Here is a 72,089-nt window from a genome sequence, read left to right as displayed (position 1 = left end):
GTCATGGAAATGAGTTGAGCTGGTCTTGGTTAAATAAAAGTAAATGAGGTATTTACTGTAGGACTTCTTTGTCTTTTCTGTGCTAATGTCCCCTTAAAACCTTAAGAGAAAGAGACTCAATAACTAAAAGTGTATTTTCATAGACATTGTACTGGGAGTATATTTTGAAAACTTATTTCAGAGGGAAAAAAATGTGGCTGAGCTACTTCTTGGTTGTGTGACCTTGAATTACTTCATCTTGCTTTTCTTTAGTTCCCTTACTCACAAAATGCTAATAATATCTCCTAACTCAGAAGTTTGCTGTGAGTATATGCCTGGCAAGGTGGTTACTTAAGAGTGACTCAGGCCTTGCTGCTAATCATGGAAGGTAACTATACAGAAATGAGTATTAACAGAAATGGCAGAAAGCCTGCTGATAGGGAATAGGTTGTCAAATCTCTTCCCTCACCTTCATTCTCTGTCTCACTCAGAGGTCTGCAGTTCCTGAGTGGATTTGTATTTATGCAGTGTTGTTTTCTTGAACAGTCTGCACTGTCATTCCTTACATGTGTAGGCCTCATGATATGGGTCTCATTATTCCTTGTCTGGTTTACACAATCAGTTTTTAATATATGGATATTGGATAGTGCAGAAAAGACTGTTGGTCAAGAAGGACAAGCATCTTGGAAGCCCCTACCTTCAATCACTGACAAAAATGAGCCCTATTTTTAGAAATTTGGGTCACTGCACTTTATGTTTGGGCAATATACAGAAGTGTGGATGACAGAACACTAAGCCAAAGAGGATTATTCTTGAGCCCTAGGACTCAATGGAATAGGCTTTGCTAGGTATTGGAGTTTCTTGGGACCCGTCAACCCTTCCTTCTATTTTTCCCCCCTTTTCAAATGGAACTTCTGATCTTCTGTCTGTCCTACCATTACATTTTGGAAGCTCCTGTTTTCACAGTTCACATAGCTGGGAAGAAATTTTGCCTTAGGAAAGACTGCTCCCAGAATCTCACCCATACCTAAATTAGCTGGTATTTAGGTGATACTTTGGGCCTTGCACTTTAGAGTTTCTTCTAGGATGACATTTGGGTCTGTTGGAATGGGATGGATGTATTTTGCATGCAAGAAGAACATGAATTTTGGAGGGCAAGGGTGGAATGTAAACGGACTGAGTGTGTTCCCTCAAAATTTGTATGTTGAAGCCCTAACCCCAAATGTAATGTTTGGCGATGAGGTCTTGGGGAGGGGTCAGTTAGACAAAACCATGAAGGAGGGCCCTCATGATGGATTATGTCCTTATAAGAAGAGACACTAGAGACCTTCTTCTCTCTCTCTCTCTCTCTCTCTCTCTCTCTCTCTCTCTCTGCCATGTGAGCACAGCAAGAGGGTATTCATTTGCAAACAAGGAATAAGGCTCTCACCAGAACCTGATCTATGCCAACACCCTGATCTCAAGGCTTACAGCTTCCATAACAGTGAAGAATACGTTTCTATTATTAAAGCTACCTAGTCTATGGTTTATGTTATAGAGCCCAAGCTGACTAAAATACCAACCTTAGACCATACTTTCTCTCTTGACTGTAATTGTGTCTGATGCTCTTTTACATGGCCAATCAGAGGACAGGGCCTGGTTTATAATATTTGCAGCATTTGCTGATGGAACTATGGGGCAAGCCTGTGTGTTCCAAATGACACATGCTTTTTACTCCTTGTGTACTCATATTTTGGCAAAGAAATTAACTGAGAAATGATTGTTTTTGAGAGAAAGGGCAGAAAGGAAAGCCAATGGGTTGGTTTCACCTGTAAAAGACCCTTTCTTATGGAAGGTGAAGAGTGGGAGCATGAACAAGGATATTAAGCTACTGAATGCGGAAAACAGATCTGTCAGAAGTGGGAAGGTACAATGGAGGATGAACTAGATACCCAAGGTGAGGGGGTCTGATCCCAGGCCATTCCCATCCCAGGGGCTGCCTCCCTGATGTGTCTGGGCACAGTCCTGTCAGCTGCCCTTCACTCTTTTACCTGCTACCCCAGCCTGTGAAGTTATTTCACTGAAAGAAACTCCATTGCCTGAGACCAGCAACCTGGAGAATTGTTGGCCAAGCTGATCTCTAATTCCATGGATGGCAGGCATGAACTCGGTCAACAAAACCAGACCACCCAGGAGAGTCCTGCATCATGACAAAGAAAGAAACTGGCAGTGGAAGTGAGGGGTATGGTGTGACCATAAGGAAGGCAAGTGCTCCAGGGATACACAGTCTCCTTTGATATCTCTGGAGAATAAACCAAGGGAGCAGAGGGCTTTTCAGGGGCCATGCCCCAGCAAACTATTTCAGGAAAACAGGCTAACCTCCCCTGTCCCATGAAAATGAGAATTGGTGTCAATCCATCAATCTATATCCCAGAGACACAAAGCATTAGTGACTGTCAGCACCCCTAATAATCAAGGCAGCTTCAGCTGACCCCTACCTTACATTGAGTTAAAATTCAAGGACAGGGAAGAAACTGCAAAGAAGTCCTCCTCTTTGTGGGGCAAAATCTTCTGAAGCCTGTCCTGGGGGTTGAAAACGAGACTATCATAACAGGTGCTATGAATCTCTAGTTTGCAGCCTGGAAAGCTGTCATACAACTGTGGTAACATTTCTTAGATTTTTAACATTAGTAAGTTGCTAATTGCTATAGTTTTTTCATGGGTCCTAAATGGTGAGGTGGGCTCTGCCTGTCTCACCTGATTGATTACTGTCATTGTGACCAGGCAAAATTGATGATTATATGTTAGGTCAAGTTTAATAATGCTCACAAAACATTATAGTCCTCAGGGGTTTATCAGGAATTTCTGATAAAAGAAAAATAGGTATGTGTGAAGGAAAGTGGTGTGATAGTGGAAAAAGTATGTCCATCCTGGATTCAAAGTTCAAATTCATTATTTAACGCAATGTGAAGTGTTTCACTCCCTATAAGCCACAACCTCCTTATCTGTAAAGGGGCAGCAGCACCTGTCCCACATCATTATTGTACAAGTTAAATCAGTCTAGTGTGAGGGCATTCCTTTTGCCTACACAATATCGTTTGATACATTAAACTAGAAAGATAACCTATTTATTATGGGAAGTAACATAGAGCTGCACAATATTATAAACACTGTCAAGTAGGATTTGGTATTCATTCTTTTTAGTGAAGTAGAAAAGGTCATGAAAGAAAGATATTTTAGGCAACAACCAAGATTAGTGAAATATCAAGTCCTTCTTTTGTACATCAGAGAGATATAGTTCTTTGTGAGGCATTTTCAAAACATCATTTCCACCCAAACACTGCAGACCAGTAGCAGTTGAGTTTAGAATCATAACACCATTTTTAAAAATTGAGATATTATATAAGAGGGTTCACCTCTTTCATTTTTTCCTCAAATTTTCATTTAAATTCTAGTTAGTTAACATACAGTGCAATATTGGTTTCATGAGTAGAATTCAGTGATTCATCACTTATATACAACACCCATTGCTCATCATAACAAGTGAAGTCCTTAATATCCGCCACCCATCTAGCCCATCCCCTACCCACATCCTTCCATCAGCCCTTAGTTTGTTCTCTATTTTTAAGAGTCTCTTATGGTTTGTTTTTCTCTTTCTCCTCCTCCTGTATGTTCATCTGTTTTATTCTTAAATTCCACATATGAGTAAAATCATGTGGTATTTGCCTTTCTTTGCTGACTTATTTCACTTAGCATAACACACTCTAGCTCCATCCACGTCCTTGCAAATAGAGAGATTTCATCCTTTTTCATGGCTGAGTATCATTATATATATTATATATATTATTATATATTTATATAAGATATATATATTTCTCACATCTTCTTTATCAATTCATCAGTCAATGGACATTTGAGCTCTTTTCATAGATAGTTTGGCTATTGTTGATAATGCTGCTATAAACATTCGGGTGTGTATACACATTTGAATCTGTATTTTTCATTCTTTTGGGTAAATACCTAGTATTGCAATTGCTGTAATATAGGGTGGTTCTACTTTAAAATTTTTGAGGAATCTCCATAAGCTTCCTGCACCAGTATGGTGCTGCACCAGTTTGCATTCCCATCAACAGTGCAAAAGTATTCTCCTTTTCTACATCTTTGCCAACACCCATTGTTTCTTATGCTGTTAATTTTAGCCGTTCTGACAGGTGTGATGTGGTATCTCATTGTGGTTTTAATTTGTTTTTACCTAATGATGAATGGTGTTGAGCATCTTTTCATGTGTCTGTTTGCAATCTGGATGTCTTCTTTGGAAAATAATTCATGTTTTTTGCCATTTCTTAACTGGATTACTTATTTTCTGGATGTTGAGTTTGAGAATTCTTTGTAAACTTTGGATACTAACCCTTTATTAGATAGATCATTTGCAAATATCTTCTCCCATTTCACAGGCTGCCTTTAGTTCTGTTGATAGTTTCCTTCACTGTGTACAAGTCTTTTATCTTCATGAAGTCCCAATAGTTCATATTTGCTTTTGTTTCCCCTTGCTTGTGTATGTTGATTGTGACTGCATTGAATGTGTAGATTGATTTGGGTACTATAGACAGTTTAACAATATTTGTTCTGAGAGCTGGGAAGATGGTGGTGTAGGAGGACACTGGGCTCACCGCGTCCTGCTGATTGCTTAGATTCCACCCACATCTGCGTAATTTACCCCAATAACCATCAGAAGACTAGCAGAATGCACTCTCTGGAGCCAAGCATACACTAGAGGCCCAAGGAAGAGGGAAGGAAGGGTGGAGAAGCAGTGTGTGCTACATGGACTGGTGAGAGGGAGCCACGGTGGTGGAGGGGCAGCTAGCCCACCTGGCAAGGCAGAGCCCCTGAGTCTGGCTTGCAAAAGTGGAGGGGCCGGACGGAGTGTGTTCTGACAGCCAGTGGGACTTAACATCTGGAATGTTATAAGTTAACAGCTCTGCTCAGAGAGTGGGAGGGAGAGTTGTTGAGCCTCAGAAGACAGAGCTCAGCTTGGAAGAGAACAAAGGTGCTGGGAAGCCCCATCTCCCTTGCCCATCACCCAGGCAAAATCCCAAGGGAACCAGTTCCCTTCACAGAACTTGCTTGCACTGTGCAAACACCCCACACTGTGCTTCTGTGGATCCACCCCTCTGACAGGTCTGCCTCTCTCCTAGGGCTGCAAGGCCCCTCCCGAAACAGACCACCTAAGGCAAGGTGAGCTGAGCCTACCCCTCCTGTCCCTGTGCACCTTGCGGATCCACCCCAGCTAAAACACCATATCCCATCGAAGCAGTACCACAAGACTAGCAGTGTGCAAGTAGACCAGACAGAGGCCACACCACTCCAGTGAGTCTTGCCCCTGGGAGAGGGGAAGATAATGTACACACGAGTCTGACCGTGGCCCCAGCAGTGGGCTGGGGGCAGACATCAAGTCTGACTACTGCCCTGCCCACCAATGCAAGTTACTCCATACAGCACAGAGGAAGAGCCCTGCATTTCCCTACCACTCCAGGGACTATCCAAAATGATGAAACGGAGGAATTCTCCTCAAAACAAATTCCAGGAAGTAGCGGCAGCTAACGAACTGATCAAAAACGATTTAAGCAATATAACAGAAAATGAATTCAATATAATAGTCATAAAATTAATCACTGGGCTTGAAAAAAGTATAGAGGACAGCAGAGAGTCTATTACTACAGAGATCAAGGGACTAAGAAACAGTCAGGAGGAGCTAAAAATGCTATAAATGAGCTGCAAAATAAAATGGAGGCAACCACAGCTCGGATTGAAGAGGCAGAGGAGAGAATAGCTGAATTAGAAGATAAAATTATGGAAAAGAAGAAGGTGAAGAAGAGAGATTCAAAAATCCAGGAGTATGAGGGGAGACTTAGAGAACTAAGTGACATAATTAAACGAAATAATGTACTCATTATTGGGATTCCAGAGGAGGAAGAGAGAGGGAAAGGTGCTGAAGGGGTACTTGAACAAATCACAGCTGAGAACTTCCCTGAACTGGGGAAGGAAAAAGGCATTGAAATCCGAGAGGCACAGATAACTCCTTTCAGACGTAACTTGAATCGATCATCTGCACGACATATCATAGTGAAACTGGCAAAGTACAAGGATAAAGAGAGAATTCTGAAAGCAGCTAGGGATAAACATGCTCTAACATATAAAGAGAGACCGATAAGACTCGTGACGGATCTGTCTACTGAAACTTGGCAGGCTAGAAAGGAATGGCACGAAATCTTCAATGTGATGAACAGAAAAAAAATGCAGCCGAGAATCCTTTATCCACCAAGTCTGTCATTTAGAATGGAAGGAGAGATAAAGTCTTCCCAAACAAACAAAAACTGAAGGAATTCATCACCACTAAACCAGCCCTACAAGAGATCCTAAGGGGGATCCTGTGAGACAAAGTACCAGAGACATCACTACAACCATGAAACCTACAGACATCACAATGACTCTAAACCGATATCTTTCTATAATAACACTGAATGTAAATGGACTAAATGCTCCAACCAAAAGACATAGGGTATCAGAATGGATTAAAAAAACAAGACACATCTATTTGCTGTCTACAAGAGACTCATTTTACATGTAAAAACACCTTCAGATTGAAAGTGAGGGGATGGAGAACTATCTATCATGCTACTGGAAGTCAAAAGAAAGCTGGAGTAGCCATACTTATATCAGACAAACTAGACTTCAAATTAAAGGCTGTAACAAGAGATTAAGAAGGGCATATATAATTATTACAGGGTCTATCCATCAGGAAGAGTAACAAATATAAATGTCTATGTGCTGAATATGGGAGTCCCCAAATATATAAAACAATTACTCACAAATATAAGCAACCTTAATAATAAGAATGTGGTAATTGCAGGGGACTTTAATACTCTACTTACAACATTGGATAGATCATCTAGACACAGGATCAATAAAGAAACAATGGCCCTGAATGATACACTGGATCAGATGGACTTGATAGATATATTTAGAACTCTGCATCCCAAAGCAACAGAATATACTTTCTTCTCGAGTGCACATGGAACCTTCTCCAAGATAGATCACATACTGGGTCACAAAACAGCCCTACATAAGTATACAAGAATTGAGATCATACCATGCATACTTTCAGACCACAATGAGATGAAGCTTGAAATCAACCACAAGAAAAAGTCTGGAAAACCTCCCAAAGCACGGAGGTTAAAGAACACCCTACTAAAGAATGAATGGGTCAACCAGGCAATTAGAGAAGAAATTAAGTAATATATGGAAACAAATGAAGATGAAAATACAACAATCCAAACACTTTGGGATGCAGCAAAGGCAGTCCTGAGAGGAAAATATATTGCAATCCAGGCTTATCTCAAGAAACAAGAAAAATCCCAAATACAAAATCTAACGGGACACCTAAAGGAAATAGAAGCAGTACAGCAAAGACACCCCAAATCCAGCAGGAGAAATAATAAAGATCAGAGCAGAAATAAACAATATAGAATCTAAAAAAAACTGTAGAGCAGATCAATGAAACCAAGAGTTGTTTTTTTGAAAAAATAAACAAAATTGATTAACCTCTAGCCGGGCTTCTCAAAAAGAAAAGGGAGATGACCCAAATAGATAAAATCATGAATGAAAATGGAATTATTACAACCAATCCCTCAGAGATACAAATAATTATCAGGGAATACTATGAAAAGCTATATGCCAATAAACTGGACAACCTGGAAGAAATGGACAAATTCCTAAACACCCACACACTTCCCAAACTCAAACAGGAAGAAATAGAAAGCTTGAACAGACCCATAACCAGTGAAGAAATTGAATCAGTTATCAAAAATCTCCCAACAAATAAGAGTCCAAGACCAGATGGCTTCCCAGGGGAATGCTACCAGACATTTAAAGCAGAGTTAATACCTATCCTTCTCAAGCTATTCCAAAAAACAGAAAGGGAAGGAAAACTTCCAGACTCATTCTATGAAGCCAGCATTACTTTGATTCCTAAACCAGACAGAGACTTAGTAAAAAAAGAGAGCTACAGGCCAATATCCCTGATGAATATGGATGCAAAAATTCTCAATAAGATACTAGCAAATCGAATTCAACAGCATATAAAAAGAATTATTCACCATGATCAAGTGGGATTCATTCCTGGGCTGCAGGGCTGGTTCAACGTTCGCAAATCAATCAATGTGATACATCACATTAATAAAAGAAAAGTTAAGAACCATATGATCCTGTCAATCAATGCAGGAAAAGCATTTGACAAAACTCAGCATCCTTTCTTAATAAAAACCCTCGAGAAAGTCGGGATAGAAGGAACATACTTAAACATCATAAAAGCCATTTATGAAAAGCCCACAGCTAATATCATCCTTAATGGGGATAAACTGAGAGCTTTACCCTGAGATCAGGAACACGACAGGGATGTCCACTCTCACCGCTCTTGTTTAACATAGGGTTGGAAGTGCTAGCATCAGCAATCAGACAACAAAAGGAAATCAAAGGCATCAAAATTGACAAAGATGAAGTCAAGCTTTCACTTTTTGCAGACGACATGGTATTGTACTTGGAAAACCCAATAGACTCCAAAAGTCTGCTAGAACTGATACATGAATTCAGCAAAGTCGCCGGATACAAAATGAATGTACAGAAATCTGTTGCTTTCTTATACACTAATAATGAAGCAACAGAAAGACAAATAAAAAAAACTGATGCCATTCACAATTGCACCAAGAAGTATAAAATACCTAGGAATAAACCTGACCAAAGATATAAAAGATCTGTGTGCTGAAAACTATAGAAAGCTTATGAAGGAAATTGAAGAAGATATAAAGAAATGGAAAAACATTCCGTGCTCATGGATTGGAAGAATAAATATTTTTAAAATGTCAATACTAACGAAAACTATCTACACATTCAATACAATCACAATCAAAATTGCACCAGCATTCCTAAAATTCATATGGAACCACAAAAGGCCCCAAATAGCCAAAGTAATTTTGAAGAAGAAGACCAAAGCAGGAGGCACCACAATCCCAGACTTTAGTCTCTACTACAAAGCTGTAATCATAAAGACAGCATGGTATTGGCACAAAAACAGACACATAGACCAATGGAATAGAATGGCAACCTCAGAACTAGACCCACAAAAGTATGGCAACTAAACTTTGACAAAGCAGGAAAGAGTATCCAATGGAGAAAAGACAGTCTCTTTAACAAATGGTGCTGGGAGAACTGAACAGCAACATACAGAAGGATGAAACTAGACCACTTTCTTACACCATTCACAAAAAAAACAAACTCAAAATGGATAAAGGACCTGAATGTGAGACAGGAAACCATCAAAACCCTAGAGGAGAAAGCAGGGGAAAACCTCTCTGACCTCAGCCACAGCAATTTCTTGCTTGACACATCCCCAAAGGCAAGGGAATTAAAAGCAAAAATGAGCTATTAGGACCTCATGAAGATAAAAAGCTTCTGCACTGCAAAGGAAACAATCAACAAAACTAAAAGGCAACCAATGGAATGGGGAAAGATATTTGCAAATGACATATTGGACAAAGGGCTAGTATCCAAAATCTATAAAGAGCTCACCAAACTCCACACCCGAAAAACAAATAATCCAGTGAAGAAATGGGTAGAAAACATGAATAGACACTTTTCTAAAGAAGACACCCGGATGGCCAACAGGCACATGAGAAGATGGTCAACGTCGCTCCTCATCAGGGAAATACAAATCAAAACCACACTCAGATATCACCTCACGCCAGTCAGAGTGGCTAGAATGAACAAAACAGGAGAATATAGATGCTGGCGAGGATGTGGAGAAACAGGAACCCTCTTGTACTGTTGGTGGGAATGCCAACTGGTGCAGCTGCTCTGGAAAACAGTGTGGAGGTTCCTAAAAAATTAAAAAAAGGTCTACCCTATGACCCAGCCGTAGCACTGCTAGGTATTTACCCAATGGATATAGGATTACTGATGCATAGGGCCCTTGTACCCCAATGTTTATAGCAGCACTCTCAACAATAGCCAAATTATGGAACGAGCCTAAATGTCCATCAACTGACGAATGGATAAAGAAATTGTGGTTTAAAATGGTGCTGGGAGAACTGGACAGCAACATGCAGAAGGTTGAAACTAGACCACTTTCTCACACCATTCACAAAAATAAACTCAAAATGGATAAAGGACCTGAATGTGAGACAGGAAACCATCAAAACCTTAGAGGAGAAAGCAGGAAAAGACCTCTCTGACCTCAGCCGTAGCAATCTCTTACTCGGCACATCCCCAAAGGCAAGGGAATTAAAAGCAAAAGTGAATTACTGGGACCTTATGAAGATAAAAAGCTTCTGCACAGCAAAGGAAACAACCAACAAAACTAAAAGGCAACCAACGGAATGGGAAAAGATATTTGCAAATGACACATCGGACAAAGGGCTAGTATCCAAAATCTATAAAGAGCTCATCAAACTCCACACCAGAAAAACAAATAACCCAGTGAAGAAATGGGCAGAAAACATGAATAGACACTTCTCTAAAGAAGACATCCGGATGGCCAACAGGCACATGAAAAGATGTTCAACGTCGCTCCTTATCAGGGAAATACAAATCAAAACCACACTCAGATACCACCTCACGCCAGTCAGAGTGGCCAAAATGAAGAAATCAGGAGACTATAGATGCTGGAGAGGATGTGGAGAAACAGGAACCCTCTTGCACTGTTGGTGGGAATGCAAATTGGTGCAGCCGCTCTGGAAAACAGTATGGAGGTTCCTCAGAAAATTAAAAATAGACCTACCCTATGACCCAGCAATAGCACTGCTAGGAATTTATCCAAGGGATACAGGAGTACTGATGCATAGGGGCACCTGTACCCCAATGTTTATAGCGGCACTCTCAACAATAGCCAAATTATGGAAAGAGCCTAAATGTCCATCAACTGATGAATGGATAAAGAAATTGTGGTTTATATACACAATGGAATACTACGTGGCAATGAGAAAAAATGAAATATGGCCTTTTGTAGCAACATGGATGGAACTGGAGAGTGTGATGCTAAGTGAAATAAGCCATACAGAGAAAGACAGATACCATATGGTTTCACTCTTATGTGGATCCTGAGAAACATAACAGAAACCCATGGGGGAGGGGAAGGCAAAAAAAAAAAAAAAGAGGTTAGAGTGGGAGAGAGCCAAAGCATTAGAGACTGTTAAAAACTGAGAACAAACTGAGGGTTGATGGGGGGTGGGAGGGAGGGCAGGGTGGAAGGGAGGGCAGGGTGGGTGATGGGTATTGAGGAGGGCACCTTTTGGGATGAGCACTGGGTGTTGTATGGAAACCAATTTGACAGTAAATTTCATATATTAAAAAATAAAAAAATAAAAAAAAATAAAAAAAAAAAGAAATTGTGGTTTATATACACAATGGAATACTACGTGGCAATGAGAAAGAATGAAATATGGCCTTTTGTAGGAACATGGATGGAACTGGAGAGTGTTATGCTAAGTAAAATAAGTCATACAGAGAAGGACAGATTCCATACATTTTCACTCCTGTGTGGATCCTGAGAAACTTAAGAGAAGACCATGGGGGAGGGGAAGAAAGAAAAATGGGTAGAGAGGGAAGGAGCCAAAACATAAGAGACTCTTAAAAACTGAGAACAAACTGAGGGTTTATGGGGTGGGAGGGTGGGGTGGGTGGGTTATGGGTATTGAAGAGGGCACCTTTTGGGATGAACACTGGGTGTTGTATGGAAACCAAGCTGACACTAAATTTCGTAATAAATAAATAAATAAATAAATAAATAAATAAATACAATATTTGTTCTTCCAATCCATGAGCACAGAATGTTTTTCCATTTTTTATGTTCTCTTCAATTTCTTCCATAAGTGTTCTATAGTTTTCAAGGTACATATCATTTTCTCCTTTGATTAGGTTTATTTCTAGGTATCTTAGTTTTCTGGTGCAATTGAAAATGGTATAAATTCCTTTATTTCTCTTTCTGCTTCTTTATTAATGCTCTACAGAAATGCAACAGATTTTTATATATTGATTTTGTATCTTCTGACTGTACTGAATTTGCATATCAATTCTGGTATTTTTTTGGTGGAATCTTTCAGGGTTTCTACATAGAGTACCATGTTGTCTGTGAATAGTGAAAGTTTGACTTCCTCCTTGCTCCTTTGGATGCCATTTATTTCTTTTTGTTGTCTGATTTCTGAGGCTAGGTCTTCCAATACTATGTTGAACAACAGTGGTGAGAGTGGACATCCCTGTGTTGTTGTTGATAGTAGGGTAAAATCTTTCAGGTTTTGAGCATTTATGATGAAATTAACTGTGGGCCTTTTTTTATATGGCCTTTATTATGTTGAGGTATGTTCCCTGTATCCCTATTTTGTTGAGGGTTTTTACCAAAAATAGATACCGTACTTTTTCAAATGTTTGTTCTGCATGTATTGCAAGGATCTTATCCTTTCTTCTATTAATGTGGTGTGTCACACTGATTGATTTCTGAATATTGAACCACACTTGTAACCCAGGAATACATCTCACTTGATAGTGGTGAATAATTATTTTAATGTGCTGTTGGATTCAATTTGCTAGTATCTTGTTGAGAATTTTTGCATCCAGGTTCATCAGGGATACTGGCCTGTAATTATCCTTTTTAGTGGTGTCTTTGTATGGTTTTGGAATCAAGGACTTCACAGGAATTTGGATGTTTTCCTTCCATTTCTATTTTTAGAACAGTTTGAGAAGAACAGATATTAACTCTTCTTTAAAAGTCTGGTAGAAGAAAGAGCAACAATGGAAGATAAGTAGGGGTACCCTGGCTTTCCATAGCCTTCAAATACAGCTGTGTTGAGGTCATATCATTTGGTCACTTGGAACACCCAGGAAATTGACCTGCAGAGTGGCAGAAGGATCTACACAGTTGGAGGCAGACAGACTGGTATGCAAATCAAAGCACACCTAGTTAAAGATCCAAACACTCCACCACTGCAAGGAAGAAGGATTTCTGCAAAGGACTGACCAGTAGGAAAGGGTAGACAAAATGCAACCACATCGTGCACACAGCACACACCAGAAACACTTCCTGAAGTGCCAGGCCCTGGGCAGTGTATGACCCCTTTTTAATTTTTTTTATGTTTATTCATTTTTGAAAGACAGAGAGAGACAGAGCACAAGCAGGGGTGGGGTGAAGAGAGAGGGGGACACAGAATACAAAGCAGGCTCCAGGCTCTGAGCTGCCAGCTCAGAGCCTGATGCAGGACTCGAACTCACGAACTGTGAGATCATGACCTGAGTCGGATGCTCAACCGACTGAGCCGCCCAGGTGCCCCTATATGACCCCTTTTTAATATAGCAGTTCAGGAAACATAAGAAAATTTTATAACACACAAAAGACAGAAACTTAGCCAAAATGACAAGACAAGGAATTCTGCCCAAAACAACGGTCAAGAAGAAATCACAGCCAAGGACTTGCTCAAAACAGATATAAGCAACATATCTGAAAATTAATTTAGAACAATAGTTATAAGACTTCTGGCTGGGTTTGAAAAAAGCACAGAAGTCACCAGAGAAACTCTTGCTGTAGAGACAAAAGACTTAAGAACTAGTCAGGGTGAAATAAAAATATTATACTGAGATGCAAAACAAACTGGATGCAGTGACAATGAGGACTGAAGAAGCAGAGAAGAGAATTGGTGATGTAGAAGATAAAATTATGGAAAATAATGAAGCTGAGGAAATTATTAGATCAGGAGGGTATACTTCGGGAACTAAATGATTCCATGAAATGAAACTATAGCCATATCATAGGAATCCCAGAAGAAGTAGAGTCCGAAAAAGGGGGAGAAGGTTTATTTGAGCAAATTATAGATGAGGACTTTGCTAATCTGGAGAAAGAAACAGTCAAGTCCAAGAGTCACAGAGAACTTTATTTTCAACAAAAACAAGTGAACACCTTGGCATATCATAGTGAAAATTTCAAAATACAAAGATAAAGAGAGAATTCTGAAAGCAGTTAGAGACAAAAGGTCCTTAACCTACAAGGGTTGACACATAAAGTTAGCAGCAGACCTCTCCACTGAAAGTTGGCAGAGCAGAACGAAGTGGCAGGAAATATTCAATGTGCTGAATGGAAAAAAATATGCAGCCATGAATTCTTTATCCAGCAAGGCTGTCCTTCAGAATAGAAAGGAGATAAAGAGTTCCCCAGAGAAACAAAAACTAAAGGAGTTCATGACAACTAAATCAGCCCTGCAAGAAATTTTAATGGGGACCTCTGAGTGAAGGAAAAAAAAAAAAACAAAACAAAAAAGCGAAGCAACAAAGATTACAAAGGAACAGAGAATATCACCAGAAACAGCAACTCTAAAGGTAACACAATGACACTAAATTCATGTCTTTCAATAATCACTATAAATGTAAATGGACTATAAGCTCCAATCAAAAACCATACAGTATCAGAATGGATTAAAAAAACAAGACCCATTTAAATCCTGCCTACAAGAGACTCATTTCAGACCTAAAGACACCCGCAGATTGAAAGTTAGGGGATGGAGGGGCACCTGGTTGGCTCAGTCAGTTGAGCGTCTGACTTCAGCTCAGGTCATGATCTCACAGTCTGTGAGTTTGAGCCCCGTGTCAGACTCTGTGTTGACAGCTCAGAGACTGGAGCCTGCTTTGGATTCTGTATCTTCCTCCTTCTCTACCCCTCCCCTGCTCATGCTATGTCTCTCTCATTCTCAAAAATGAATAAATGTTAAAAAAAATTAAAAATAAAAAAAAGTGAGGGGATGGAGAAAATCTATCATGCTAATGGACATCACAAAAAGCCAGAGTAGCCATACTTATATAAGACAAATAAATTATAAAACAAAGACTGTAACAAGACATGTAGAAGGGCATTAGATCGAAAGGGGTCTACCCATCAAGAAGAACTAATAATTGTAAATATTTATGCCCCCAATATGAAAACACCCAAATATATAAATCAATTAATAGCAAATGTAAAGAAACTCATTGATAGTAATACCATAATAGTAGATTTTAATGCCTCACTTAGAGCAATGGACAGATCATCTAAGAAGAAAATCAACAAGGACACAATAGCTTTGATTAACACACTGGGCCAGAGGGCTTAACATATGAATTCAGAACTTTTCATCCTAAAGCAGAAGAATACACATTCTTCTTGAGTGCACATGCAGTGTTTTCCAGAAGAAGTCACATACTGAGTCACAAATTAGCCCTCAATTGGTACAAAAAGATTGAGATCATACCATATATATTTTCAGATCACAATGCAATGAAACTTGAAATCAACCACAAAAAAAAAATTGGAAAGCCCTCAAATACATGGAGGATAAAGAATATCATACTGAATAATGAATCGTTAACCAGGAGAATCACTGGATTCTACTACTGAAACCAATACTACAAGATATTTTAAATAACTTGAATTTAAATGAATAAATTAAAAAATAATCTTAAAAAAATGTAAAAATACATGGAAGCAAATTAAAAACAAACAAACAAACAAACAAACAACCCACAACAGTCCAAACCCTTTGGGATACAGCAAAGGCAAAACTAATAGGAAAGTACATTGCAATTTAAGTCTATCTCAAGAAGCAAGAAATGTCCCAAATACACATCCTAATCTCACATCTAAAGGTGCTAGAAGAAGAGCATAAAACAAAGCCAGCAGAAGGGAAATAATAAAGATTATAGCAGAATAAACAATATAGAAATCATTGTTTCACTATATGCTAATTTGGATGTAAATTTTAAAAAAATAAAAAATAAAATTAAAAAAAAATAAATAAAATTTAAAAAACAATATAGAAACAAACAAACAAAAACCAATAGAACAGATCAATGAAACGAAATGCTGGTTCTTTGGAAGAATAAACAAGGGGCGCCTGGATGTCTTAGTCAGTTGAGCGCCCGACTTCTCCTCAGGTCATGATCTCGGGGTTCGTGAGTTCGAGCCCCATGTAGGGCTCTGTGCTGACAGCTTGGAGCCTGGAGCCTGCTTCGAATTCTGTGTCTCCCTCTCTCTGCCCTTTCCCTGCTCATGCTCTGTCTCTTTGTGTCTCTCAAAGATGAATAAAAAAAAAAGAGAAAGAATAAACAAAATTGATAACCCCCTAGCCGGACTTATCACAAAGAAAGGGGAGAGGACCCAAATAGATAAAATCATGAATGAAAGAGGAGAGGTCACATCTGACACCATAGGAATACAAACAATTATGAGAGAATACTTGAAAAATTATATGCCAACAAATTGGGCAGTCTGGAAGAAATGGACAAATTCCTAGAAACTCATGCACTACCAAAACTGAAACAGAAAGAAATAGAAAATTTGATCAGGCCTATAACCAGAAAAGAAATTGAATCATTTATCAAAATTCTCCCAAGAAGCAAGAGTCCTCGGCCAGATGGCTTCCCAAGGAAATTCTACCAGACTTTAAAATGAGTTAATATCTATTCTTCTCAAACAGTTCCAAAAAAATAGAAATGGAAGGAAGGTTTTCAAATTCATTCTATGAAGCCAGCATTACCCTGATTCCCAAAGAAGACAGAGGACTCACTGAAAAGGGGAATTATAGGGCAATATCCCTGATGAAACTGCATGCAAAAATTCTCAAGATGCTAGCAAATCAAATCCAGTGGTATTTTAAAATAATCATTCACCACGATCAAGTGGGATGTATTCTTGGGTTACAAGGGTGGTTCAATATTCAGAAATCAATAAATGTGGTACACCACATTAATAAAAGAAAGGATAAGAACCATATAATCCTCTCAATAGATGCAGAAAAAAACATTTGACAAAATACAGCATGCTTTCTTTATAATAACCCTCAGAAAGTAGGGATAGAAGGAACATACCTCAACATCATAAAGGCCATAGACAAAAAAGACCCACAGCTAATATCATCCTCAATGGGGAAAAACTGAGAGCTTTTCCCCTAACGTCAGGAACATGACAGGGATGTCCAATCTACCACTGTTGTTCAACATCGTAGTGGAAGTCCTACCTCAGCAATCAGACAACAAAAAGAAATAAAAGATATAAATATTGGCAAGAAGAATTCAAACTTTTACTCTTTGCAGATTACATGGTACTCTACATGGAAAACTGAGAAGACTCCAACAAAAACTGCTAGAACTTATACGTGAATTCAGCAAAGTTGCAGGAAATGAAATCAATGTACAGAAATTTGTTTCATTTCTATACACCCATAATGAAGCAGCAGAAAGAGAAATCAAGGAATTGATTCCATTTACATTTGCACCAAACAAATAAGATACCCTAGCAATAAACCTAATTAAAGAGGTAAAATATCTATACACTAAAAACTATAGAAAGCTCATTACAGAAATTCAAGAAGATGTAAAAAATGGAAAAATATTCCATGCTAATGGATCAGAAGAACAAATATTGTTAAACTGTCTATACTACACAAAGCAATCTACTCATTCAATGCAATCCCTATCAACATACCACCCATTTTTCATAGAACTAGAACAAACAATCCCAAAATTTGTGTGGAACCACAAAAGACTCAAAATAACCTAAATGATCTTGAAAAATAAAACCAAGCGTGGAAGCATCACAAATTTGGACTTCGAACTATATTACAAAAATGTACTCATCATGACAGTGTGGTACTGGCACAAAAACAGACACATAGATCTATGACACAGAATAGAAAACCCAGAAATGGACCCACGACTATATGTTCAACTAATCTTTGACAAAGCAGGAAAGAATGTCCAACAGAAAAAAAAAAGACAGTCTCAGCAACAAATGGTGTTGGGGAAACTGGATGGAAACATACAGAGGAATGAAACTGGACCACTTTCTCACACCATACAGAAAAATAAATTCAAAATGGATGAAAGACAGGAATGGATGTGAGACAGGAAACAATCAAAATCCTAGAGGAGAAAACAGGCAACAACCTCTTTGACCTCAGCCACAGTAACTTCTTACTAGACATGTCTCAGGAGGCAAGGGAAACAAAAGCAAACATGATCTTCACAACGAAGGAAACAATCAATGAATATAAAAGGCAGCCTACAAAATGGGAAAGTACACTTGAAAATGATATATCTAATAAAAAGTTAATATCCTAAAGCCATAAAGAACTTATCAAACACAGCACTCAAAAAACAAATCATCCATTGAAAAAATGGGCAGAAGACATGAATATAAACTTTTCCAAAGAAGACATCCAGATGTATAACAAGCACATGAAAAGATGCTCAACGTCACTCATAATTAGGAAAATACAAACCAAAACCACAATGATATACCACCTCACACCTGTCAAAATGGTTAAAATTAACAAGTCAGGAAACAACAGCTGTTGACAAGGATACAGAGAAAGAAGAACACTTTTGTACTGTTGGTGTGAATGCAAACTGGTACACTCTGGAAAACAATATGGAGTTTCCTCAAAAATTAAAAATAGAACTACCTTATGATCCAGCAATTGCACTTTAGGTATTTATCCAAAGGATACAAAAATGCTGATTTGAATGGCCACATGCACCCCAATGTTCATAGCAGCACTATCAACAATAACAAAAATATGGAAAAAGCCCAAATGTCCATAGACTGATGAAATGGATACGAAAGATGTGGTATATACACAATTGGATACTATTCAGCGATGAAAAAAAATGAAATCTTTGCAACAGCGTGGATGAAACTGGAGTGTATTATGCTAAGTGAAATAAGTCAGAGAAAAACAAATACATGATTTCACTATTATGTGGAATCTAAGAAACACAACATATGAACATAGGGAAAGGAACGTAAAATACAATAAAAACAGAGAGGGAGACAAAACATAAAAGACTCTTAAATACAGAGAACAAACTAAGCACTGCTGGAGGAGAGGTTGTTGGGGGAGGGGATGAGCTAAATGGTTTATGAGCATTAAGGAGGTCACTTGTGATGAGCACTGCATGTTATATGTAAGTGATGAATCCTGAAAACAATACTACACTGTAATTAACTAACTTGAATTTAATTTTTTTTTTTTAAATCTGGTAGAATATTCCTGGGAAGCTACCTGGCCCTGGACTTTTGGTTGTTTGGAGATTTTTTTTTTTACATTTATTTATTTTTAGAGACAGTGAGAGACAGTACAAGTGGGAGAGCGGCAGAGAGAAGGAGGCACAGAATCCAAAGTAGGCTGTAGACTCGGAGCTGTCAGCACAGAGTCAGATGTGGGGCTCCAACTCACAAACTGTGAGATAATGACCTGAGCTAAAGTTGGACACCCAACCGACTGAGCCACCCAGGCGCCCCTGGAGAGTTTTGATTATTGATTCAATTTATTTAGTGATGTTGGGTATGTTCAAATTTTATATTTGTCTGCTTCAGTTTTAGTGGTTTCTGAGTTTCTAGGAATTTGTCCATTTCTTTCACATTGCCCAGTTTGTTGGCACATAATTTTTCAAAATATTCTCTTATAATAGTGTGTATTTCTGTGGTTTTGGTTGTGATCTCCCCTCTTTCATTCATGAGTTTATTTATCTTGGTCCCTTCTCTTTTTCTTTTTGATAAGTCTGGCTAGGGGGTTGTCAATTTTATTAGTTCTTTCAAAGAACCAGATCTTACTTTGATCTGTTCTACTGTGTTTTGTTTGTTTTTTCCATATTATTTAATTTTGCTCTAATCTTTATTATTTCCCTTCTTCAGCTGGTTTTAGGCTTTATTTGCTGTTCTTTTTCTAGCTCCTTTACATATAAGGGTAGGATGTGTATTTGAGACTTTTCTTGCTTCTTGAGGTAGGTAGACCTGTATTGATATATACTTCCCTCTTATGACTGCCTTTGATGTAGCCCAAGGGTTTTATACTGTTCTTTATCCTCCATTTATTTGTGGTCTTTCCAAATTTTTCTTGTGGTTGATTCAAATTTCATAGCGTTGTGGTTTGAAAATATGCATGGTATGATGTCAATCTTTTTGTACTTGTTGAGGCCTGATTTGTGACCCCGTATGTCATCTATTCTGGAGAATGTTCCATGTGCACTCAAAAATAATGTGTATTCCACTGCCTTAGGATGAAACGTTCTGAATATATCTATTAAGTCATCTGGTCCAGTGTATTATCCAAAGCCATTGTTTCCTTGTTGATTTTCTACTTAGATGATCTGTCCCTTTCTGTAAGTGGGTGTTAAAGTCCCCTACTACTATTGTATTATTATCAGTGTGTTTCTTTACTAATTGATTTGTATATTTCGTTGTTACCAAGTGGGGCCATAAATATCTACAATTACAATTGCTACATTTCCTTGCTGGATAGACCCCTTAATTATGATATAATTCTCTTCTTCATCTCTTGTTACAATCTTTGGTTTAAAGTCTAGTTTGTCTGATATAAGTATGGCTACCTCAGTTTTTTTTTTTTTTTTTAATGTTTGTTAGGATGATTGATTGTTCTCGATTCCCTCACTTTCAATCTGGTGTTGTCTTTGGGTCTAAAATGAATCTCCCGTGAGGCGCCTGGGTGGTTCAGTTGGTTAAGCGTCCAACTTCGGCTCAGGTCATGATCTCACAGTCCGTGAGTTTGAGCCCTGCATCAGGCTCTGTATTGACAGCTCAGAGCCTGAAGCCTGCTTCGGATTCTGTGTCTCCCTCTCTCTGACCCTCCCCCGTTCATGCTCTGTCTTTCTCTGTCTCAAAAATAAATAAAAATTAAAAATTAATAAATAAAATAAAATGAATCTCTGGTAAGCAGCATATAGATAGGTCTTGCTTTTTTTTATCCATTCTGACGCCCTGTATGTTTGGATCATTTAGTCCATTTACATTCATAGTAATTATTGATAGATAAGAATTTATTGCCATTTTTTGTGTTTGTTTACCTGTAAGTTGCTGTTTCTGGAGATTTTCTCTGTTCCTTTCTAGTCATTGTTACTTTTGCTCTTTATCTCCCAATCAATGGGTCTTCTTTAATATTTCTTGCAGGGCTGGTTTAGTGGTCATGAGCTCCTTTAGTTGTTTGGGAAATTCTTTATGTCTCCATCTATTCTGAATGACAGATTTGTTCAATAAAGTATTCTTGCCTGCATATTTAGCCCCATCAGCATGTTGAATATATCATGCCACTCTCTTCTGGCCTGCCAGATTCCTGTAGATAGATCTGATGCTAACTTGATTTGTCTTCCCTTGTAGATTAAGGATTTCTTTTTCCTTGCTGCTTTCAGGATTCTTTCCTTATATCTGTATTTTGAATATTTTTTCTGTAGTATGTCTTGACAATGATCAATTTTGTTGAATTTGATGGGAGTTTCTGTGCCTTTTGGATTTAGATGACTGTTTTCTTCCCTAGATTAGGGAAGTTTTCAGCTATAATTTCCTCTAATATACCTTCTCCCCTCTTTTTTCCCATCTCTTTTTTTGGGACTGCTATGATATGAATGTTATCATGCTTTATGGAGTTGTTGAGTTCTCTAAGTCTACATTTGTGGTCTGATACTTTTCTTTCCCTCTTCTTTTCATCATTATTTTCCATGATTTTATCTTTTTTTAAATTTATTTTTGTTTATTTATCTATTTTGAAAGAGACAAAGACCACATGAGTGGGTGAGGGGCAGAGAGAAAGGAGAGAGAGAGAATCCCAAGCAGGCTCTGCTCTGTGGTTCACATCCACAAAGCCATGAGATCATGACCTGGACCAAAACCAAAAGTCAGGCACTTAACCGACTGAGCCACTCAGGCACCCCTCTAAGATGTTACCTTCTCTATAACTGATTTGTTCCTATGCTTCATACATCCTTGTTGTCATTTCATCCACTTGGGATTGCATCTTGTCTATAGCATTTTTAATTTTTTCTGACTAGTTTTTAGTTCTTTTATCTCTGCAGTAAGGGATTCTCTAGTATCTTCTGTGCTTTTCTCAAGGCCAGATAGTATCCTTATGATTTCTGTTTTAAATTCTGGTTTAGGCATCTTACTTATATCTATTTTGATTCAATCCCTGGCCATGACCTCTTCTTGTTCTGTCCTTTGAAGTGAATTCCTTCATCCTGTCATTTCATCTAGGTCACTGTGTGTGTGTGTGTGTGTGTGTGTGTGTGTGTGTTGTGTGTTAGGAAAGCCTGTTATATTTCTGCTCCTGAGAGTAATGGCTATATTAAGAGGTGGTCCTATATTGTCTTGGGCCTGGTGCTTCAGGAAATGTCTCAGAATGTGCACTCAGCTATTGTGTTTTGGCTGCTCTTTCCCTCATGTCAGTCCTCTGCAGAGCTTATTCTTGCCTGCAGTGGGGAATGCTTGGACCTTGTCCACTGTGTGACAAGTTTTAATTCGGTGATTTTGGTCAACTGGTTAAAAAAGCTAAATCCTATTTTTTTCCTAGACCTGAAGCTTTGTAGCCCTATGATCAGTAGACTTTGTAACTACACGGGGTTTGTGCTGGTCTTCTGAGGGAGGGAACTGCTACACTGGTTCTTAGGTGCTTGCCTTGTTGAAGGCATACCTACAGGCACAGGGAGTCAGGGCTTGGTGTAAGTAGGTCCAGCCTCCACTTGGGGCGCTGTGCTGCTCACTGAAGTCAGTCAGTGATGGGCTAGGGGAAAACGGTGTTGCCCGCTTTCTTGTCCCCAGAGCAGGGAGTTCATGCCCAACATTCTCCAGGAAACCTTCAGAGAAGAGTAAACAATCTCCCCTCTTGTGTCTCCAGCTTCCATCAGATTCATGCTTTCACTGTACCTGTGTCTGAGCTGTCTGCCTGCCAGGCGGCACAGTACTCCTGTGTTTTATCTCAGGCATGCAGCTTGGTTTCAAAATTCCAAATTTTAGGGACCCTGTGTGGCACAGACCTATGATGATCCTCTGGAGGAGAGCCTTGCCATGCTGATTGGTGCTGGTTTGTCTCAGAAAAGCAGTCACATAGCTGTGCAGCAGTTCAGAGCTTATGGTAAAGTGCAGCAAAAAAGTAAACACCATGATTTTCTGCCTTCAGCCAGTGTCTCTGTTTCTATGCTAATGAACTGGGAAGCACATTGGTGCTCACCAGCTCTTTTGTCCCCAAAGAGGCCATATCATCTGTCCCCAGTGCACTCCAAGAAGGGGAACTGTCTCTGACTGTGCCACCCAGGGGATCTTCAAACCACTGTGTGCAATCCTGGGCCTTGGTCTTCCTTCCCCACAGGAGCACTGCTGTGCCTGCCAGCCTCTACCCAGCAATGGTACAAACTTCTAAAACTTCAGACTTTGGGCTCTGCTGTTTGTAAAAACTTGTGATAATCATCCACTCCAGTCAATGGTTTGGGGAAATATTTCTTTTGTGCAATCCCCTGTGCACCACTTTCTCTCTCTCCTCTCTCCAAGATCGAGGCTTCCTCCCCTCTGTAGTATCCGTGATTCTTTTCTCCCCCAGATCATGTCTCTGCATCTTCCAACTTCCATGATGTGGTTTATTTTCTCACTTGAGTTCTGCAGTTAGTTCTGTCAGCATTCATACTGATTTTCTTGGGTGTTCAGAATGATTCTGATATTTATCTAGCTGTGCTCAAGGGATGAAGCAAGCATTGGTTCCCCCTACTCCTCTGCCAATTTAACTCCTCTCCTCACCTCTTTCTTTCAAATCAGGAAGTACCTTTGTTGTATGTTAAAATACTAAACATATCCTCTTCCTTATTCCCTCAATGAATCAGAATGATGGTGCATAGAAGAGTCCACAATGTAGAATCAGCTATGTCAGTGGAAACAGCCTGGTTGTGTCAGAAAGTTCTGTGATCAAAGAATGGTTTCACCAGCTGAATGACTTTGGAAAGATTGCTCAATATTTCTGATCTTTCTGGGCCCTTAATTGTAAAATGAGGATAATAATGCTCATAGGGCTATTGTGCTACATAGTACAATAGATTAGAAGTGGTTATTTTTAATGAATAAATATGTTGGCATAATGCCTGCTATATAATGAACACCCAAAGGTGATCTCACTTCACTAGTATATTAGTACATTGTTTTAAACACATTTTTGTATGCCAAATTTAGAGCCCAATGGAGGAGATGAGCTGTCATTCTATTTACACATCCCTGGGCACAATTGCCTTTGTATTTACAGTTTCACTTTGCTGATTTATGTTCAACTTTTGGTGCACTCTGACCCTGACTGCTTTTTCAGCCATCTGCTAAGTGAATGGAGATATTCCCTACAGACCTACTAAATTTTCTTTGCTTAGGCCCACAAAGCTGAATAATAAATAGTAGTATGTTCTTGGTGATGTTTGCTGACAGCTGTAGGAGAAAGGATAACCCATGCATGCATACATGACACTGAAACTCCTGAGTTTCTGTCTTGTGAATGTCTCCCTACTTTTGTTTTCCCCCTTTTATGTTAAAAAGAGAATTTTGTGAAATAATAGGTTATAATAGCAAATGCCAGCTCTGACATATTTTTTTTCCTTAAGCACAATCTATTATTTGTTTAGAATAGAAGCATTAATACTGATGATAATGATACTAATAATAGCAGTTTGCATTTATTGAACCCTGGGTATGGTGTAGACATTTGACACATTTATACTGTACAATACTCTGGATGGTAGCTATTATCATTCCCAGGCATGGTGTAGACATCTGACACATTTATACTGTACATTACTTAGATAGTAGCTATTATTCCCATTTTACTGACAACGAAATAAGGCTCAGAGATGTTAAGCAGCTTATTCTACGTTATTCAGCAAATAAATGGTAGAATTAAATTCAAACCTAAGTCAGTTTGGTACCTAAGCCCTGTGAACTTTGTACTGCATTATGGACCTCCCTTTTAAGTTTGGTATTTCTAGGGTCCTGCACAGGGTTGGATCTTTCTAAGTGTATGTTGAATGAATGAATGAATGAATGAATGAATACATAAGTAGTTTAATTCAAACTCCTCTTGCAACCATAATGCATTGAAAAACACATTTTTTTTCTGGCCAAATTAACACATTTTTCTCCCCTTTGTTGTGTATTCCCTTGGGACAAATGACTCTGATGAGCTGACCCACTTTTTATGCTTTCCAGCAGCTCCTGCCAGGTGGGGAATTAGCTGTGTGCATTTGCAGCTAGAATAGGTCCTACTAGGACAGATGATTCCTGGACAGGAGGGAGAAGAACAGACACTTATGCATTGCTTACCTGTTTTGCAATGTTTACAGAAAACAAGAGATTTATAGATCATGGGGAAACTGGCTGAAGAAACAGAGACCCAAAAGGAGGCATGACAATGTGAAGGACCCTGTGTTTCAGAGGCAACATGAAGCAAGTTAAACCATTTCTGACTGCCTGAGGACTGTCTCTACTCAGGGACCTTGGCTGTTGTCTGTTGGTCCTTCAAGTATGAATGCAGTTATCAGTATGAGGGCTCTCTACCCAAAGAATTTTGCCTACCTTGAGAGAGAATAGAAAGTCCACATGCAAAGTGCCTGGAAGTTTCAGGGAGTCATGATTTCACAAACAGTAGCCTTTATCATTGATTGTCCAGTCATATTTGAACTCAACCTTGCCTCCCACCTCTGCCACTGAGATGCTGTTACTTTCCATAGCTCCAGGTTTCCTCCCCAGCACCTTGACTGAGGTCACAAAATTAGGATATACAGCCTGTGCTGGACCTCATGGCTTCCACCAATACTTTCCAATACTGATCGAAGGTTGCTTTATGCATGGTGCTTAACTAAGCATTTTATACAGGTACTCTCATTTCACAGCCATGACAGCCCTATTTTATATTAATTTTACATATGAGAAAGCTGAAATTCAGACAGGTAAAAGCACACCCCAGTTCAGTTGGTAAATTGTGCCTTGTGCCATGTATCCATGTTATCTGAACCCTTAACCTTTAGTCATCATTTATGATATTCTTGTGCCGTGCCATTCTGCTGTTAGTTGACAAGGTCTCTATACTTACCGGGCAGAGCTTTGGTCACCAGCTGCTGGCATCCTCAGGTCTATGACATCCTGGCAGGAGTGGCCTCTGCAAGAACTTTCTGTCTACTCAGAAAGCCTGTCCTGTCAGGTCCTATCCGTTTTCCACCTGGGCTTCAGAAAGAGCACTACAGGGGCCTCTGTGTGTCAAGTTTCTCGGAAATTCACAGACCCTTCTTGCCCCCCCCCCCAATTAAGAGGCAGCACCACAGGCTACTGAAGCACAGGCTATCTGTCTTCTAGCAGCATAAGGGATAAGGTGATAAATCAAAGTATTTAGGGTTAATTCAGAGAATGTTTGCCTTCCCCACTGAGAGCTGTGCTTTTCCAGTATAGGGGAAGCATGACTGAGGAGTCATTTTATTTTGAGGAGTATGTGCTGGGTTTTACAGGCAGAAACATGCAACTTATTCTTGTTTTGGCAATGAGTTTTAGAAGAAAATCTTGTCTTCTTTGTACGCTGTTTAGCAGTGGACTGGGCACAGAGGCAACATTCTCAGTAATGGCTTGATCATTAATTAAAAACAAGTTTGTTTCAGATTATTTATTCATTCATTCATTGATAAAATATTAACTTATCTCTGTTAAGTAACTGATAGTGAACTGAAAATTATGCAATTATCATGCAAAAAATAGTTTTTGTTTTTTTAGAATGCAGCCCTTTAGAATATTAAAGAACATATTTGAGTGTAAAATTGAAAAAAAAGGCCCAGGTGTTTGGCCTTGTCAAGGGGTCAAGAAAAGCTTGTTTGGCCTTGTCAAGGGGTCAAGAAAAGCTTTGTAAAGAACATGCTCTGCAGCTGCAGCTAATATCTGACTTAGTTGAATGAAGAGAAGAACTAGCCATTCCAGATGGAGAAAGTAGCATGTTCAAAGCCCCTATGGCAGGAAGGAATATGCTGATTAGGAAAGGCCTAAAGGTAGTATATAAGTAGAGCAGAAACAAGAATGGTGCCTAAGAGGCTAAAGACATAGAGGAAGAGGTGACAGATCAGACAGAACCTGGGCACCATGTTCAGGAGGTTGTTTTGTCTGTATTTTTCGTCCTGTTTCTTCCTTCCTTCCTTCCTTCCTTCCTTCCTTCTTTCTTTCTTTCTTTCATCAATATTTATCCACTAAAGGGTTTACAGCTAAGCATAGGTATTATCACATATGTGTGTTTGCTTATTTCAAACGTCACTCTTAGCCGCATTCTGAAGAACTGACTGCAAAGCGTCAGGGAGAATGCAAAGAAACCAGTTTAAAGACAGTTGCAGCAGCCCAGAAATAAAGGAAGGTGGCTTTGACCAGGTGGTGATGGTGTCAGAGATTTGCAAGATATAAACCAGAGTACTTGTACAAATAGGGCTTTGGCTTGAACAGAGCCGCCCCTGAACTTCTGAGCAGCTGTAAGCCAGGGAAAGAGTTTTCTCACTCAACACTGGCACCCAAGCAGGTCATCAAGTTCAACTCCAACTCCTGCCCTCTGCACAGTTGGTGGTGAGGCATTCCCAGCAGATAGATTCCTCATAGGAACAAAACTTTTCTGTTTGCAAGGGTCAACTTCCCCTCTTCTCAAATTGTTTTCTTCTCCTACTCATTTTTAAAGACCCCATTCAGGTTCTCTCCTTCCAGGAATGTTCTGGAACCATCACAGCCCTGGGTGCTGGCTATTACTTCTGAACTATCTGAAAGCTTTGCGTTTCACTTCTCTGCAGCTCACCTGATCCTGCTTGGGCCTCAGTTTCCTACTTTGTCAAATGAGGAAGGAGCCCCAGATATTCCCCAATTCCCCTTCTAGCTCTACAGCTGGCAGTTCTTGTGACCAACGTGCATTTTGGAGACTCTTGTATCCTTGCTTCCTAATGTTCAGTTGTAGCTGTAGCCCCTTGTGCATCAGGCATGTGTTTATACTCCTTTGTACACTTCACAGGGGGTGCACAATGAACATTTGCTGATTTGATTTGACTTGATTTAACTTGAACATTGGTTCAAAGCCAAGATCAGAATAGGCAGACCAGAAAAATCTGTCCAGTCTTGACCTGTGTTCTGGCCTGTCAGTCACTGTGGTCATGATATGGTGAGAGAAATGTTAGCATGGAGAAAAAAGAGGTAGGTAGCAAGGTGTTATGGGCAATCCTTACTTGATATCAGCAGAGGGGAAGCCACATGATCAATCTACTAATTTTTACATTTAGGTTTATAATGCATGCCTGTGGCTAGAAGATGAAATAACACTAAGAAAGATCATAATAAAACAGCATATTTTTGGCTTTCTTCTTGAATTTACTGTCATATTTCTAAATACAACACCAATATGATTGTTTCTGTACTTATCATTCTAGCATCACTTGTTAGTACACTTCACATGAGGTTAGGATTTGACACTCTTTTCTCTCACCACCTCTATTCCCTGCTTCTTCCTCCTCATGAGACCCCATCCTTCTGATTGAATTATATCATATTTTTTAATTAAATTTATGCTTATTGTATTCCATACTCATCCAAATTGTGTTTGGGCACACAGGTCATACATTCTAGCTATCAGCACTGAGGGCTAAGGAGAGGTGAGAACAAAAGAGATTTACCACCTTCCTTTGTTCAAACTCCTTTAGGTCTGCAGACACATATTGTTTGGGATCTGGCATTTTTTCTAAGAAACACATATTATCCAGGTTAACATTATAACAGCTGAGGAATAGTTATTTTCCTTCTTATTTTGTGATTGTGGAGCCAATATTGTATACATGCATATGCTCTGTTAACTGTTTGTACTTATTATAAAAATAAGGCCAAAGATCTTGGGCTAGACCAATTCAACTTTGGCCTTGCTGAAGGAACAGCACCTTTCTTGGTTGAAGACAGTCAATGCTTCAGCTGCTGTAGGAATATTGATGTTCTCCAACTGTTAAAGAATTCTCAACATGAGAAAAAATAAAAACAAACAAAAAACACAAACAATGAGACATAAATCTAAGAGTTGTAAGTAGAATGTTGAAATAAAATCTTGGACATTTTGTTTCTGGGGCATTGCAAAATACATGTTTTCTCAAATTCTTATTTCCAAATAAAACTAAAAATCCTGGATGCCATACAGAAAATAAACATAGACTGTGGAAAGTGAAGAAAAAAGTAGACTGACTAGACATCTCAGGCCTGAGGAACAAAATGGTAGAGAGTTTACTGTTTTTTTTTTTTTACCTCAGATATTGAAGATTTGAAGAAATCTCAAAGAGCACAGACATATGTCCTAATGTATTAATAACTACATTAAATGTTAATGGTCTAAATACACCAGTTGAAAGAAAGAGATAAGAAGAGTGGGTGGTAAAACATGACCCACCTATACGCTGTTTGCAAGAAACTCACTTCAAATATGGCAGGCATGTTGAAAGTAAAAAGATGAGAAAAATATATCTCATTAAAGTATTAATCAAAGGAAAATGTGAATGGCTATGTTAGTATCAGAAAAATTACACTTCAGAGCAAGGAAATTTACCAGAAATAGAGAGGTACGTTATGTAATGATAAAATGATCATTCTGCCAAGATGATATAGTGATCCTACATGTATACCAACTAAGCCACAGAGCTGCAAAATATGTAATGTAAAAACCAATAGAACTAAAGGGAGACATAAAAAAATTTCCAATTATAGTTAGAGGTGTTGAAATCCTTCTCTTGTCAATGATAGAACAACCAAGCAGAAAAACAAGGATATAGAAAAATACAACATTACCAACCAAGAAAATCTACTAAACATTTATAGAGTGGAAGAACATTTTTTTCAATTGCAAATAGACATATACTGAAATAGACAATGTCTGGGGCCACAAAACAAACTTCAACAATTTTTTTTAAAATTGAAATTATACAAATTGTTATCAAACCACTGAAAATCAGTAACAGAAATAACAGAATAATTTCCAAACATGTAGAAACTAACAACACACTTGTAAATAATCCAAGTCTCATAGGGAATTTTTAAAAAATACACTAACCTGAAAGAAAATGAAAATACATGTAAAAATTTGCCAGACACAGCTAAAACAAAGCTGAAAGGGAAATTTTTAGTGTTAAATTCATATATTAAAAATAAGAAACATCACAAACCAATAATATTTTCTCCAATATCAAGAACTTAGAAAAAGAACAAAATGCATCCAAAGCAAGCAGAAAGAAGGAAACAATAAAAAGAGCAAAATCAATAAAATTGAAAATGAAAATAATAAAATAATGAAACAAAGAACTCATTCCTTGGAAGGATTTTTCAAAATAAAAAATATATTCTAAGACTGAATAATAAAAAAAGTGAGAAGATACAAATTTGAAATGCATGAAACAGAAAATGAATGAATGAAACAGAAAATATTGCCACAGTTCTTTCAGATGTCAAAAGGATAATAAAGAAATGGTGCAAACAAATATACACACATAAATGTACAAATTAGACAATTCAAAAAAAAAACCCACAAACTACTACAACTCACTCTATATGAAATGGATAGTGTGAATAGCCTTAAAATACAAGAAAGTTAATTCTTACTCTAAAAAACTCCACTCAAAAATCTCCAATCTCAGATAATTTCACTGAGGAAATCTTCTGAACATTTATAGAAGTGTTAACTCTCATTCTATCTCATTCCTTGCAGACTATGGAAGAGAAAGAAACACTACTCAATTCATTTTATGAAGCTAGCAATTATCCTGATGGTAAAATTAGACAAGAACTGTTTAAAAACAAAACAAGACTATAGACTAATACCTCTCATGAATATAAATGCAAATATCTTTAAGAAATATTAAAAGATAGAATTCAGCAATATGTGAAAAGAATTATTTATCATGACAAAGTAGGGTTTGTTCCAAGGATAGAAAACTGGTCAATATTTGAAAATCAATCAATGTAATTCACCATATTAACAACCTAAAGAGTAAAAATCACATGGACATATTAATAATGCAAAAAAATAATTTGACAAAATTCAGCACCCATTCATGATTAAAACAAACAAAACAAACTTTTCAATAAACTAGTGATAGATTGGAACTTCATCAAATTGGTAAGAACATCTACAAAAACTCCACAGCTAAGATTATTCTCAATAGTGAAAGGTTGAATACTTTCCCCCTAAGACTGAGAAAAAGGCAAAATTGTCTGCTCCCACTAGTGTCACACAACTCTTGTTCAAATAGGCACTGCTTGTTCTAGACAGTGCAATAAGGCAAGAAAAGGAATTAAAGGGCATACAGATTGGAAAGAAAGAAATTTGTCCTTATATTCAGATGACATGATTGTCTATGTGGAATATTACAAAGAGTCTACAAATAAATACCTAGAAGTAGTGAGTTCAGTGAAATGATAGAAATAAAAATAAACATAAAAAAATCAAATTGTATTTCCATATACTGGCAATGAGCACATGAACACCAAAATTAAAAACATAACCATCTAAATCTGTAAATCTAACAAGGCAATGAATTACTTATTTGTACATCTAACAACACTGTATATAGCTTGTATGCTGAAAACTACAAAGCATTGATGAAATAAATCAAAGAAGATCAAAATAATATCTAAGAAGGAATTTATGACCTAGAAGACTCAATATAGTAAAGATGACAATTCTCCCCAAATTAACATATAGATTTTAACCCAGTTCTTATCAAAATCCCAGTACATTTTTGCAGCTATTGACAAAATTATTCAAAAATTCATATGGAGAATCAGTGGAACCTGAAAGGTTAGAATGATTGTGGGAGAAAAATGTAACCAACCTACTTAATTTCAAGATGAATTATATAGCTTCAGTAAAAGCTGTGTGGTCTTGAGGAAGGATAGATAGGAAGGATAGATATGGAACAGAATCTATCCTTGAGGAAGGATGGATATGGAACAGAATAGAGAACCCAGTAAATATCTATACAAATATAGCCAACTGATTTTTGACAAAAAGTGAAGAAACAATTCAATGGAGAAGTGATAGCCTTTTCAACAAATACTGCTGGAGGAATTGGACATTCATAGTCAAAAAAACAAAAATAAATCTCCATCCAAATATCACTTCTTATACAAAAATTGACTCAAAATGGATCATGGGCATGAATATAAAATGTAAAACTATAAAACTTCAGGAAAATCACAGGGGACAATTTTCAGGACTTAGGGATAGTTAAAGAGTTCTTAGATTTGATATAAAATGTACATTCTGGGCAAAAGTGGTAAGTATGACTTCATCAAGATTAAACGCTTTTGCTTTGTGAAAAACCTTAAGAGATATGAATGTAAAACGAGACAAAAACTAACTCTGGAAAGCAGCTTGTCATTTTCTTAAAATACTAAAAGTGCAACTATCATAAGACTCAGCAATTGCACTCCAGGGCATTTATTCCAGAGAAATGAGCACTTGATGTTTACATAAAAAGCTGTAAATATATGTTTATTTGTATTTGTATGAAACAAAGTGTGGTACATTATACCATGAAATACTATGCAGCAGTAAATTACACCATGTTGATCCATGCATCAACTTGGATCAATCTCCAGAAAATTATGGTGAGTGAACTATCCAAATTTGAAAATATTACATACCATATAATTCCATTAGGATAATATCTTTTAAAATTGTAGAAGTTAAGGGGCACCTGGATGGCTCAGTTAAGTGTCCAACTTTGGCTCAGGTCATGATCTCACGGTCTGTAAGTTTGGGCCCTGCGTTGGGCTCTATGGGGACAGCTCAGAGCCTGGAGCCTGCTTCAGATTCTGTGTCTCCCTCTCTCTCTCTTCCCCTCCCACACTCGTGTTCTGTCTCTCTGTCTCTCAAAAATAATAAAATAAATAAAATAAAGAAATTAAAAATTAGTAATTGCTAATGGTTGAAAAGAAATGAGGGTAGGACACAGGCGGGTAACATGTTACTTCAAAAGGGCAGTCTGAAGGATCCTTGTGATGATGGAAATGTAGTATCTTGACTACATTGATGTTAACATCCTGGTTGTGATATTGTTATGGTTTGGTAAGTGATTACATCACTTGGGGAAACTGCAAAGGATAGGCTGAATCTCTCTATATTATTGGTTACAACTGCATGCAAATCTATAATTACATATGAAAAATTGATAATTAAAATATTCTCTTCACATTAATTTGAGAACAAAATTGACTTTTGGAGATTCATTTTTTTACACTTTATTTGAACTTTAGTTTCTGCTTGGAACTTCATAATGGGAGGGATTTTATATTCAAATTTGGGACATCTATCAATATGTTGTTGACATTTTATGATGGAAATATCTCTAGGTTTTTAATATCTTTATAAAACTTTGATTAACTGTATTGGGCTGTGTGGCTGGACATACTTTGGAATGAGAAATGGAAAATCAAATTCATTTCAACCTTGGGTATAGAGTGGTCTTGACATCAAGTTCTATTTTCAAGTCTTCTGGGGACAAAGTTTACAACTGTCTGATTGTGTCTGCAAAAGAAAAATGTTCTTATATATTAGGATCAGTGCTGCCTTGAAGCCACATGATGGCTGATGGTAAGATTAACAGTTATGCCCACTATGCTAAAAAGGTAAAAATATGACAATTGGTAGTGGTGAGGTTGGGGTATGATATGGAAACAGCACCTACTGGGTGGAGGAGGATTCTATGATTACAAGTTTGAGAGAAGCAGCTGAATATGCTTGATGTAATCCTCTTTTTTCTCTCTCTCTCTCTCTTTGGGTCTTCCTATAGAAATCTTATTCTCCGCTCCTCCACACCATGGATTCTACAGAGGCAGCCCCCCAGGAGAGGCACAGGGCAATGGGTATGCTAGTTAAGCACACTTGGCCAGAAAACCTCAACCACATTCTACTCTTCCTTCTATGACTATCTTCCAGTTGGTTCTGAATCTGGGTGTCGATAAAAATAGTGTTATGTATTGAATTCTTGGAAGTATCAGCTGCTGTTAGCCAACAAAGTTATTGAACACAAGGTCTGTGTTGGTAACTTGTGCAAAGTGAAGAGTTTTGTTTCTGTATGTAGGACTCCAAGTACCAGAGGATCTCTGGATAAAAATTTGTATAAGACCAAATGGTAGCCCTTACTGTTCTATCATAGCAATGTTCACTGTACACATTCTTAATTTGTCTCTGCAGTAATTTGTTTCCAAAAATTATCACAGCAGTTTCCCTTATTTCCTATGACACCCTGGCACAGTATCTCTCCTAATGACTCTGGGCTGAGCCATATAACTTGCTTTGTTGAAGGGTCAATACTAAATGGGTCACAAACAGAAATCTGGAAAGTGTTCTCACAGGGCCTTGATTTATCTTGATACTGCTGGGAAAATGTGTGCAGTACCATATGAGCTTGGGCTAGCCTAATGAATGATGAAGACGCATGGAGGAGCTGTTGCCACTGCTTTAAATGACATACACATGAGAGAAGACATCCTAGATCATTTAGCTCTAGCCCAGACAGCTTAGACCAGAAGATCATGAGTAACCACAAAGCTGACCACAAAATCATGAATAACAATGCTTGTTGTTTTAAATTACTGTTTTGAGGTGGTATGCTATGCTGTAAAAGCTAACACCATTTTACATATGCATTTGTTCAAGGTATTGTCTTTTATTGGAGTCAGTTTGTGATTTTGCCCCAACATACCAAAAACCTTCAGAAATAACATTAACCTTCCATCCTATAGACAGATAATAAGGGATTTAATATATAAACTCCCATTGTTTTGTATACAACCATCAAAGGATTCTTATGACTCTGTCATTGGGTTCTGCCATTATAAACTGCAAAAATCACCTCCAAAAGAAAATGGGGATTTCTCTCTCACACTTTCAAGTGAGTTTTCTTCTTTGGAGGTTATAAATAGCCAGAAATGTCCCACTGGAAAAGACTAGATGCTTGCCCTCACCATGATAATTCTGTTCTATTGATTTTGCTGTAGAGAGATTTTGGTCACAGCCCATGTTGCCCATAAAACCTTTATGTCATCATTAATGCTGTAGCATCTTAGAACTCAACTTTATTTAGTGTATTTTATGTACTGAGTAAAGGTGTGGGCTGCCTGAGCCTCCTAAGGCAGTGCAGGGAGTAAGGCTGGTTTACGTCTCTTCACTGATTTTCCCCTCTCCTAATTCTCTGACACCACACTTACACCTACTCTTCACTCCACTCTCTTATTCCTTCATTCTTTTATCTCTATCTTTTGCATATTTGTATTGATGGATTTCTCCATATTACACCTGATTGTGAGTATCCTGGGGACAAGTGCTGTGTGGAGTTGTGATGTTCACCTCTGTCCTTCTCTTGGTGCAGAGTAAAAATTGAGTGATTTGAAGGTTGAATTCAATTTGACTTATTCATTTAATAAATGTTTATTGAGTTTATACTATATGATAGACACTGGGTAAGTGGTCTGTATAGAATAATGAATAAGATAGATATGGTGCCATATAGTCATAAAAATAAATGTCTAATTATAAAGCGTGATGGTTTTTATTGATAAGAAGGTATGAAGAGGATAAGAAGGAGACCTGATTTATGTTGAAAGCTTGGGACAAGTCTTTATGGGGAAGTGGATTTTAGATGATAATGAAAGCACATGACAGTTTATGAATGGTGTCCCCTGAAATAATGTAACCCAGTCACCTTGAGGCATAACATGAAGGACTTTCCACAAAGAAGGAAAAATATGTTCGACCATCCATAGATAGAAAAGTTCTGGGTTTGAAAAAAGCTGTGTGCCAGGTGCATAGTTAAGTCCACCTCCTTCCAATAACCATTTACTTCAAGCACTTGCTATGATGTAAAACACAATGCTAGGTGAAGATTCTTAGAGAGATGTACTGTTGCATATATGTGCTTGGAGGATAAAGAATAGCGTAGGGATGAAGATGTAACTGAGTAGTATTTGGCATATAAATGATAATTGAAGCAGTAGTGGGAGACAAAATCAACTGGTCAGAATCCATGACTAACATGAGAAGGTCTGGGGCAGAACCCTCAGAAGAACCAACATGTGACGATTTGCAGAGGGAGAGGAACTCAAGGGGAAGGAGGAAAAGTGGTAGAAGAATGATGAACAGAGCTTGGGGAAGAGTGTGCATGCAGAGGGAGGAAGAGGTCAAATAGTCCATGCCAGTGGGACTCCCCTGAAAAGTTGCTTTTTCTGCCCCCACGACACATAGCATGTGGCCCATTTGACCACCTGCAGTTACCTTCTTGAGTATCTGTCCTTCCAGGTCCTATGATTGGGGCTGTATTTGTGTACTTCTGATACCATGTTCTCATCCAAGGGTCTGCAGAATGCTAAACATTCTTTAATTTCTGATTCAGGAGTCACTTACTTCCATGGGCAGTCCTTGACTCCAAACACTTTCCCACACCCCACTAATTCCCAGCCTGGGTTCAATATCTCCCCTGAGCTCTCCAAATGCCCAGTATATCTCTGTTATTGTCTAAACTTTTATGTATGTCTTATTGTTGGTTTCCCCTAAACAGACTCTGGGTCAAAGCTTTAAGTGCAAGCAGTTTATTTGGGAAGTGTGAGGATATTAGGAAGGAAAGGCAGCCAATAAAGATGCATTTTTTTAAGTAAGAAAACCTTGAATATTTGGGACTTACTCCCACAGGGTTATTGTGAGCTAGTGTGATACATTCAGTTTACCATCCAAGGGATGAGGGAACTGGGGATATTTATGCACTGATAACATTCATTAGATGAGGGGTGTGTGTGTGTGTGTGTGTGTGTGTGTGTGCGTGTGTGTGTGTGTGTGTGCGTTTTCTCACTATGGGCAGAGTGGCCTTATGCAATTCTGAAAAAGAAAGCTAGATTCAGAAATGTAGATACTGGCACCTGTAAATTGTTGAATTCACTAAAAGGTCAGAGGCACGTGGGTGGATCACTGAGAACATCTGCTTCAACTTACACACATAGCATCTATCTATCATCTATCTATCTATCTATCTATATCATTATCTATCTATCTATCTATTTATCATCTATCAATCACCTATCATCTTTAGCTAGCTATAATCTATCTGTCTGTCTATTTATCTATATATCTATCTAATCTACCTGTTTATAGGTCTGATTTTCTTGGACCTAGCCCAATGCCTAGCACAAGGAAAGAGCACAAAAAGAACAATGAACAAATGAATGAGTTTATGGGTGAAATAAGGCATGACCAGCCAATATTATTAATTTCACATATTTTTCTCTCTGACGGACTGGGGGTTGTGGGGCTTTTAAAAGAACAAAAGGTAAGACAATAATCTTGCTCCAAGTAACTTCCCCCATTTGGATTAAGAAAAGAAGAAGCATTTAGTACTCATCTTTGTGGTTAATGTGGATATTGAAATATTGATTTTAAAAGGTTTATTATAGTTATACAATAAAGTGTCAAATTGTTCCTATGAATATTTATTCATAAAAGAGTAGGTCCTCTCCCCATTATGTCCCCAATTTCCCTTTCTCCAGAGAGGCAACTCTTTTGCATTTTTTTAGCTTTTGCTGTTTCTGTTTTGTTTTGGTATATATATGTCTCTAGATAAAATGCTTTTATTTCTGCCTCAGTTTCTCAGTTTCAAGCATTGTGCATTGAATTTTCCTCATATTATTAGATGAGGACATCTCTTTCACCAGCTCCCTTCTCACCCCACGCTCTCAAGTTCATATTATTGTAATTACACAAGTGCCATTTCCAGCCAAGCTGTGAATTACACACATGATTGCCTTTTCTTTCCTGCATACTCTTTTCTCGTTTTTTTTCTCATAATATATATTTTTCTGTCTATCTCCATTTTCTATGCATTTGTCAAAATTTGACCTCAAACTCCCTTGAAATGTTAAGACATTTCAGTTATTTATCAATCTCCTCTTCATGAAACCTCCACAGAGCCCTCTGGTCTGCTCCAGTCTGTCTTAGCTGCCCTCTGGCCTGGCACACAGCAGCTGTTTCTGCAGTCTTCTGTCCCCGTAACACGTGGGGTTCCTTTTCTACCCTGGTGCCTTCTACTCTTTCCTGCATCCATATATTCCTCTTTCTTGGTTTACTCTCTTACTGTGTGGAGATTTCTTCCAGTAGCTCCTGCAGAAACAGTGCTTTGAGATTGATTTGGAAACTGTCTACATGACATTTTATTCTACTTCTTCCACCTTTCTATGTGAGTTTTAGTTTGCTAGGTGTAGACTTGCTTTGGGATTTAAAAGGCATCCATTTATTGTCTTCTATCTTCTAAGGAGGCTATTGAACACTCAGAATACATTCTATTTCCTGATTTTCTGTGTTTAACCTTGGTTTTTTTTCTGCTTAGAATCGTATAGAATCTCTTCTTCATCCTCAGTGTTCTGAAATTTCATGATTATGCACTTTGTTTCTGATTTTATCCACTCTTTGGGTCTTTTAAATGTGGACATTTGTTTTCTTCAGTCTGAACAACCTTGAATTATTTCTTTGATAATTTCCTCATTTACATTTTCTCCATTATCTTTTCCTACAGTTCTTATTTTGCATATTTTTTTAAAAGTTTATTTATTTTTGAGATAGAAAGTGTGAGCAGGGGAGGGGCAGAGAGAGACAGAGACAGAGAATCCAAAGCAGGCTCTGCGCTGACAGCAGAGAGCCTGATGCAGGGCTTAAACTCACAAACTGTGAGATCATGACCTGAGCATAAGTCAGAAGCTTAACCCACTAAGCCACCCAGATGCCCTTATTTTGTGTATTTTGTATGCTGGCTGTGCTAGGCTAGTTCTCTAAATATCATATATTTTTCTTACTTTCCATTCTCTTTTGCTTCCCTTCTTGGGGGATATTTTCAGCTTTATATTCTGAATCTTCTATTGTATTTTTATTTCTGCTATCTTATTTTTAGCTTCTAAGAGCTGTTTAAAAATTTTTTTCCTATGTTTATTTAGTTTTGACAGAAAGGCAGAGTGTGAGTAGAGGAGGGGCAGAGAGAGGGAGACACAGAATCCGAAGTAGGTTCCAGGCTCTTAGCTGTCATCACAGAGCCGGATGCAGGGCTTGAACCCATGAACCCTGAGGTCATGACCTGAGCTGAAGTCAGACGCTTAACAGACTGAGCCACCCAGGTGCCCCTCTAGAAGCTGTTTTATCTTCTCTGCATATTTCTCTTTTATAGCATATACATTGTTTTCTCTAAATACAGTATTTTCTCTCATATTGCTGAGAATATTTATGATAGTTTGGTTGTGTTGTTTTCTTATATATTTTCTATTTCCTTTGATATATTTCAAAATAAATCTTTCTTAGTTTTGGTCTTTAATTTTCATGTGAATCACATTCTTTAAGAATCTGGTGATATTTGGTTTTCTGACTATATTGAAAGCAAGGCATTGAGAGGCTGATCGAAGGCTCTGCAACATGTATGAGGTTCTTCATCTGTGAAATTCACTGTGAAATGCATGTTGGGACATTTCCTTGGAGAATCCTCCAATGTCAGTATCTTTGTCTTTCCTCTTGATCTGATCAGCTTCTCTAGAGAAATATATTCTGGTCTTTACCCTGGAGTGTACACTCCTGGCTGCCAGAATTCTGGGAACTGTGGGAACAAAGGATTGGTGTGAGGGTGGGATCTTAGTATTCTAAGAAGGAAAGCAAGAAAAGAGTGTGAACTAATTTAGCAAATCCAAGAAAGCTGGCTCTTAAACCGGAAGTGGGAAAAGATAAGGTAATGAGTCAGGATAAACAAGCAAACCACTGAAAAGCTCAGAATTTTATGTCACCAGGTACCTCTGATATGTTGGAGTAGAGGTGAAACAGGAGGGCTGGCACACACAGCAGATTGAAGCAGCAGCCTCTCAGGCTCCCTCCACACCCTGGCAGAGAGCATCTCTTCTAGAAAAGGAAAATTAAGAAGCAAAGTCTGTTCCCCTGTTGGTCAAGAATGCCCCTGATTCTAATGCCATGACCTCTTTCCGTGGCCTCACTCAGCACCTTGCTCTTTCCCCATAGATGCCACGGACACTGTTGTGGCAGACCGTAAGCTCCCTGAGGTTAGCCCCATGTCCACGTCCCCAGTGACAGCATGGAGCCCAATACTGGGTGGACTTCTAGAGACTGGTACTTTTTTCGTAATATATGACTTACTGATATTGAAAACTTACTGATGTCTAAATGCCTCCCCCATGTGTTCTTTCCCCATCCTCTTACCCTTTTCTTAGAATCTGAAAATTCTGGCACATGTCCATTATAAAGAGTACTGGGTACAGGCACAGCAGAGTTTACTGTGACAAATAGAAAAATAAAACAGAAGGTTTGCCATGTTTCTTAACATGGAAAAATGAGAATGTGTTTCCTCAGTTTTGGAGGAGAGGTCATGAGGGTCAATCCACAGATGGACATTCAACACATTTGGATTATCCCAGGAGGATAAATCATGATAAGAATATTGGTATCTTTGCCATGATTTCTAACATTATTCTATTATTCTAAATAATAGGTGCTGATGATCTTTATTGGCCAACATGTAGTGTAATAACAAAAGCAATGTGGCATATTTATTTCATCTTTTATATTTATAATATTTAACTTTTAAATGAATGACATCAATATGAACCTTATTAAGTAAACAATTGCCTAATAATTATAATCCTTTTGCAAGATACACTAAAGGGTATTTTTGCCTTTTCTAAGACTTAGACTTAGACTTTTAAGATGACACATTAACAACTCAAAGCCCATGGAGAAGAATATTAAAAATGCAGTTGTATTTTATAGAAAATCCTTTCTGTCCTAATATTTCACTACGCAAAGCTCACATATTTTTCTTTAGGAAAATTTATGTTTTATTATAGGAGTAATGGATGTAGCGCATATCCAAAACCCGAAAAGTATAAAGAAAACAGTAAAAGATATTCATTATTTCATCTCTCATGGGTAACCACTAGTAGCAATTTGATTTTTTGAAGTTTTTTCTCAAATTTGTATGTTGTATTTTTCACACATAGAATGACTCTATAAAAACAATGTTATGCCCTGCTTTATTTTTTTAATCAACAGTATACCAGTTTTTCACATTTGAAAAATGTTAAGCATGATTTGTATCATTGTTTATTTAACAATCCCTCATGTTGGATGTTTAGGTCACTCACAGGTTGTTGCTCTTACAAATGATGTTGCCAGGGGTATTTGCATACATCAATCTTTGGCTGTATCTCTGATTTATTCCTAAGTATAGATTCCTGGAGGTGGAATTACATTTCAAAGGTGAGAAGAGTTGACTTAAAGATACCTTGTGCCAGTTTCTCCTGCCCTGTATAGTACCAGCAGAAAGGCAGCTGTAAAACACTTGCATCTGGGTGCTGGGGACAAACTCCCTCTCACCCAGGAGAGTCCACATCAGAGTCAGGATATTTGCAAAAGCTGGAATGTTACCAAACCAGCCTTTGAAGGGTTAACTTAAAACATTTTATATTAAAACACCTTGTATTCCAGGTTCCACCATGTATTTTCCCCCTTCCTTGCCAAATAAACTAGCTTCATGGTATGCATAGCCTGGGCAGGTGGGACTATGAAATAACCTAAGGGATAGACAAGGGTCTTCTCAAAAAGATCCCTCCCTCTGCCCCTCCTCCAGTCCTCCATCCATTTATCCATCCAACATCCTGGGATGGACATCACAGTGGATACTGGGAATGGTGAAAACAAAGTTCCAGTCCTCATAATCTCTTTCTCTATATGGAAAGACAGTCATCTAATTATTTGCTTTGTCATTTTCTACTATATGAATAGACCATGAATTTTTATCACCCTGTGTTCATATAATCCTCTTTCACTGAATAACTGGGGCTGCAAATGAGCACCCAAGCTTGACACACTTACTCCACATCTTCAAGCCAACCAAAAAAGGATGATATTCTATTAACACATCTGTTTCATAGAGGGGGAAACTGAAGCTCAGCGTGTGTCTTTGCCCACCACAAAAGTCTCTTCCTCCCTGATGTCTCTCTGTTGCATCTGTTGGTCACCACAGCAGGGACATCCCATAAAGCTCAATATTATCTATATTCATTCAGCTTCTTATGATCAAATTAGTGGCAGCTTCTGAGGTACATGCCCTAGAGACATGAGGGCTGCACATGGGGGCACAGATGCCGGTGCTTATTTCCGAGGCAGTGGGCCTGGGGTGTGGGCTGCAGCTGGGTGAGGTGCATTCCATCTGGGGAACAAAAATGTGAGAGTTTCCTGTGGGTCAAGTTGGGGCTGCAGAAGGATGCCAGACTTCAGAGATCTTGAAAGTGCCTTCCCTAACGCCACCCCAAACTGCTACCCAGGTGAAAAGCCTGAAAGGCTGGATTTCAGATGCAGAAGCTGAGGGGGTATTGTCAGAAAAAGGGCAGGGAGTGAAGGAACTGCAGTTTGGAGATCCTAGGAAGCAGTCTCCAGAGCCTATTATGGGCCACAGTGATGCAGTTGCAACAACTCCTGTGACAGACGCCTTTGTCCTTGTCTCACAACTCAGGGTGAAGCAAAAGGCCAGACCTGAGCATAGGGCCATGCCACAGTTACACTGCTCTCTCTGCTAGGAATACTACTTGAATGTATATAAGACTGAGGAATTACACTTTTCTTTCTCCACTGAATAGCTGAGGAATGTGAAGCTCAGCAAGATCAAGAAACTTGCTTGAGGTGGAGAGCCTAGATGGCTCAGTCAGTTAAGCGTCTGACTTCCACTCAGGTCATGATCTCATGGTTCCTGAGTTCGAGCCCCACGTTGGGCTCTGTGCTGACAGATCAGAGCCTGGAGCCTGCTTCAGATTCTGTGTCTCCTTCTCTCTCTGCCCGTCCTCTGCTCATGCTCTGTCTGTCTCTCTCTCTAAAAAACAAACATTTAAAAAAAAGGAAGAAAGAAACTTGCCTGAATCTCAAATTCTTAGTTAGTCGTATGCTTGAGATATTGATCCTACACATTATATCATTTCTTAGGAGAAAAAGTAGTATTTATTCTGTATTTATTCAATCAGTTATTAATTTATTTAAAAATATTCATTAAGCACCAACTCTCTGTCAGGCATGGTCTTGTCCTGGCAATATGCCAATGCATATGACTAGCACTCAAACTCTGTCCCCAAAGACGTCCAGAGCTAGATGGACACACCTTTGTGTTAATGTAAAACATTAACTGGCATTCTCTGAGTTAATAAATAGTACACATTTTTAATAAGGTTTAATATTTTTACAAAATTATGTGTGTTTCAGTTCTAAGAAAATCACTATATAATAATGAAGAAATGCTCACACTCAACCTTTAGTTGTTACTATTTCACTCTGGTTTTATTTCCAACCTTAAATATTAGGTTGAGCCATATAAAATTGCAAGCTAGATAGGTCAAATGGTTAAATAGCAGCAATCTCTAATGGTTAAACCTCAGTAGACCTAACCCTGCAACATTCCTGGAGTGTGAGTGTCTCCTTCCAGGAATGAACAGAAATGCTAGGCACATGGCTCTGCATTACACCCAGAGCTGTGAGTGTGGAGTCCCTCAAAGTTTGGGTCATCTCAGCCATTACAGACAGAGGATGTCCCTCCTTTCCATACACTTTTTCAGAATGAAAGGAAGCACTAGGAATTTGCTAAAAGTCTTGTCATCTTCCATCGCTTTCATTAAAAGAGAAGATTAATAATCACCCCCAACCTCCACATAAGCACCCAATCTTTAACCTTCACTGATTCCTCTGAGAGTTTTCTCCACAGTTAGCCTATCCATCAGTGTCTTTGTTTATTTGCTTGTTGTTTTTTGTTTTTTTTTTTTTTTCAATAGCTCAAGCTGGTCTTTTTTACCAATTTAAAAAGAATAACATTTACAGGATGAACCCAGCTTAGCTGAGTCCTTGGAAATGACTTTACAGTTTCCCTGACCTGTTTCTGATTCAGCTCAGAATCAGTTAAGATTCAGGCTTATCAGAGCATAGCTAAAGCACATTTACATGAAACACTACAGAGGGTTCACAATAGGCATGTCAAATGGCTTCTCCCCATGAGCCTGCAGGGTCAGATTACTCTGGTAGGACATAGTCCCTGGAGTAAACCTTATAGATGTGACTAACTCATGGGTTCACAGAGTCAACAACGTTTAAAACATGTGCATTTGGTACATGTTGCAGTCCACAATGTGTGGACTCACCTTCAGCAAGATTAAAATGATGTAACACATTAGTTGTGCACTTTTTCCTCCTGAAAAAGAGAAGGAAAGGGAACTAACTGGAAATGGGGAGGACAGGGTGATGAGTGCCCAGGACAGGAGGACTGGGTGGGCCTGCATGGAAGAGGTAAAGGAGCTGAGTGTCAGGAGCTTCCCCAACACATTAATGTTTTAGTTGGAAGTTATGGTAACCACAGCCTGTGAGAGTGTTACATGTATGCCAGAGACTGTGAGGTCAAAGACAGAGGCAGGTGTAATTAGTGTTTCCCTCTATGGGAATTCCCATGAAGGACTGTGCTTGAGACATGAGCATTCCAAGACTCACCCATGCCCATCAGAGTCCGAATCAATTCACTCCTACTCCTCACTTCTCTAGGTCCCCTACCCTTCCTGGCCTGCCCACTGTTTTATGCCAGGTCCTTACAGCCTACCACTGAGTCTTAACTCCAGAATGTACTGACCTCCAGGAAATCATCTCTGAATAACTCCCGCCAGCCACACCTCCCTGTGTTCTCATGGAGACAGATAGTAAATGAGCACATGTGTAATATGCCATGTCAGCAAGTGTCACCAAGAGGAGCGAAGGTGGACAGTGACTGGAGGGTTTTTACTTTAGAAGGGGAATTCGGAGGGAAGCCCTTCTGATGATGGGTTATTGGGCAGAGCCTGCATGAAATGAGGGAGTGGCCATCGGAAGGAGGCCAAGCAGAGTAAGAGCAAGTGCGAGCCCTACAGGAGGGGAAGTCTTGGCAAACTCTAGGGATGTAGGAAAAAGGGGAGCAGAGATTTAGATGAGGGGAAATCATGTGCTGAGCCAGAGCTAGATGGCCTAGAAGTAGTTTGTGGCCACTAATTAGGAATTTCTCTGAATAAGATGGGTAGATTTAAACAGAGGAATTGATATAATTTGATTTAATTTCTGAAAGAGATCTCCCTGGCTCCCATGTTGGAATAGTGTGATGGGCCAGTGGGACAAGCAGAGAAGTAGGTTAAGAGGCCCCTGCATGAGTGAGGCAGGAGACAAAGGTGGCCAGACCAGGCAATGTGGTGCAGGTGGGAAGATTCCCTGAGGGCCAGAGGATTTCCAACAGAGTGTGTGAGCCAAGGGGGTGGGGGGAATGAAGAATATCTTTGAGGATGATGGTGATGGAAGCAGGTAATGGCTGGAGGAGGTCAGAGGTTCCAGACCCAGGCACACTGAATCTGGAATGCCTGTCAGTCAGATGGAGACAAGGTTGACTGGAAGATTGGATATGTTGGTCTGGAGTTATGAGTGGGACTTAGCCAAGGAGTGAGGGAGAGGTGACAGAAGGAGACTGAGGACAAAGCCAAGGCAATCAACATTCACAGGTTGGGAAGACAGGGGGATCCACAAGAAAATGGAGGTAGGAAAATAATCTCTCATCTAGACCTGCCTGTTCTCCACCTTAGCAGTTGGTGGCTAGATTTTGGGGCTCAACACAGCACTGAGCACCTGTTATGTGTCAGGTCTGTATCCATGTTGGGGAATGTGCTTCTGTCTTTGGGGAGCTCCCATCAATGAAGAAGTTCAGAGGAGCAGACACACAAGGAAGCAGGTGGGTCATTCTATTGATGTGGGTTCTGGGTTAGATGAGACCAAGCACCAGTGAGTGCAGAGGTGGTGAGGAGGCTGTCAGGAAGGTGCTGTGAACAAGCACTCATTAGGTCCACAGTGGGTGTCATTGGAAGTCATGGAGGACTGGAGGGATGTTCCAGAAGGGACAGTATGTGACATTCTACATGTCTGTGATTGTGCAAAGGATTCTCCAACTCACTGTGCTGCAGGCCCTGGCATCTCTGTCTGTATGTGGCATGCTCTTTTCTTGCTAAGATGCAAATGCCAAATCACCATGTTCACTCATTCATTCAGTGTTTATTAAACCCTTACTTTGTACCAGACCTGGGAAATACTTGTGGAATCGACAGATGTCCTTTTGGTCTTTCAGGAGCTGGTTGGTGGGGAATGTGAGTAATAAACAAATAAACAAGGTAGCTGTAAGTTCTATGAAGCAAAAAGAACATAGAGGTATGGAGAGGGGCTGTGTGGAGTTGGTGGTCATGTAAAATGTCAGGGTGGCATTTGAGTTTGAATGTCCATGTGCATCTGTAGGGAGGAGATGGGTCAGCCCAGAGTAATCCAAGGAACATGAAGCAGGCACAAGTGAAGGACAGTGGTACAGACTGAGTCATAGTACCCAGGAGGAACAGAGCAGGCTGGGCTTTGCTAAAACATCAAGTTTTATTCAAAGTGAGAGGTAAGGTCATTGATCAAAGTATTGAGCCAGAGAAGATGTAATTTGGTTGAACTTTTAGAGAGCAGACCCCATCTGCTGGGTAAAGAGCACCTTACAGAGGAGCGGTGCGTGCAGCAAGGTTCTCTGTGGTAGGTGAGAGGTGGTCATTGCATTTGGGATGGTGAGAAACAGTTGGGCCCAGGCCATGCTTTACAGCCTACAGCCTTGCTAAGCAGTTTCATGTGGAACATGAGGGAAACAGCATGATAAACAAAGAAGTTTAGGTTTTTGAAGTGAGCACTTGGGTGATAGTCCACAGATGTGGCAAAGACCCTCCGATGCAATCCTCACTCATGTATCACAACTCTCAACATTAGATGCTGCCAAGAGGTCATTCAGCTTGTCCCTCCCTAAGGACGTGGTCTCCTGGACCACGCTGCTCAGATGTGCCCAGTGACAGGGGTTAGGATAGCCCTCCAGGACTCTGCTCAACCTGTTTGTCCTGGCAGCCTGCTTTCCAAATGACAAGAAGTCAGGGGGAGTAGATGTCTAGTCATGCTGCCAAATGAATTCATGGGAGTGAGGCCCTTCCAGGAACTATTCCAAATTCTCATTTCTTTACTTTTTGTACTGCTAATTCTGCCATAGATGCCAGAAGAAGGGCTAGCATACATTATGGAGTCTTCTTTGTAGCACCTCATTCTCATTGTGTCTGAGAAGGTGACCGAGCATATGGTGCTGCATGCCAGCAGAGGTGCATATTTTTTCTCTGAATTAAAGCATTTTTCAGACAATGTCAGATCAAATACCCAAGTATGTCTCAGAGGTCTACTATGTATTCGGTGCTGAGCCAAATTTAAAATGTTGCTCTTGCCTTATTAGTTGTGTAATCTTGCCCAAGTTACCAAATCTTTTTGAGTCTTTGTTTCCCCGTTTGTCAAAGACTACTTACCTGAGAAGGATTATGACTATCTCATAAGGTGGTTGTTGCACCCCATAATTTTATTTCGTGGGGTAAATGAAAAGATTCACTGATGTGACAAATGTATCACAAGGCATGTAGTAAATACCAAATCACTGTTAGCTCTTCTCTCCTCTATGTGGCTCCTTTACTTTGGGGTGTGTGAGGCTGCATGTGCTTGTGTCAAGTGGCTGCAGACTGCTATGCTTCTGTGACCATACCTTGCCCTTTGGGGAAGGTCTTTGGATTTTCTCTCTTTCCTAATCTGGGCTAGAATATGGTGGTCCCACATGGTGTCTATGGAGTGTTCTCTAGGCATTGACCCTATTTCTACTCAATGCCTCCAACCCATCTTCAGCCAGTTAATTAATAATACAGAAATAGACTTATTCCCTTTGTTAGAAATGGTGCCAAATAAGACCAATGATACACAAAACATTGGTAAAATGATGCAAGAGTACCTTTCTTAGAGAGTAGAGGAGGTTAAAAAGTGCATAGCCCAGTACCTGGCACATAATAAGTTCTCATTTTGGTGAGAGAGAGAGATATTTAAATATTTGGGTTCACTTTGTTTTTTGAGGTAGGGTAAGAGTATGTCAATAACTTCTACTTATTGGGCAACTGGACTGGGCATTTTGCTCACTTCACTAAAAACCCATGAAATGCTCTTTAGCAGATGAGGAAGCAGAGATTCAATTCAGTAAAATCAATTTCTTCACCTAAATACTCAGAGCTAGAGGTAGAGCTAGGATTGCCCCTCACTGTGGCCCCAGAGCCCCTTCCATTTTTTTTTTTCTTTCTAGCCATCTATGTTTGTTGATCAAGAAAGGCAGATATGACGGGGTCCAGCTCTGACAGTCAGCACTGAGACATGAGAGGAAGTGCTCTGCATGGAGGAGGAGAGCTGGTTTGAGGAAGAAACACAGGTTGGAATGGGGCTAGACTTTTTGAGCAGGGCCACTGGGCCAGCCAGGGGGACAGTATACACAGACAAGGAGCAGGATTCTACAGGAAGCCTGAGTGTAAATGTAGCTGGGCATTCACTGCAGGCAGTTGGGTGACCTCAAAAAGAAATTAGTTAAGTTAGGATTCTTCTGAGGGTTTGTCAACATCCTTCTCTGCTAACTTGTCAGAGAAGAATATAGAAGGGGCAAATATGGGAGAAAGAAACAGAGACTTCCAGATTGAATGAGTTAGATTTGAAATATCTGTGAGGCATCCTGATGGATATGGCCAGTGTCAATGAGGGATGGGGTTTGAAGCTCCAGAGAAGGGCTGTGATATGGTCACTGGGGGTGTCAGCTATGAAGTGGGTGAGAACACGGACCCTGGAGCCTGTAGCCTGACTCACACCTTCATCAGCACATGCCCTGAATAAGGTTCCCAAGTCGTTGGGGTAAAGTGAGGGCCATGATCTTGTGGGAGGTAAATGAGTTTGTTCTCATGAAGCCTGGCATGTGTAGTGTGGAGTTAAGAGAGGGAAGATATGACTATGGATTAAAACTGAACTCGGGAGATAATGTCATATAAGTAATCTCCATATTTGGTACATCTTATCTCTTCAGATATAATTAAACATAACATCTATTCCAAACATGTTTTTGATCAGAACTTTCTGATTTAGACCCAATTGCAATGTTTTTGGTGTATATAGACATTGAATCATGTTCATATCCATGATGAGCGAGAATGAGTCAGCTGAGTGGGTTGTAGGGTCTGTCAGGAAATCATTTCCTTTTTCATGGTCAGGTGATCACAAATTTATAATCTCAGAGAAGACACATTTGAGAGTGAAAGAGGAGAGGGCACTATTGTTAATGACACAGGGAGAGAGGGGGCTCTCTAGATACCCTTGGACACATGGCTAATCATTATGGGAAGGGATGCCACCCTGAGGGGGAGTGTGCTGTCCCATGGCCCTGGGAGGCTTCGAGAAGCCTCCTAGAGTTATGGAGTGTGTCAGGAATTTAGCTGAGGTCTGTCAGAGGTTCCAGCCTCATCTCATACCCTCTCCCTTAATGTTATCTCTGTTTACTCCCCAGTTCCATTCCGTGGCCTTAGATCACCCCAGCTTTTCCATTGTCAAGGCTTGGTACTGTCCTTCTCCCCACAGCACCTTCTACCAGCAGGGTTTTTTGCTCCTCCTTGTCTTTCTGACCTCAGTTCAAATATAGCCTCTTCCTACTTAAACACGCACCATCCAAAGAAGGTGTAATGACCATCCCCTCCCCACTTACAATTTCCTGCATGGGTCTCATTGCAATAATTAGTGACTTGTCTCTCTGTTCCACTTAAGTGTGAGATCCACAAAGACAGTGACTGGGCCTACCTTGTTCTCACCTAGAACGGTGTTGGAATACAGTATCCACTCAAGGAACATAAATTAGAGGGGTAAATAAAGTAGGCAGGGCTCTGAGTGCAGCCTGTGGGTATCTCCTGCTTTGAAGGCTCATTGAATCTATTCTATATACTGTATTATTGATTTAGGGATTTCATTTCTGTCCATCTGAGGTCAATGATCAGTTAAAGAAATGTGTGAGCTTCGCCTCAAAATCGTCCACCGGGTGCCACCAGAAGCTTTTGGTTGCCCTCCCCAATCCTGCTCCCAGCTAACTGCTTAGCCTCATCACTTCCAACCAGCCTTTCCTGATGCCCCATTGCACCAGGGCTCCTCTTTGTCCCTCCCACACTCATCACATTTGCCCACTTCAGAGTGGGTAGGTCTCTCTTAGCAGCCTGAGCATTCATTGAGGTCAGGGCAATGTGTGGCTTAGAGCAAGGCTCAGCTTGCTCAGTGTGTGTGTGAAGGAGGGAGAGGGCTGCACATGTACACTGGTAGCCAGGGACACTGGAAAGGCGCTTGTAGAGGAAGATCTTAAATTCACGGGTGCATGCATTTAGGGTTCTATTATTTGCAGATGCCAGATGCTAATGGCAGAAGAAATTTATTCTGAATAAAAAGGCGGTTAACATTCTGCAAACATTTTCTATCTCAGACATGCACAGAGTAATTTTGATGAAATGTGTTGGTTTACGGAACCTTTGGTATTATGCACATTCACTGAAATGCATTTGGACTTGACTCTGCCTTGGAGGACTGTTGTGAAGGAATGTAATCAAATCACTTGTGAACTCAATATTGCTTTCCTATGGATTATTTGGATGTGGCTCTAATAAAAATGCTTGCTTTTTTTCCCTCTCCAGCAAATCATTGCTGTGTGCAGCCATGAAATGTTGTCGCACTCCTACTTTATTGCAGATTTAAATTACTTGGATTATTTTGTTGGACAGTGGCTCCCTGAAGCACAATGAATCAAATCATTAATTACTTCTCAAGTGTGCGTGATCCATTGGAAAGCATTAAACTCCACTCAGGAGCTCGTTTGGTGATGATGGCTTCTGAGTCAATCCCTCAGGCTGTGATCAGATGGAAAGTTCTGGGCAAGATGTTGCTGTTTGCTCCTCTGATACTGAAAATGACAAGCACTCTGTGACATCGATGGGCACCTGGCTCCCTGGGCTTTCCAATCTCGGTAGAATGGAAACTACTTCACATTCCATTCAGCCGACCTTGAAGAAGCACTCATCCCACCTTCATTTCCCCACGACAGCCTCTTTTCTTCATCCTATACATCCTTTCCTAGACAACAGAGGAGGCAAGCCTTCTGAAGTGCAAATATGGACAAATCTTTTCCCTTGAAAAGAGTTTGGAGCCTTCCTATTGCCCCACAAGGTAAATAAAGGTTCTGCACCTGAATACCTACCTGCTCTGGCTTTCCTACATCTCTTGCTTTATATCCAGCTACTTCTTCCCTCCCAGCCCTGCGCTTCCTGCCAGGGCTGAAGTCCTGGACAGTCCCACAGACCTTTTACCATTCTTCATGAAATGGACTTCAAGGCACAGCACCCACATCCAGACTTCTGGCTGGATGAGGTTGTCAGTCCTCAACTCACAGCTGTCGATTATCAGGATCAATCCCACCTTGAGTATAGTCATATGGATTTGGGCATCCCTCTGTGTTGTCAGTGAGAGGGCAAGTTCCCCCTTGAGGGGTATTTAACGAATATTCCAACAATCAAAAGACATATGAAACTAAATATGTATTATACACACAGGTCCTAAAGAAGGAGGGTGCATGGGAAGATCCCCCTGGGATTGGGCTCAATCATGTAGGTGAGGAGGTGAGAGAGAGGGACGACCTATAGGCAAGTGCCTTTATTAGGGGTCAGGATGGAAACCACAAGCAGAAAGGCATAATGGAATTTCACTGGTACATTTGAGTCTCACTCGATCACAGTCAGAAAAGGGCAAGAAGGGCAACATGTGGCAGGGATCAGCCTTATCACACGGGTGCACCTGGTCACATGGGCAGGTGCTCATAATTTTTTTGTGGGGATGTTGAGGCAACAGAAAAATACGAAGTCATAAAAATTTACACATACACTCACATGCCCAGAAGTACAGAGATGACCCATGTGAATGTGCTGGCTCTGAGGGGCAGTAGGAATTGTGGCATCTGAGGTGTAATCCAGCCCAGCAGTGAGGAGGTGCCACCACCTGCTGCGGGTGATGCTGCCACTCAGGAAGATGGGCTGCATGGGGCCGGACCTTTCAATGACCTGAGACAGGAAATCTAAATTTCCTATGAAATCTTCACAGATTTCTTCCAGACATTTTAATGTAGCAAAAACTACGTTCTTTTGTGTAGTTTGCTTTACACATATATTTTTATACCCTGTGTGTTCTGAGAAAAATGTGTCTGCCTCTCAGATGTGGCTCACAGGCCACCAGTGTTTTCCTGCTCTGGTTTGGATGTAGACTGGATGAAAAAAGCTGACATAAATTGATTTGTTTATTGTAATCAGCCTCAGGAAGAGGCACACACAAGTCTCCAGAGTGAATTCTGTGCTATGGTGTGGCAGAGGCATGTGACTCCCCCAAATGCATGTTCTGCCCTTCTTGCTGGGAATATATTCAGTTAGGTGATGTCTCCAGAGGCCCTTATACTTAGGTGGGTCATAGGACTGAGGTTTGGTCAATGGAATAGGATGAAAGTGAACACACTGTCACTTGGGCTCAAACATAGAAACTTCTCATATCATCCTCTGTTCTCTCTTGCCTGTCTACTCCTTGGAGGGTGACACATTGGGTGACTTCAGAAGCCACAGGGTTAAGAGAAAAAAAAGACTCTTTCATACTCCACTCCTTACCAAGTATATTTTACATCAGCAAATACCAAGCTTCCATGTTTACAGCAGCTCAAATTACTAACACAGCATGGCTTCCCCCACAGGCATGACTGCACCTGCAGTGAATCCTTCAGTATTTTGGGGTGGGCAAGGTCACTGATGCCAGAGAATTTGAGGCTGCTTCAGCTTGCCTCTCATGGGAACAAGGACAGAGAGGAGGGGTCCTTGGCTAGGTCCCACTTAGCCCTCAACCCTGACTGCCCTTCATCCTAGTTTGTTCCTTGCTTTCCTGATGGACAAAGGAGGCCCAGGAGGCTGGAAACTGGAGTGACCATGCCTGGGGCTAGGTTCCATTAGGGTACTAGGGCACAGCTAAGGAAGTAATAATCTCCTTGTCCTGCTCCAGCTCTGTCCTTTATTCTAGCTGAGCTACTGTACATCACCCTTAGGTGATCCTGAAGGACAATGCAGGTGCTGCCTCCTAAGCCACATCTTCCAGTTGCTCCCAAGTGCCTTGAATTTACTCTCATATCCTTACTCTGACCTTCTAACCCTGGCTTTGGCTTGACAACCACCCTTAACCTTAGCCTTTCTGACTTTCCCAGGCCCATCTAGGAAGCTCACCTCAGTGGTACACCCTTCCTGTGAAGGTGTACACCAGCATACTATCGCACTAAATCCCTACCTCAGGGGGACAGATTTCAATCCCCCAATCTTATTCCCAAGAAAAGCCCCTCACTTGGCTATCTCTTTGGCTCTGAGTTTGGAAGACTCTACTTATAATGTGAGGAGATAGCTGCCACAGTGAACCTATCAATAAGCAGGACTTAGGACCCAAACATTTGATCCTGTATTCAACTGATGGCCATAGTTACCTGGATTTGGGGGCTCAGACTCTTAGGATCTGTCCCTTACTTACATGGTATATCTGTTCCCTCCCCTGCTGGGACAGACTCTGAGAGCAGAGAACTTGTCTAATTATCAGACAGAGGCTATTTGCCTAGCTTATCGAATTAAGATCTTTTATCCACCCAGTTTCTAAATAGAATAAAGACAGGTGGCCTTATGTCCTTAGTTCAAACCAGGTAACTAGGCTATTTTATATTTAAGGGTCATTGAGACATGCATACAAGGGCCATGCATGCAAAACTGAAACATATATCTGAAATTAATCCACCTAAGAATTTTATGTATATTGTTGAGAATCAGTAAGCAAAGTTTTAAATTTGACTTTAAAAGTTGAAGCAAAGTTTATCCAACAAATAAAGCAGTTATTGTATTTTACAGGATAATTTTTTATTATGAATAGTTTGCAGAGCAGGCTGTATTTGTATGAGTGTCTGTGTTCTGTTTTGTACAGGAGTCACTTGCTCTGCAAGAACATGTACCCAGCAGGCAGAAAACAGGGACTTGGTGAGAGTGTTCAAGTCCAAGTATGCCCTTATTCTTTGTCAATAGTGCCTACTTTAAAAAATGAGCATGTATGCTGTTTTTAAGTTAAAAATAAAAAAGGGGGGGAAAAGGGAAAGAGAAAAGATAAGGAAAAACATGAAGAAATAAGGGAAAGAAGGAAGTGAAAAGAAGAACCAGTGAGAGTCCTGGAGGGTGTCCTCTGCAGGGACAGAGGGGAAAGAAAGTGGAAGACAGGAAGACTCAGCAGTCTCCCATGACAAGGGGGAATTTCCTGCCCTCTGCAGAGCTGATCACCTAATACCGCAGTGAACCAGGCAACTCCTCTAGTGTCTATTTAACTGCTCTACATTTTCAAGCCTTACTTTAAAGTCACAGATATCCTTGGGGCACCTGGGTGGCTCAGTAGGTTAAGAATCTGACTCTTGATTTCAGCTCAGGTCATGATCCTCAGGGTTGTGGGATTGAGCCCTATGTCCAGCTATGTGCTGGATATGGAGCCTGCTTAAGATTTTCTCTCTCTCTCTCTCTCTCCCTCTGCCCCTCTCCCCCACTCAAATGCTCTCTCTCTGTCTCAAATAAAAAAAATCACAGCAATACAGAGGCAAAAAGTTAATCTGTGGTTTGCATGGCAGAAAACACAGCACTTGGTGCCATGGTGAAGAGCAGGGTCAGGGGTGATAAGTCCAGGAAACATCAGACATCTCATTCACAGGTATGGCCCGACCCTAAAGCAGGAAAATCAATAGACTTCTAGACATTTTCTACATTCAATCCTGGTGTTCACTTTTTTGTAATATAAATTTTGGCTAGCTAACATGCAGTGCAATATTGGTTTCAGGAGTAGAGTTAAGTGATTCATCCCTTACATACAACACTCAGTGCCTATCACAACAAGTGCCCTCCATAGTACCCATCACCTATCTAGCCCATCTTCCACCCACCTCTCTCCATCAACCCATAGTTTGTTCTGTATCATTAAGAGTCTCTTGTGATTTGTTTCCCTCTCTTCTCTCCCCCACCTTCCCATATGTTCATCTGTTTTGTTTCTTAAATTCCACACATGAGTGAGATAATATAGTATTTGTCTTTTTCTTATTGACTTATTTCACTTAACATAATACATTCTACCTCCATCCATGTCATAGCAAATGGCGAGGTTTCATTCCTTTTGATGGCTGAGTAGTATTCCATTGTGTGTGTGTGTGTGTGTGTGTGTGTGTGTGTACGCATCTTCTTTATCAATATATCAGTGGATGGACATTTGGGCTTTCCCATAGTGGCTATTGTTGATAATGCTGTTATAAACATTGGGGTGCATGTGCCCCTTTGAATCTGTATTTTCATATATTTTGGGTAAATACCTAATATGTTCACTTTTTGACAAAGCCATTTGCCAATCAACTAAGCCACATTTGAAACGTTCAAAGAATCCCTTCGATGTCCCTGAATAGTAGGAATGTATTACATTTATATGCTGGTGATGCTATAGTCATCTGTGTGACCCACCATCCCCAGCCACTGCCTGCCTTGGGGGAGCATCTTTAAAAATCAGCACTGGCTGAGAGCTTAACCTCATGTGTGTGAGCTATTATGCTTTTTTTGAGGCAAATGAAGGATAAAAAAATGTAATGTCAGGTAGACTTGATTGGAGGAGGGCCTGGGGACAAAGGTCTCAGTACCTGATTTATTCCCATTTCTTGATAAAGAAAAATCAGGTCATTCAAAACGATCTCCTGTAGAATATCATCTTCAGATTTCCTTGAACTGTGTTTTGGTATCAAAGAAAATATTAGAACCTTCTAGGAATGAAGTATTTGGTTTATAAGCAGCCTGAGTTGTCTGATAGTGCGTTTGCCATTACCAAGCTATCTGTAATTACTTTAATAAAGCCTTACAATTATGTCCTCAGATGTTCTGTCTCCTTTTCAGCTGCCAAACAGAGGGCATTGAAAATGTAATGACATTACAGTGCAATCTTTAAAACTGTACTATGGAAATTTTCAAATGAATTAAAATGAAGAGAGAATTTTATTATGTGTATTCATGTCCCTCTTCAACATTATCAACCTGAAGTCAATCTTCTTTCTTCTATAACCAAAACCTGCCCCCTTTTTTCCTGTCTTCTGGTTTTTGTTGTTGTTGTTGGTGGTGGTGGTTTTTTGTTTTTTCTAACAAGAAAAGTCCTGGTAAGAAACAGAAACTACCTGCAAGGGTTTAGCTGAGAACTTACTAAAGACTTACTTTCTAGGTGGGGGAAGAGTTTAAGGAATTAACTAGGGCTACATATCTGGGGGTCATCAACAATGGGCCCTCCAGAAAGGGCAAGGGTTGAAGTGTGATTGCCAATTGTGATGACTGCAGAAGGTGAGTCACTCACAGGATCTATGGATGAGAGAGAGCAATGTGTGTTCACTAAGACTACAGAAGGGAAGGAACCAGGGGACAAAAGCCACCTCTTTCTCAGATCCCCTATGCTGCCTCCCACTGGTGAGACCACACAGAAACCAGAGGGAAGAGTGCCTGAGCAGCAATATTTCACCAATAACCTCCTCAGAGAGGATGCAGAAATAGGGACAGCTTCTTTTCCTCCTTACCAAAATAATTGCAAGGCCAGTGTCACTCTTACCAAAATTAACAATAATTCTTCAATATTAGCAGCACTCAGACTATGAATTAGATTAATGTCATCTTGAGCTGGAAGCACTGAAATGTAATGGAGAAAGTTCAATATCCAGACACAAATGCCTAGTTTGCAACTTAACACGTGTCATTGTAGGCAGAGGCACTTAGTGCCCTCCCTCCGAATATTAGAAATGATAATTCTTGTTTCACAGTGATGTTGGGGGATTAATTGATGTGAAGGGTGAGGACTAGTTCCTTGATGCCTCACTCCTTCATTTCATAGCTTTTATTTATATTTTCTTATCATTTAGAAATGATAGTCATAGTGAAAGTCATAGGTTTTATCATGTCTAGCTGTACAAAAATGAAAATAAAAAGATGTATACGTTTAGTAACTACCACAATTCTCATTACCAATGAGTCTGCGAACTTGTTTACCACTTATTCACTAGGCATATTACGCATAAAGAAATATAAAATGGTTGACCTCTAAAACATCTTTCTTTTATTATATAATTCAGGCAAGCCATTTGCTCCTTTGTGTCTCAGTTTATCATTTCAGATGGGTAGAAGGCCTAATGTAACCCAGACAATTGTGGGAAAGTCACTATGTCACCTAACAGATTAGACACTGCATTATTTTCACTTACTTTCCACTTACTCTTAAGAACACTATCACAAAGGTAGAAATGGAGTTTGGGACTTCTTTTGTAGCTAAGGAAATTGAGTCTCTCATAAATCTAATGACTTGCTTGGTGGTATGATGTGGCATTAAAATTTTCCATGTATTGAGAACCTACTGCATTCCAGGTGTTTAGTGTATGCTATTTCTTTTAATCTTTACACTGAGCTGGATGATGTTATTATCTATGGTTTGCAGATGAAGAAATCAAGACCCAAGAAGGTTAAACAGAATCAAAAATATGATTTGTTGAGGATCAAACTGAGGTTCAAACTCTGACACTCCATGCTCTATATTACAGTCTTGTTGCCCTGACCTGGTGAGACTGGAACAAGGATGACAGATAGGAAGGGACCAAACTTTGGAGACCACAGCCAGAGTGAGAGGCTACCATGCAGTGGTTAGGGAGCTTCAAACTTTCACTCCTTGCCCCAGTCCTAACTCCATTCCAGCAATTCTAACTATATAAAATCTAGCACTCATTGTGATAAGTATTCTTAGTATAATGACTTCCATGTACTCACAGGCTACTCTGTTACCTTCCTCTGGTCTGGTAAAAGAATGATGGACCAATATCTCTTCATCCCTGCCCAGACTCCCAGCAGGATTTGGAATTAAATAAATCTACTAGCATCCAGTGACCCTAACTCCCATGGCCCCAGGAGCCAATTCTCTTTCTGAATACCCACTGGAGAGTGAAGATCCCATTTGGATCTAGGCCCTACTAAGATTCTGTAAGGGCGGGGTCTCTAAAGACTCTCTGAAGTCTCCGTGTCCCTGGGGAAGGCCATTCTATGTCTCCAGGATGCCAAATGAAAAACAATCCCCTGTATCTGTAGAATTCATCCATCCATTTATTCATTTATTCATTTATCCATAGAGTATTCTTTGAGCACCTGCATGTGTCACCTGAACCAGGCCTGAGAACAGACATGAAGAAAAGGGAGACCCTATCTTCACAAGGCTCTCCATCCAGACAGGGAGGCGGCTAACCAGAACACTCCAGTGCACTCTGGTGGGCACTGAGGCAGAGGGACACATTGGGGGCTTCGCTGAATGATGGGGGCATTTGGACCTTTTTCAGAACCTTGGACCAAAGACTTCTTGCCACTGTTTGGTTGGTAATCAGCCTCTACACCTACCCAGCCCTCTCAGACCAGATTTGTTTTGTTTCCATTTGTTTTCATAGACCAAATTTCTGTTTGGACTTTGAATTAATTTGCCCTTCTCTACCCTAATTTGATCTTACTTAGCTCCCACCTTAGGGTGGGATCCTTAGGGTAAAAGGATTTTACCCTAATTCCAACTATTTTTTTACCTCCCACTGTGGAATTCCTCCTTGATTTTCAGTCTTTGGCTGGTACTGAGCATACCCACTGATGGCAGGTCTAGGGTACCATGCTAGACATTTGCTGGGATCTTATTATAACAGAACTCAATAAACTCAACATGATCCCATCCATCAATAAATGAGAATAACATATTTCTATACCAGGCCTTGTGCTGGGAACTAACGATGCCAGGATTAGTAATATACGCACTAGCTTGAGGAAATCACCACCCCCTGATCAGTCAGGGATAGACAAAATGTAGCACAAGTGCCCAGTTCACTCATCACTTGACCAGGGCAGATATCACAAATCAACCACAGCAGACTTTCCTGCTGAGCTAGAACTTGAGTTCAGAAACCTTCTTTTTAATCTAACCAAAATGAAATGTTCCTCCTGGTCTGATGGGTAAAAGTATTTATCCTGAGAAGACTTCAGATTGGAACAGACAGAGATTTTTATCAGGGTGTCAGCACCAGCAGGTGGGAGAGATAGTGAGCTCAAGAGTGTCCTCACTAGTTTTCAGGCTGCCTCTCCCATGGCAGGGAAGGGTGCAGGTTCCTGCATTGGAGGCAAGTGCTGTTTACAGAGCCCATCTGCCTCAGCACTGCACACATATGATCACATTGATCCTCATAGTAGCTGTAAGCAGGCACCATCCTTCTGAATCCATGGGGGACAATAGCAGGCTCAAGAGACGATATCCCTTTGCCTATGTTTGCAGAATGGGTAGGTCAAGGGCCTAGTTTTGAGTGCAGGGTATGTCTGAGCCCCTACATGCATTTCTTTACTTGAAGCTTCCTGGCTGAAAGACAGTGCTTCTGAATGACAGTTCATTCCTGATTCAAGGAAGGAAAGTAGTTTTGTTATTCTGGGTAGGATTATGGTCACTATTACAGAGACAGAACAAGGGCTGAGTCTTGGGACTTGTAAGTCCAGCCTTCTTTCTCCTAAACTGAGTTTCTAATGAAATTCAAGATGTGAACAGTTGTTAAAATATTGACAGTGCAAATACCTGAGGTGTAATTCACCTAATATTCTGCACCTATCAAGAAGATCCCAGGAGGCTGGAAGAAATGACTCCTCCAGAGATCAATTTACCTCCATGTACATATGTATATGTGTGAGAAAGAGGGAAAAAAACCTGAAAAGAATATTTAGCATTGACAGACAAGAAAGAAAAGTGCAAAGTGGACTCTCTTTCTTCTTAGTGGGTTTGAATCAATGCAGCTGTCCTATTTTCTTTAAAGCACATGCATAAGTGTAACCCCTAAACACAACAGAACAAAAGAGGCCAGCCTGACTCAATTAGGTTTTGTTCATCTGTCAGTACTGGTTTCAAGATGTGGCTAACAATAAATCTAAAAGGTTTCTTACAGCTCTAGGAACATTAATAGGTGTAACCCAGATTTGTACCAGACTGAATATAAGAGGTTTATACAATTTTAAGAGCAAAAAATAGGACAGGTTCCTGGCCCTCTTCCATATCACCTCCCCAAAATTGATGTGTGGCATGACACTTTATTTTTTGAGAATTGCTATTTCAGTTTTATCTGCGGACATATCAATAGTGCTGGTGGTGAGGGGGAGGAGGCAGGAATAAGACCAGCATGAACAGAGTCATTTCATTAGGAAAACAGCCTGCTGGAACTTGCAGGTAAAGCCATGTCCACTAGTATGCCTGGGCAGAGCTGGTCAATGCATTGACCAATGCATCCAAGCTGCACACTGTACAGTTCCTTCCTGCCATGCATCCTGCTGCTGTGAAGGAGAAGCCAGCAAGAGTGGGCACCAAACACTTGTGGTGTTGTCACAGAGAGTCCTGAATCACTTGTCATGAGCCATCCTTTGCCATTTCTCAAGCTCATCTCCAAGGAGGAGGATATTTTACCTCCCACAAGAGCCAATCGGCATAACAATTGGGCCTTGAAAATTCTGTACTCTAAAGTAGCATAAAGCTTATTCATTGACTTGTATATCTAACCTTCCACTCCAGCCAGTCATTGCCTTCATTACTTTGTTTATTTCAGAAGTTTAGACTACTATTTAAGAAAATAGTATTGCCTTTTTTTCAGGGAAGGTAGTAAAGGATTAAGAGCAGGTACTTTGGGATCAAGTACACATAAATCTCAGAACTCTTGGTCATTGAATGGTGGAATTCAGGTTACATAGATTGGAGACAACTTACCATGGCTATGTCTGGTAGCACATATTGTGTAATGAAAGGTTAGATTTCCAGGTCCAAAATTGGGAGCAGTAAGACCTTCAGCCATTTAAGTCTCTGAGTTCAGGTTGTTCTTTTAATGTTAATTTATTTTTGAGAGAGAGAGAGAGGCAGAGAGAGAGAGGGAGACCGAGAATTCCAAGCAGGCTCCATGCTATCAGTGCAGAACCTGATGTGGGGCTGGAACTAATGAACTGTGAGATCATGACCTGAGCTGAAATCAAGTCAGGTGCTTAATTGACTGAGCCACCCAGCCACCCCCATCTGAGTTCAGTTTGTAATGTTTGTAAAATAAGAGTATATCCCACCACCATACACATACTTATATTGTCCTTCCAGAGTTGTATACATAGCCCTTTGTGCACTGTGAGCACTTGGTTAAAAGTTGTTGCTATTTTTAGAGGGCACAAAGGTGAGAGGGCATAAAGGTAAAACACCACAGTGCTTGATGGGTCTGTCTACACCAGCTGGGGATGCTCAGTGAAGGCATCTCTGTGACTAATAAAGGGATGGATCTCATAGAATCTAGAGAAAGAAGCCTAGAATTCCTTGCAAGGTTGGGAGGTAAGAGATATGTGGTATTGACTCATATTTGTCCTCAAGGAAAATAGGGCTGGGATGGTATCAATCTCCTGTGAGTGTAGCTCGTTTATTGCCCTTTCACTTCCAGACACAGTAGGGCTAGTTGCAGGAGGAAATTTGTAAATGGTGGCAAAGCAGCAAACTGAAAGTGGGCAAGTAGAGCACTTCATCTGACCTGTCCCACTGTGTGTGGGAGGGAGTAGCTGCCTTCTGAAAAATGCAACCTCTGACTGTGGAGAAAAGGTACTCACTTTTACACATTATCAGTGGCAATAGAAAATGGTGTTACCCTATGGAGGGAATCTTGGAAATATTTAAGCAAAGGCAAAAGTAGAGATATCATTGACTTTACAGTACGATTTCTGAGAATTTTTCCTACAGTGATGCATGTGTGTGCTCAAAAGAACATATGCACATGGTTATTAATAGGAACAGTTTATTGTAGAAAAAGATGAAAAACAACTCAAATATTCATCAGTATGAGACAGTGTATTTATACAATGGGATTTCTATAGTTACAAAAGAGAAATGGGGTAGCTTCCCATGAAAGATATGAAAGATCTCCAAGATATATTGATCTGATGAAAGGAGTGTGTCAGAATGGATTGTGCAATGCAACATGTTTAAATAAATGGGAGAGGGTCCTAAGAAATACTATTAATTTGGGGCACCTGGGTGGCTCAGTCGGTTAAGCATCCAACTTTGGCTCAGGTCATGACCTCACAGTTCATGGGTTCGAGGCCTGCATAGGGCTCTGTGCTAACAGCTCAGAGCCTGGACCCTGCTTCGGATTCTGTGTGTGTCTCTCTCTCTGCCCCTTCCCCACTCGCACTCTCTCTGTCTCTCTCAAAAATAAATAAACGTTAAAAAACATTTAAATAATAAAAAGAAATACTATTAATTTGCTTGCATATACACAAAGTAAGGAGAAAGATATATAAGAAAGAAATAACTGTGGTTACCTGTGAGTGATGGTGAAAGTGGACAGACAGCACACTTTTATACAATTGTGTTTATTTAACAATGTGAATGAACTTATCTACCAGTAAACAATTAAAAAAAAATAAAGAGACACCACAGAGAAGGCTTTAGTCTTAAGCAGCCCCTGGACTTTTGTGGGTTTTACCTCTAGAGTCCACCATGTTCTCATGGAAAAGATGTGAGAAGGAAACCTTGTGGCTCTGGCAGTAGAAGGAGAAGAGTAAACTTTGTGAACTATACCCAAAACATTTTACACAACATAGGCTTCCCTCCAGGGAAAAGTTTACCAGAGCCTCATCCTGCCTCATCCTGCCTCCTACTCCAGCTTTCTCTAGCCTTCCTAAGGGAGAAAAAAATGAAAAAGCTAACGCTTTCAGAGGTCCCAGGTCAGAGACAAGTCCACTAGAAGACCAGGATTTAATCATAAGAATGTAGAATACTTACTCTCCCATACCTTTCCACCACACCAACAGAGATCCAGTATAATAATAAGACAGGATTATAGCTAAAAGAGCTGCATGATGTAAGCTCTCTGTGGGGGTGGGAGTTTGGGGGAAAACACAAAGTTAACAGGGGAGAGAAAAAGAGAACACAAGAAGAATTTGAAGCTTATAGAACTTACAGTTATAACAAACATTAAACATAGTTGAACTTTTAACCAGATCAACATAAATCCTCACACTAATGGCCTATATACCTTAATTCCTATTACTAGATACATCATGTCCAGCTTTTAATAAAAAAAAAAATTACAAGTCATGCCAGAAGACATAACAAAAACTGAAGGACTTAATCTGAAGCAGATATACCCTGCAAGAAATGCTAAAAAAAAGTTCTTCTGGAAGAAGGAAATCTAAAGACCTTGAATAGCCAAATAAATCTTGAGGAAGAAGATCAAAGTGGGAGGAATCATGCTCTCTTATTTCAAATGAAATAATAGCAATCAAAACTATGGAATTAGTGTGAAAACAGACACATAGACCAATGGAACAGAATATAGAGCCTAGAAATAAATCCATGCATAAATGGTCAATTAATTTATGGCAAATGAGTCAAGAACATACCACAGGGAAATTATAGTCTCCTCAATAAATGGTGTTGGGAAAACTAGACAGCTACATGCAAAAGAATAAAACTGGACCACTGTTGTACACCGTACACAAAAAAAAATAACCCAGAATGGGTTAAAGACTTAAATGTAAGCCCTGAAACCATGAAACTCCTAGAAGAAAATATAGAAGGTAAACTCCTTGGCATAGGTCTTGTCAATGGTTTCTTAGATTTGACACCAAAAGCAAATGAAAAGCAAAAATAAACAAGTGGGATTATATCAAACCAAAAAGCTTCTGCACGGCAAAAGAAATCATCAAAAAAATGAAAAGGCAAACTTCCAAATGGGAGCAAAGGTTTGCAAACAACATATCCAATAAGGGGTTAATATCCAAAATATATAAAAAACTCATACAACTCAGGAATAAAAACAAATAATCTGATTAAAATATGAGCAGCAGAGCTATATTTTTTCCAAAGAAGACATACAGATGGCCAACAGGAACATGAAGAGGTGCTCAAAATGACTAATCATCAGAGAAATAAACATCAAAACCACAACAAGATATTGCCTCACACCTGTTAGAGTAGTTATTTCAAAACAAAACAAGAAATACAAGTATTGGTGAGGTTGTACAGAGAAAAGGGAGCTCCTATGCACTGTTAGCAGGAATGTAAGTATGTGCAGGCACTATAGAAAACAATGTGGAAGTTTTTCAAAAAATTAAAGATAGAACTAATCTATGATCCATGAATCCCACTTTTTGGTATTTATCCTGACAGCAAATAGTAACCTGAGAAGATATATGCCTCCCCTTGTTTACTACAGCATTATTTACAATATCCAAGATATGGAGACAACCTATGTCCATTGGTGGATGGACATAGATCCACCATACACATACACATAGATAGGTAAGGAAAATGTGGTATATATATGGTGTGTGTGTGTGTGTGTGTGTGTGTGTGTGTGTGTAGGAATATAATTCAGCCATAAAGAGGAATGAAATCTAATCTTGGCATTTACAACACATAGATGGATTTTTTTAATTTCAATTTTATTTTTTATTTCATAAAGCACTTTATTATTTACTTTTTTTATTAATATGAAATTTATTGTCGAATTGGTTTCCATACAACACCCACTGCTAATCCCAACAGGTGTCCTCCTCAATACCCATCACCCACCCTCCCCTCCCTCCCACCCCCCCATCAACCCTCAGATTGTTCTCAGTTGTTTTTTTTTATTTTTTAAATGTTTATTTATTTATTTATTTATTTATTTATTTTTTCAATATATGAAGTTTATTGTCAAATTGGTTTCCATACAACACCCAGTGCTCATCCCAAAAGGTGCCCTCCTCAATACCCATCACCCACCTTCCCCTCCCTCCCACCCCCCATCAACCCTCAGTTTGTTCTCAGTTTTTAAGAGTCTGTTACAGTTTGGCTCCCTCCCTCTCTAACTTTTTTTTCCTTCCCCTCCCCCATGGTCTTCTGTTAAGTTTCTCAGGATCCACATAAGAGTGAAACCATATGGTATCTGTCTTTCTCTGTATGGCTTATTTCACTTAGCATAACACTCTCCAGTTCCATCCACATTGCTACAAAAGGTCATATTTCATTCTTTCTCATTGCCAACTAGTATTCCATTGTGTATATAAACCACAATTACTTTATCCGTTCTTCAGTTGATGGACATTTAGGCTCTTTCCATAATTTGGCTATTGTTGAAAGTGCTGCTATAAACATTGGGGTACAAGTGCCCCTATGCATCAGCACTCCTGTATCCCTGGGGTAAATTCCTAGCAGTGCTATTGCTGGGTCATAGGGTAGATCTATTTTTAATTTTTTGAGGACCCTCCACACTGTTTTCCAGAGTGGCTTCACCAGTTTGCATTCCCACCAGCAGTGCAAGAGGGTTCTCATTTCTCCACATCCTCGCCAGCATCTATAGTCTCCTGATTTGTTCATTTTGGCCACTCTGACTGGCGTGAGGTGATATCTGAGTGTGGTTTTGATTTGTATTTCCCTGATGAGGAGTGACGTTGAGCATCTTTTCATGTGCCTGTTGGCCATCCGGATGTCTTCTTTAGAGAAGTGTCTATTCATGTTTTCTGCACATTTCTTCACTGGGTTATTTGTTTTTTGGGTGTGGAGTTTGGTGAGCTCTTTATAGATTTTGGATACTAGCCCTTTGTCTGATATGCCATTTGCAAATATCTTTTCCCATTCCGTTGGTTGCCTTTTAGTTCTGTTGATTGTTTCCTTTGCAGTGCAGAAGCTTTTTATCTTCATGAGGTCCCAATAGTTCATTTTTGCTTTTAATTCCCTTGCCTTTGGAGATGTGTCAAGTAAGGTATTGCTGCGGCTTTCTCCTGTAGGGTTTTGATGGTTTTCTGCCTCACATTCAGGTCCTTTATCCATTTTGAGTTTGTTTTTGTGAATGGTGTAAGAAAGTGGTCTAGTTTCATCCTTCTGCATGTTGCTGTCCAGTTCTCCCAGCACATTTGTTAAAGAGAATGTCTTCTTTTCATTGGATATTCTTTCCTGCTTTGTCAAAGATTAGTTGGCCATACTTCTGTGGGTCTAACATAGACAGATTTTGAGGGCATTATACGGAGTGAAATTTTTCAAACAAAGAAAGACAAATACTATTTGATCCAACCTATATATAAAATCTAAAAATGACAACAAAAACAAAAACAAAAACACAACAAGCTCATGGATACAGAGAACAGTTTGGTGGGTGCCAGAGGCAGGGTGGGGGAATGAGTAAAATGGGTGAAGGGGTCAAAAAGTACAACCTTCCAGTTATAAAATAAATAAGTCATGGGGATATAATATACATCATGGTGACTATAATTCATAATACTGTATTGCATATTTGAAAATTGCTTAGATCTTAAAAGTTCTCATCACAAGTAAACATATTTTTTTAACTATGTAAAGTGGCTGGTGATAAGTAGACTTAGTGTGATCATTTAGCAGTATGTACAACTATCAAATTATTGTGAAACTAACATAATGTTATATGTCAGTTAAACCTCAATAAAAAATTCTCATATGAAAAATTTAAGTTGTCACTTCAATAAATTAGAAAAATTAAAACAAAAAATAAATCCAGCAGAAAGAAGAAATCAGTAACCAAAAACAGAAATCAATAAAATTGAAAACTGAAAAAATAATAAATCCAAAAATTTATTCTTAGAAAAAAGCAATAAAATTGATATGTGTAACAAACCTAACAAATTAAAGGAGAGAATATATAAAGTACTTGTTTAGACCTAAATAAATAGTTATACCATGTTTATGGGTTATGCTCAACAATATAAATATGTCAGTTCCCCCCAAAATGATTTACAGATTAAGTGTAATCCCAAACAAAATCCTAGCAGAACTTTTTAAAGATATAGACAAGCTGATTTAAAAAAAAATGTGAAAAGTCAAAGACTAGAATAGACAATATCATTTTGAAAAAAAGAAAAAGAGGAAAGTTGGAGGAATCACATTACCTGATGCTCAGACCTAATCTAAAGCTATAGTATTGTAGTCAGTGTGCTATTTCCAAGTAGATAAAAATAAATCAAAGAAACATATCAAAAAGTCTATGTAGACCCAATAAATGATTTCTTGACAAGAATACAGAAACAGAGTGGAGAAAATATAGTGTTTTTCAACAAGTAATTTTTGATCAATTGGATATTCATATGCAAAAATACAGAAAGCTTGATTTTGCCCTTATACACCTTTAACAAAGGTGGTCAAGAAACACCTAAAGCACAATTCATAAAATAAAAAAATAATAAACTGTAATTCATCAAAATGAAAAAAAAACAACTTTTGTTTTGCAAAATACATAGTTAAGAGCATGAAAAGATAGACAATAGATTAGGAGAAAATATTTGCTAATCATATGTACAACAAAGGGCTTGTATCCAGAATGTGTAAAGAACTCTCAAAACTCAGGAATAAGAAAATGACCCAAATAAAAAGTAGGCAACAGAGCTGAACTGTTGACACTTTATCAAAGAGTAAATAGATATGGCAAATAAGTAAATGACAAGATGTTCAATCAACATCATTGCCCATTACAGAAATGCAAATTGAAACCACAATAAATTACATCCACACACCTATCAGAATGGATTAAAAAATTCTGATGCTGTGAAGTGCTGGTGAGGATGTGCAGCAACTAAATTACTGATAGATTGCCGGTGGAAATATAATATGGTACAGCCACTCTGGAAGACAGTTTGTCAGTTTTCATGAAGTTAAACATATACTTTTCATATGATCCAATATTCAAACTCCTAGTCATCTACCCAAGTGAACTAATAGTTATCTAACAATTGGCACAAATATCTGTATACAAATGTTTATGGTAGCTCTGCTTATAAAAAACAACTGAAAACAACCTAAATGCCCTCTAGCTGGTTACTGGCTGATAGAATAGTAGCATATCATATAATGGACTACACAGCAATACCAAGCAATAGTCTATTAATACACAAAATAACTTAATTCTTAGAGACATCACGATAAAGGAAAGAAGCCATTTCTAAAAGGTTACACATTGTATAATTTTATTTATATGACATCCTCAAAGAGACAAAACTGTAGTGACAGAGAACAGACCAGTGGTTATAGACAGGAAGACGGTGTGACTTCAAAGAGAGTTTTCTGGGGTGCTGGAACTGTTCTGCATCCTGATTATCATGTTTATACAAACCTATACACGTGTTAAATTTCACAAAATTTATGGCAATAAAAGCGTATTTTACTGTGTGTTAATTAAAAAAGATCCCTAATTTTTTAACACTTTTGTTCTATTTAATTATAGACCTTATTAAGCACCTACTGTGTGCTAAGACTGTGTTTATGCTCAAATGGTCCTTGTTGCTTCCCCTGAGGAGCCCTTGGTCTAAGCAGTTTTCTGTTTACAAAGTCTGAGTGCTGAGCACATCCTCCCAAGGCCTTGTGAGGTGGGAGGGCTGGTGTTATTATGGAGCACTGAGAAACTGACTGGGTTGTAGGAAGGCCCAGGAAGTCACAGAAAGAGTTCCCCTGGGGCCATGCTCTGTCCTAGGCTCACCCCCTTACAACCCCACACAGAGGTCCCCTGCTAAGGCTACAGATGGTATTCAAGGAGCAGGTACAACAACCTAGAGGCTGATTAGTATGTAAAGATGATATATTTGCCCTAATTATGGTAAAGGATCCTTAATTGGGTTGTGTCTGAATTATGAAGGACACACAGATGCCTGTCAGGCTCCAGTCAGAAAATATAATGTGGTTGACAGAGATCAGCAGCAAAAATAGAGGAGACAGTCTCTGTAATCAGTAACAGCTGGTTTTAGACTCAACTTTGCCCCTTAAAAGCTTATAACCTGCCACTAAGGGACTCAGTACCTCCAATTTCCCTCTGTCAATCAGAAAAAAGGAAACGATACCTCACTCACTCGTAAAGATTAAATTAGATGCGATAATCTATCTGAGACATGCTAATAAGGTCCTAAGCCTTTAGGGAGCACACAATTAGTGTATCCTGTCTTTGTATGAAAATACAATCATGAGATATTATTTAATATTACCTTAGTGCTAATTATATTTGTGATTAAGAACATACATGTGATTAAGAATTTCCTCAAATTGTTTTAATCATTTTTTGTAGTGCCCATTTAAGAATAGTTATTGGCACCTATGTTTGGAAATATAAGTTATAACTCAGCCTGGTCCTTTGTTTGCCCAGGGTTGGGGTCCTGTCAGTGAGTCTGTTAGCACCCTGCCTCAGGCACCCAGGCAGCTGTCACAGCTCCTGATGCACTGGCCTGTGACTTCCTGAGGACAGTGACCCTGGGAGAGCTGAGGTGGCTGTGTTTGAAATTTCAAATAAAGTTGGACAGTTCTGAGATTTTCCACTTGTGGGTTGTAGAAAAGAAAAAAAAGAAATAGATATTTGCCAGTCCGCAACCATGCATTAGGTTCGTTAATCTGACTAGCTTCTTTCAGCTTCTTGGCAACAGCACAGGACATGCATTACAATACCTTTTCTATAGCTGCATGATTTTTAGTCCTGAGCTTACATTTCTCTTTGGAAATGACCAAATAGAAGTATCCACATGATCAAATCTTTCCTTCCTTAGGCTTGCATAAACCATTTACCATTTGCCTACTTTGTAGGAGATTTTAATTTATGCCCTTGGGCTCAGGGTTTCTGATTCAATTTAGAGTCCCCCAGTGTTTTCCCAATGCATTACATGTTACCAACTCAGGGAATATTTGTCATATGGATGAAACTGTTAATTTGCTGAGGGAAAAGCAATCTGTAAGGGGGTAGAGCTGTTATTTCAGATCTGACCCACTGAAATGTGACACATGACACTGACAGTGTTAGCGCTACATCTCTGAAATTCTCCCCCAGAAGACAGATGCAGAAGAGGGAGGCTTTGTGCAATTGCGATGGCACTATGAATTGGAAAATTCAAAGGAGAGAGTCCCGTGTAGTTATGTATCTGTTTGAGAAGGTTATACTTTTCCATTAGGTTGAGCATCCACTATTTTATGTGATATCATACTTTTATATTTTCTCACTGTGGCATAAAACAGGGTAGAGCTTTCTATCTATTTTTGTTAGTAGCTCTAATAAATTTGGTCCAAAATGAGAAATTCAGTATGACACACAGAAAACCATCTAAGTTATACTCTACCAGTTCTAACAGTAAAACACAATGACTCTCAGCACAGTCAATGAATTGTTTTTATTTGTCACATTGGTCACTGGATTTCTTGCTTGGTATTGACATTGAAACATTGGATGTTCTTATCCTTTTGCCATCATATTTGGGGGAGGCATTTCTACCTCTTTCCTCTACTAGATTGGAACTCTCCAAAAATATTTAGTCTTTGTAACAAATATTGACTAAAGACAGAGTGATACGATGGCAAAAGCACACACTTAGAACCCAGTGAGGCCCAAGGTGATAAGAGATGTGACCCCTACTAGAGGTGTATGTCTTTTGAAGAATAATTATATTTCCGTAAGCATAAAATGGGAGTACATATGCTTCTCTTTTCAAAGTTGTGAAAATTAAAAATTTTAACACATAAGATGACTGTATCTGTTCTTCAAATATTAACGTTCTTTTTACTACCCCACCACCTTGAGGAAATTTTACCTGTGGTGGTGTGTCAGTTACCAATTTATTGCCTCTCAGCTCTGATTTCACCCTTAAATATATATTGTGTGATCAAGAGTGGAGTTTCATTAAGCATTTCTCCTCCACAGTGATATACATCAACGTTAAGCCTTTTAGTAGGGGGTGCTGGTAGGATATTGCTACCAGCAGAAGAGGTTTTCCGGCAGTTTCCAGTGTACACTGAGAGTTGATGATGTTGGCGTAAAAAGTAAATAAAGGCCACCAGATTGTAAAGAAGTAAAATTATCTCTACTTAAATATGACATCGTCTAATATATAGAAAATTCTAAGGAATGCCACTAAAAATTTCACAAGACCAATAAACAAAGTAAGGAAATTTGCATGATACAGGTCAATATGCCAAAATCAATTTTTTCTATATATTAGCAATGAATAATCCAAAAATTTTATTAAGAATATAGTTTTATTTGCCACTGCACCAAAAAGAATAAAATACTTAGGAGTAAGTCAAGTAAAAAGAAGTGCAAGGTTTTAATGTTGAAAACTACAAAACACTATTGAAAAAAATTAAAGAAGATCCAAATAAATGAAAAGACATGCCATATTTATATATCAGAGCGTTTAATGTTGTTTAGATGGCAACTCCCTGAATTAACCTATAGACCTGACCTTAGTCTCTATCAAAATCCCAGCTGACATTTTTTTTTTTACCAGAAATTGATAAACTTATCCTAACAATCATATGCAACTGTAAGGGACACAGAATAAGAAAAAAAATTTTTTTGAAAAAGACCAGAAAGAGGACACACACTTCTCAATTTCCTTTTTTCCTTTTTTTATTGTGAAATTTATTGTCAAATTGGTTTCCATACAACACCCAGTGCTTATCCCAACAGGTGCCCTCCTCAATACCCATCAACCACCCACTCCTCCCCCCACGCCCTATAAACCCTCAGTTTGTTCTCAGTTTTTAGGAGTCTCTTATGTTTTGGCTCCTTGCCTCTCTACCCATTTTTCCTTCTTCCCCTCCCCCATGGTCATGGTCTTCTGTTAAGTTTCTCAGGATCCACACAGGAGTGAAAACATATGGAATCTGTCCTTCTCTGTATGACTTATTTCATTTAGCACTCTCAAGTTCCATCCATGTTGCTACAAAAGGACATATTTCATTCTTTATCATTGCCACGTAGTATTCCATTGTGTATATAAACCACAATTTCTTTATCCATTCACGAGTTGATGGACATTTAGGCTCTTTCCATAATTTAGCTATTGTTGAGAGTGCTGCTATAAACATTGGGGTACAAGTGCCCTATGCATCAGTACTCCTGTATCCATTGGGTAAATTCCTAGCAGTGCTATTGCTGGGTCATAGGGTAGGTCTATTTTTAATTTTTTGAGGAACCTCCACACTGTTTTCCAGAGAGGCTGCACCAGTTTGCATTCTCACCAACAGTACAAGAGGTTTCCCGTTTCTCCACATCCTCACCAGCATCTATAGTCTCCTGATTTGTTCATTTTGGCCACTCTGACTGGCGTGAGGTGATAT

The sequence above is a fragment of the Panthera tigris genome, chromosome C1 (assembly GCF_018350195.1).
Source record: "Panthera tigris isolate Pti1 chromosome C1, P.tigris_Pti1_mat1.1, whole genome shotgun sequence".
Lineage (NCBI taxonomy): Eukaryota > Metazoa > Chordata > Mammalia > Carnivora > Felidae > Panthera > Panthera tigris.
The sequence above is the reverse complement of the archived record's forward strand: the minus strand, read 5'-3'. Positions refer to the sequence as shown.